Raw genomic sequence first — 66,691 nt, forward strand, 5'->3', positions numbered from 1 at the left:
TGTGCTAACGTGTGATAGGAGACCTGACTGTACTACTGAAAGAAGACTATCAAACCAGCCCAAAAACTTAGAAAAGAAACTCTGATCATTTCTGTGATTCATTGTCCTTACTCGCGATATTGATATTTTGGTATTTGACAAAATTAAACATCCACTGTCAGTGTATAAATCAGGGATGACAATCATTCTGGCTAGTGAGGTATTCAGTAAATAGCTTGTTTGGACTTGTTTGGACTGCACACAGTAAATACTATTGAATGAGGAAGGAAGAAAAACTTTCAGAGACAGCAAATTGCTGTACCTTCACCCACAGCAACCCTGGATTCCATTCCAGCCCCAGTGCCATAAGCAAAGCTTCAACATTCTAACAGTTGCTGGCTTCACTTGCAGCAGGCTTGAAGTCAGTTCAGAACTGCGGGGTAAATCTGATTGTTTTTCCCCTCAATAAATGAACTGTCCAATGGGTGAGTGTGTCACTTGGGATTGGAATGTTTGAATGAGCCTCTAGGCTTTATTTGACCAGGCGTCGCATCATAAATGTCTGCCCACTGGGAACTTTCAGCTTGCTGGTTGGCTATAAATAACCATCAGTTCTGTTGGATCTAGGAATACAACGAATGAGGCTGTTGTGGTTAATGTACCGTCATTAGAGCTTCCAGTGGAAATCGGGCTGTAGGAGTAGTTTGCAGGTAGAAGTGAAAACGACCATGCACACACGACACACACAATCCCTTCTGGATGGTTTGTTGGCATGAAAACGAAGTAGAAAACAGGATAAAACACAAAATAAATCCACCAAATAGAGGCATCCCTTGAAAGTCTTACCTCTGCTCTTTCTCCGTTTGCCAAATCTGTTCAAGTTTCTGGGTAGTCACTTGGAGCAAAGCTTTAGTGTCCACTTCCAGTCTTTTTCTCTTTGCACAAACAATCTTGCTAATATCAGCTACAGTGAAACAGTTATTAATACCTCACGTAGTGGAGGAATTTTGTTACATTCTATTACACGGAGGTTACAACAGACATTAAAAATGAATCATCAGTATTAGCATAGAGTAAAAAATGGGCAATGGCTCCACAAATTCTGTAAAGAATGAATTTGCCGTATGTGGCAGGTGTTTTCAAAAAAAGATTATTTTCAGATGAATTGGAAATTCTTTTAACTTCAAGTAAACCTTTTCTAAAACTGGGACCAATCTCTTATTTGTGATTTCCACTTCTCTTACCCTCTTTGACACTGCTCTTGCACTTGGATTTGCTCCCTTTAGACACCCCTCTCTCAGCCCCTCAGCACTCTGTGAATATATCAGGAATTCATTTATTGAATGACACTGATGTCTGACTCCCCCTTTAGACTGTGATCTCGTTATGGACAGAGAACATTTCTTACAACTCTATCATACTGTTATATTGAACTCTGCCAAGCACTTAGTTCAATGCTGTGCACACAGTAAGGCCTTGATTAGAATGATTGACTGATTGATTGAGTGATTGGTTGTCAGAAAAACAAGTTAAGTGTGGTGCCAGACCAATGTGGAATTCAAAATCTCACTTGGATCTAAATTAATGAGGTGTATTTGGGACAAGAATCACCTAATGAAATATCTGATCACAGCTCAAGGTAAAGAAGAAATAATCATTCACCAATCAATCAATCTCTCAGTGGTATTTATTGAGGGCTTACTCTGTGCAGAGCATTGTATTAAGTGTTTACAAGAGTATTTATTGATCCAAATTAGCAGGCAAGTTCACTACCTACAGTGAGCTTTCAGTCTAGAGAGGCAAGCAGATTTATTTATTCATATAAATCTATCATTTATTTTTATATATTTATCCATGTCAATTTATATTATATAGTCTCTAAAAGTATACATACAAATTAAATTTATTTATATAGTTCATTATTTATTCACTTATAGAATTAAATTAGTAATCTATAATATATCATTTAAAGATATTTACTTCAAGTGCTGTAGGGTTGACAGTGGGGTGAATATCAAATGCCCAAAGGTAAGAGGTTCATTCATTCATTTAATAGTATTTATTGAGCGATTACTATGTGCAGAGCACTGTACTAGGCGATTGGAATGTTCAAGTCGGCAACAGATAGAGACAGTCCCTGCCCTTTGACGGGCTTACAGTTTAATATGGGGAGACAGGCAGACAAGAACAATGGCAATAAATAGAGTCAAGGGGAAGAACGTCTCATAGAAACAATGACAAGTAAATAGAATCAGGGTAATGTACATCTCATTAAACAAAATAAACAAAATAAATAGGGTGATGAAGATATACACAGTGCTGAGGGGGTGGGACAGGAGAGGGGGAGGAGGAGAGGGAAAGGGGGGAGAAGAGGGTTTAGCTGTGGAAAGGTGAAGGGGGGTAGAGAGAGCAGAAGGAAAAAGGGGGGAGCTCAGTCTGGAAAGGCCTCTTGTAGGAGGTGAGCTTTAAGTAGGGATTTGAAGAGGGGAAGAGAATTTGATTGTCAGAAGTGAGGAGGGAGGGCATTCCAGGACCACGGGAGGACGTGGCCCAGGGGTCGACGGTGGGATAGGCGAGACCGAGGGATGGTCAGGAGGTGGGTGGCAGAGGAGCGGAGCGTGCGGGGTGGGCACTAGAAAGAGAGAAGGGAGGAAAAGTAGGAAGGGGCAAGGTGATGGAGAGCCTTGAGGCCTAGAGAGTTGGGTGAAAAGGAAGATGTAGAGAGAAGATTAGAAGTTCAGTTTGAGTTGCCTTTAGGGTATCTCAAGTGGAGATATCCTGAAGACAGGAGGAATATATGAGATTGGTGAGAGGGCAGGAGTGGAGAGTGAAAAATAGAGGGAGAGAGACTTGGGATTCCTCTGCCCAAATGTGATTGCTGAATGACTATGAGTGGATGAACTCTCCACAAGAGATTTGCGGTAAAGGGAAAAGCCTAGGGGATCAATCATCTAGTTAAAAATTTTATTTTGCATTCTCAAGTAAATGTCCCCTACACGACAGTCACCCAGTAATTACTGATGGTAATGAGTAATGATTTGGGAGAAGAGGGTTTAGCTGTGGAGAGGTGAAGGGAGGAGTAGAGGGAGCAGAGGGAAAAAGGGGGGAGCTAAGTCTGGGAAGCCCTCTTGGAGGAGGTGAGCTTTAAGTAGGGATTTGAAGAGGGGAAGAGAATTCGATTATCGGAGGTGAGGAGGGAGGGCATTCCAGGACCGCGGGAGGACGTGGCCCAGGGGTCGATGGCGGGATAGGTGAGACCGAGGGATGGTGAGGAGGTGGGCAGTTAATCATTAATCAGTAATTAATGATTACTGATGGTAATGATGTTAATGAGTATCTAATGCCATTGCCACCTGTATGGTAGATTGGCTACCGAGGTATAGATATTTGAGTAACTGTGGTAGTGGTAGTAGTACCAAGCTACTACAGTACAGTGTTCTGCATAGCGAATAGTCAGTAAATATCACTGGTGGATCCATTTGTCCGTGGGCTATCCCATCACCCGCACCCTGGGGCCTCCTGCTTTCCCTCCCAAGAACTTAATACTGCGCACTGTGAACAGTGAATGCTCAGCAACTGTCAATGATGAACTATCAAGTGTTACTAGCTCTTCCCCTGAGATCTATGGGTAATCTCTCTTGCTGGGCCCGGCACCTTACTCACTGTGCTTCTCTTTACTTATATCAGCTCATTCATACCTCGCCTACAAACTAATGCTAATTATTCAACCACAGTTAATAACCTGTAGAGTTGGACAGAACTGCTCATACAATCCATCAAATAGCATGAGGCAAATCTGTGGGAGAGGGTGCCCAGTGCTTTAAGCCACACTTTAGAAACTTGCTCTTCTGTGATTTTCCAAGTCCTTTGAACTACGGAGGAAAAGCTTCTGGAATTTTACTCCATGGTGAAGGAATCCATAGCAAGCTAATCCCCCTTTGTCCCATAATTCCCCTGGACAGTAGCTCCCTGTGTGCAGAGAACGAGTCTATTAGCGCTCCTGTATTATAATCTCCCAGGAGCTTGGTTCAGTGCTCTGCACCCAGAAAGCACAGTAAGCATAAATACCACTGATTGACTGACTGATTGATTGATCCATAGTGTTCAGTTTTACTGATTGTATTTTGGCTAAATGTCGGTACCTGGGGAGGCTGGTGGCAAGGGACTAACTTTCAAAATTGGGAAGAGTAAATCAATCAACCAGTCAAACAATCAATATCAATCAGTCAATCAACAGCACGGTACGAAGTGCTTGGGAGAGTGCAATATGAGGGAGTTGGTAGGCACATTCCCTGCCCACATGGAGCTTACTAGTTAGCCGGGGAGACGGCATTAAGATGAATAAATTACAGATACAGATATGAATACTATGAAGTTGAGGGTGCAAATCCAAGTGCAAGAGCAACCCAGAAGGGAGTGGGAGCCTAATTAGGGAAGGCCTCTTGGAGGAGATGTGCCTGTAATATGCTTCTCAAGGTGGGGAGAGGCATCATTTGTCAGATATGAAGAGAGAGGGCGTTCCAGACCAGAGACAGAAAGTGAACAAGACGTCGGTGGGGAGAGAGATAAGATCAAGGTACACGGAGTAGGTTGGCAGTAAAGGAGCAAAGTGTGCAGACTAGGTCCTCATAGGAAAGCAAGGAGGTAAGGTAGGAGGGGACAAGATTGAGTGCTTTAAAGCTAATGATGGTAAGAAGGTTCTGTTCAGGGCGGAGATGGGCGGGACATGCCTGGAACGTTTTGAGGAGTAGAGATACGTGGACTGATCATTCCTGAGGAAGAATGATCTGGCCAACAGAGGCAAGTAACGACTGAAGGGGGGAGAGGCAGGAGGTAGGGAGGTCAACAATTACTGACTGCTGCAGTGATCAAGGCAGGAGAGAGTAAATACTTTGATGAACATTATATCATTGTGGATGGAGAGGAAAGGGAAGAGTTTAGTGATGCTGTAAAAGGCATTTGGCCACAGAATTGCCTCATCCCGATACTTAGGAGGAAATTAAAGATTAAATGAGGCACCAAATAATATGCTCGAGAAGGAGAAGGAAGGGTGAAAATGGGTTTCAAAGCAGGCGGAGAAGTTAGCCATTAAGACTGAGAACTGAGAACAGGACAGTGCAGTGAGGAATGGAAGGGATATTAAGGCATTGTGTGCATATTGAAGGCAATCCTTGAGAGAGTTCAGTAGAGGAGAAGTCTGTCTTAATTAAGCCGCTAATTTTCTCTTCCTTCTCTCCTCCTCTTCTTTCTTTTGTTCTATTGTTCCCTTTATTGGGAAACTTGATTCTCACCTACCATAATCCCTCCCTACTTTTTGGGTCACACAATCTATTCAAAAGAACGAGGCAGTTATGCAAGGAGGTAAGTAATAGTGGGTAAGGAGTAAACAGAGAAGGAGTGAGTTGTGGATTAGGTTGGCAGACTGAAATGTGTGTAAGGTTAATTAGAGGAAGTTTTCTGGCTAAATACATAGAAAACTACTCGATGGGGAAGCCAGCAATATTGGTACCCAGAGTTAAATTCTCAGATTTATTCTTCTCTCCCAAGGTGAACTGGGCTCCCCACCATCTCAAGGTCAAAAGCTATCCCGTCACTGCCCGAGCCAGCGAAGCGGGACTCGGAAGCGAGGGTGGCGCACTGCCCCCGCAACCGTAATGGCTAGTTTAACAGGCCAGGCTAGGACTACCGAAGGTGTCCCTCACCCCCGTGTCAATCAAATAAGTTACAGAGGAATGTGGAGGGCAGAGATTGGACAGGCCGAGGCCGGAAGCTGGGAAAGCCTGGAAGCCCAGGCAATAAATGCCTGGCTCAGTGGAAAGAGCACGAGCTTTGGACTCAGAGATCATGGGTTCGAACCCCGGCTCTGCCACTTGTCAGCTGTGTGACTGTGAGCAAGTCACTTAACTTCTCTGTGCCTCAGTTATCTCATCTGTAAAATGGGGATTAAGACTGTGAGCCCCACGTGGGACAACCTGATTCCCCTGTGTCTACCCCAGCGCTTAGAATAGTGCTCTGCACATAGTAAGCACTTAACAAATACCAACATTATTTTAAATAGTTACGTGTTCTGACCATCAAGGGTAGCAGGTCGAGAACTTGGCAAACGGCTGCACATCATCACTGTGAGGATCTGGGGATCCCCGCCCTGCCCACACCAAGTGAGGAGCCGTGGGGTGGCTAACTGCCTGGTGAACGCTCATGTATTCCTCACGAGTGGGAAGAGTTCGTGGATGGAAGCTAGGTGTTTTGCCACATGCAAGTAGCGCATAAGCATAATCCTCCGATCAGGGAATCTCCAATATAACTAAATAATTGCATTTCTTTTGAAATAAAAGTTCAATTCTTCACCTCTAAATAATTAAATAATATCCTTCTCGAAAGAGAAGTTCTATGTGCGGAATAAATTTTGTATAAATTCAGCTTTTGATTCTGGCTTCTTTCTCTTGCCACGCCAATTAGCAAAAACATTGCCAGGTGACAGGTGACATCAACCTAGGTCTCGGGTGATAACCGAAGAGATTCTAATTAGGGCTGAAAGGAAGCCCAGTGGGTGTTTCTCTGCCTATTAGATCTCTCAAACTGGTGTTTTTCTTATCTTCCTGCTCCCTAACATTCCTGCCCCTTTTCACCATCTGTGCTAAGAAATAAAGGTTAATGCCAATCGAGTGACAGGCATCTTCTCGAGGAATAAAAAAGTACCACTTCAAGGTGTCCTTCTAGTGCCATTTAGCCACCTGTCTGATGGAATATAACTTCCCTGCCTGCTTGCCACTGCTGAGGAAGGATGAGAGATGAGTATTGTTGGGAGGAAAGTGACAACGCTTTTGTTGCTGTCTTTTCGGTTTTTTATGCTATTTGTTAAGGGCTTATTGAATGCGAGGCCCTATGCTCAGCCTTGGGATGGATACAAGCAAGTGTGGTTGGACAGTTTCTGCCTCTCAAGTGGCTCACAGTCGTAGTCTTCACAGTTACAGTTGAGGTAACTGAGACACAGCGAAGTTAGACAACTTGACCAAGGACACACAGCAGACAAGTCGAAGAGCTGAGATGGGAAAACCCAGATCCTTCTGACTCCCATGCCAGGATCCTATCCACTAAAACACTAGGTTGTATCTCTTCTCAGCTCTTGCCAGAAACACTTAGGTTGTGGGCATGTTCCTGAAGTTTTAAGTGGGCATTTGAGTCACATCTCTCGGAGGCACCAACTTCCCATCTTGAGTACCGGGGAATAGCTTTGAATGAGTCTTAGGAATGGGCCGACCAAACAGCTCACAATCAAGGACTAGATTGAGCCCTGATTGGAAATTCTCAGTTCTTTTCAGCCTGTTTCAAAGTTCTCAGGGCTTATCAGACTCCTGGCTCTTGCTGGTGAGAAGACCCACCGACAACTGACATCAACAGAAGGTGATGCTAAATCTCTCTACAGTGAGAATATTGGGAAAGTTGGGCTCTGCCTGGAGGGCTGAGAAGTCTGAGGATCTATCACTTCCAGAAATAATAACCTGCTACTTTTATGCTCTTGCTGAGTAGGTCACGTAGGATTATCATCATCATTAACATCATCATCATCATTATTACTATATCACATATTTCATCTTTTAGCCCCTGGACTGTGAGTAAGGGACTCTAAGGGAGATGGCACAGTGCCTGAACCAATAGCTTCTTACTTTTCCCACTTCCCCTCTAAGTACCCTTATTACTCCTAACTCTATTTACTGGGGAAAGTGAAGCTTAGAGTCCAGACCCAAATGTGTGGAAGAAAACAACAAAGTCCTCATTGCCACAGCTGGAAATTCATGGATGCAAGTGCCCCCATTTGGCCCCAAGGTATTGACACCTATGGCCTCTGTAACACGTTGCTCTACATAGTCAAAGTAGTGCTTCTGTCAGTAATCATCTACTGGGGACTTTGCTGCCATGACAATTATTAAGCTGTTTGGACCACTCTTTAACCTATAACCGGTCCTTATAACTCAGCCATTGTGGTTGTAAGAATGATAGCCTTTCTCCTCTTTGGTATATCCCCAGATTCAGGATGACTGGCACTGCAAACAGCTCAGCATCAGTTAAAAAGCTCTATAAATTTATATTCCTAATTTATAAATTACCTAATTTATAAATTAGGTAACTGAAGCCCAGAGAAGTAAAGTGGCCTACCCAAGGCCACCCAGCAGAGAAATGGCGGATCCAGGAATAGAACCCCTAACCATCTGACTCCCAGGCCTGCACTCTAGGATTTGTGTGTTGAGAGGTTAGCTTGGGTAGGGAGTTCAAATAGGGCACGATTATTTGGGATCACTGGGAGGGGTCAGGGAAGGGAAGGGCGTGTCAAGAGGTTAAGGGGTCACTGTTGTGGGGACAAGACAATTACTGGAAATTTGTTTTGGGGTGTTTTTTCCAAAGGTATTTGTTAAGATCTTACCACGTGCCAGGCACATTGTTGATCAGGTTGGACACCGTCTGTGTATCACATGGGGTTTGCAGTCTTAATTCCCATTTTACAGATGAAGGAACTGAGGCCCAGAGAAGGGATTTGCCCAAGGTCACGGAGGAGACAGATGGCAGATCCGGGATTAGTACCTAGTTCCTTTGTATTTCCAGGCCCAAACTCTAGCCACTTGATCACGTTGCTTCTCTTGCAGGGAGTGGGTGTAGGAGAGAAAGCAGAGGAGGTTCAGATTGGTGTATCGGATTTCAGACTTGCTAAGGTTACAGTACAGTTACTAGAGATGATGAGATCAAGCGTTTGTCCAAGTTCGTGATTTACTGTGCCTTGGTCTTGCTTTTTCTTGGCCTTTGCCTCCCACCTATACCTCCCTCTTCCTTCCCAGGTGATGGGACACACTCGCCCCATTTTCCAAAAAAAACTAAAATCTATATCTCCTAGGAAGCCCTGTCTGACTAACGTTTCACCCCTCCCACTTCATTTTCCTCCCCTCAGTTTCAACATATCCAAGGCAAAGCTCCTTTAATTCCCTCCCAAACCCAATTCTCTCCCTGACTTTCCCGTCACTGTGCTCAGCACTACCAACGGTCTCACATTCACAAGGATGCCAACATCCGCCCTTTCCATCTTAACTGCTACTACACTTACATTATTTTGGTACAGTCACTCATCATATTCCTAACGGATTACTGCATCAGCATCCTTTCTGATCTCCCAACCTCCTGTCTCTCCCCACTTAAGTCTCTACTTCACTCTGCTGCCCGGAATATCTTTCTACAGAAACGCTCTGGACATTTCTCCACCTCCTCAAAAATCTCCAGTGGTTACCTATCAACCTTCTTATGAAGCTGAAACTCCTCACTATTGGCTTCAGAGCTCTCCAACCACTTCCCCACTCCTCAACTCCCCTCCCTTCTCTCCTCTACAGCCCACCTCGCACACTCTTTTCCTCTGCAGATAACCTCCTCACTTTGTCTCCTTCTTGCCTTTCCCACCGTCGACCCCTGGCTCAGGTCCTACGTCTGGCCTGGAATGCTCCCTCTTCTCAAATCCTCCAAAGAATCACACTTCCCCCTTCAAAGTTCTCCAGAAGGTTAACCTCTTCCAGGAGGCCATCCCAGATTAAGGTCCCCTTTTCCTCAGCTCTTTCCACTCCCCTCCCCCCAACATCACCCGGAAGGAGAAGCAGCATGGCTCAGTGGAAAGAGCCCGGGTTTGGGAGTCAGAGGTCATGAGTTCGAATCCCAGCTCTACCACTTGTCATCTGTGTGACTGTGGGACTCTGGACCTCAGTTTCCTCATCTGTAAAATGGGGATTGACTGTGAGCCTCATGTGGGACAACTTGATTAAGCTGTATCTACCCCAGCGCTTAGAACAGTGCTCTGCACATAGTAAGCGCTTAACAAATATCAACATTATTATTATTATTACCCTTTGCTCTGTCCCCCCTCCCTGCCCTAAAGGACTTGAGTATATATAAATGTACATATCTATAATTCTATTTATTTACATTAATACCTGTTCACTTGTTTCGATGCATATATGGTTTTAATTCTATTTCTTTATATTGTTATTATTGATACAACAATAAAGGTTAAGGGATTATGGGTATGTTGACTTGTTTTGATATGTGCCTCCCTCCTCCTCCTCCATCCCCTCTTCCCCTGTCCCCTTAAAGACTGCAAGCCCGTTTTGGGCAGGGATTGTCTCTCTTTGTGGCTGAATTGTACTTTCCAAGAACTTGGTACAGTGCTCTGCACACAGTAAGTGGTCAATAAATAAGATTGAATGAATGAATGAACGAATGAATGATTCTATCCCCCTAAGCTCTCTGTTACTCACTTTGCCTTTCTGCTCTGTGTCTTCCTCATCTGTATTTTATTTTAATGTCTACTTCCCCCGCCGAGCTGTAAGCTCCCCGAGGACAAGGATCCTGCTTGCTAGCTATATTGTGGTTTCCTGAATACACCGTACTTACTGTGTGCTGCCTACAGCAAGTGCTCAGTCAACACCCAACTGATGGGTTGATTGTTGCATCAGTGTTTGGATGAAGTGAAGCAGGTCAGCATAGTTGAGGAGATATGTAGTACTAAACAGTGCGACCTACTGTATGAATAATGCTGCACTTATCACACAATTTAGAGTACTCTACCTTCCCCGACATCGTCCTCAGAGCCACTGGGATCATTGTTTTCCTCTTCCTGAAAGGCACGTTCATCTTGCTCTTCCTTTGCTATTTCAAAAGATGTCACTAAAGCTGTTTTCTGGGAGTCCATCGTTACTGACTGATTCCTCACTGCAATGAATAGCAATATTAAGTCTATTGAATTATGTTTATCCCTTTTTCAGGGTGGCGTGGTTTTGATTTGGCGAAAAAAAAAAGATCTAAAACACATCCAAAACCACGATCTTTAAAGGGCTTCTCTTGTACGTTTAAAATTTCAAATGGAGATCGTGGCATCTTTTGGGTCAATGTAAAAAACAGTTCTAAAGGCTCAAAAGAAGGGCAGTTGCTCTGCTATTGGGTCAAAAACTAAAGCTATAGAGGGCACACTGTCGTCTGCCCTCATTACATTTGTAGTGCTTTCGGAGGATTCCCTAAGACCCATGAAATCCTATGATTTGGCAGACAAGATGCACTTCATCCATGTGCACTCCTGGGAAAATCCGCCATAAAACCATTCAAATCGGATCATTTTTGAGTGGACCAAGTAAAACTACATCCATCAAATCGGAGATCTGCCTGTAAAGCATTCAGGGCTTGTGCGCCCCCATACCCGGCGGGCCGGGGCCAGTAAGGGTTGGTTGGGGAGTTTCGCGTTCTCTTTGGAAAATAAAACTGAACATAACAGATGAAGGCTCTGAAGACTGTAGAAGGGAGTCTAGAGGAAACAGGGATGTCACCTCTTAAGAGGAAAATCGATGAACGCGACACTTCACACTCTCCCGTTCTCCTTTTTGAGAGGAGCTGCCCTCACCACTCCTTCGGCCGTTAGCCAGTTAGACGGGAAGAGGCCCAGGAAGGGCGCGCGCGGGGGAACGAGGCCAGGCCAGGCCGGCCAGGCGGCGCATGCGTGCCGGAGGCGGGGAGGCCAGGTAGCCCTCTCCACGAGCCCCCGAGACTCAAGTCTTCAGCGATCTCGGCGGCCTGGGGATCCTGATCTGATGGCCGAGACATCCGGAACCCGAGGGGCCAATGGGAGAAAGGGAACGGATTCCTCACAGCCTAAACCTGGGCTTAGGGTGTTTTTGGTTTAAGATTTTGGGTTTGGGTTGGGTTTGGGTTATGGTTACTCTCTAATTTCTGTTGATGTCTGCCTCCCTCAGACACTGTGGGCAGGGAACGTGTCTGCTACTTCTGTTACAGTGTACTCTCCCAAGCGCTTAGTTCAGTGCTCTGAACATGGCAAACGCTCAGTTATCACCACTGATTCATTGATCGATTGATTACAGTCACCATAAACGCTGACTTTACCTGTTGCATTCCTGAGAACTACTCCTAAGTTGCCAAAACCCAAACCATCACTTGGGATTCATGTGTAAAGGGATCCAAATATGCGAGGAAATTTTCTGGATAGAAACCACATTGAGGCCTAATAAATGAAGTCCATAAAGCTAAAATTATTCAGCGAAAATGCCATGCACCCTAATATTCTGGTCATGTTAGTTCCCAAGCTAAAATCGCTTACTATGACACTTCTCAACTATCATCTCGAAGCTCAAGATGATAGTTTACAAGGCACATATGTTTACTTTATGCACATTTTGTGCATATATTTATAATTACATTACTCTAATAGCAAGTTATGTAATAATCGAGGAAACCTGTTAAGCGCTTAGTACGTATTATTCATTCACTCCTTCAATCGTATTTATGGAGCGCTTACTGTGTCCAGAACACCGCACTAAGTGCGATAAAATAATAGACACATTCACTTCACTTCAGTTCAGTTCATTTCAATTCAATTCAATTCAATTCAATCGTATTTATTCAGTGCTTACTATGTGCAGAGCACTGTAATAGTAATAATTATGGTATTTGTTAAGTACTTAGTATGTGCCAAACACTGTTCTGTACTAAGCGCTTAGGAAAGTACAATACAACAATCGACAGTGACAATCCCTGTCCACAAGGAGCTCACTGTCTGGGGGGCGCGGGATGGGGGCGACGGGGGGGCGACTGCAATGCAGATAGACAGCAATAGACTTAAATGAAATTAGAAATATAGAGAGAAGTGCTGTTGGACTGGGTGTGGTCAGGGCGGGGGGGCGGGGGAGGAAGTACAAACAAAGGGAGCAAGCTAGAGCAAAACAGAAGAGAGTGGGAGATGAGGAGAATTGGGACTTAGTCTGGAAAGGACTCTTGGAGGAGTTGTGAGCACATCGAATGAACAAATTAGTGCACAATATTGAACATGCTATCCTGACCAAATAAATAGTGATAAAACAGTGCGAAAGACACTGAAAGAATAAGGGGTGTATCTCTTCTTCTTTCTCTCTTCCCCTCCCTCCCACCCCCTCCTTCTCTCCGGAAGGAGCACCATCACTCAATTCTCAGCAGTCTTAGCTACCAGGCTTATACTAGGCTAAAACCACTTAACCAATAAACTGAAGTCTCAAACTGTACTTATTCCCGTAGCCCAGCTAGCACTAGGATTATTCTCATTAAGGAATAATGATAGCTTAGCATTACTGGATTCGATAGCCCCACTTTCTGAAAATGGGCCAGCCTAAACATGTAATTTTCTTAGTCACTGGCAAGAGGTGTGAAGATTTTCTGAAGAAGTCCAATACTCTAAATTCTAGAACAAAACTTAATATCATTATTGTACTTATGAAAAGTTAGACAAGTTTCTCTCCCGGAAAATGGATGGCAGTCTTCTGTTGGTGGGATGATAGAGATTTGTAGTTATAAAGGAATGTCTATCTTCTTTGAAAGCATCCTATGTACTTCAGTTGGCCACAGAAGCACATCTTCGGGACAACATCTACAAAAATTCTTCTGACTGTGAGCAATTTAATCCCTAACTTGGCATTTTAACAAAAGTAAATTTGTACATTAATTTTGATATAGATTAAATTAAAAATTTTCATAATTGCACAGCTGTCTGATTACAAATCATTTCTTAGAAAGATGTTAGCTTCTTGAGGAAGCTTGTACTTTGAAAGGAGGTGACATCGAAGTTTTCTCAGTTAGCAAGGACTTGTCTATTGCCTTCTTTAAAAAAAAAGTTGAGAACCAGGATGGCCTGCTGGAAAGAGCATGGGCTTGGAAATAAGAGGACCTGGGTTATATTTCCAATCTACCCCTTGCCCGAAGCGAGACCCTGGGCAAGTCTCACAAATGATCTGTGCCTCAGTTTCTTTGCCTGTACAAAGGGTCTCCAGTATAAGACTTGGTTAAAATTCAGATAAAGCCGACCCCAACTGAGGTCTATCTAATTTTTCCCCGCGTTGGTCCTTCAGGATAGGAATTGGCCTGTTCCCCTCCACAGTCAGCCACGAACAGGTGGGAAACCTGCAGTCGCTCCTTGAACACTTATACTAAAGAGAATTGATGTGATCTCAATCACTACAAGTGAACCAATTGCGAACAGCCATCCAGTACGAAGGAGGATGTTGCAGCAGTGTAGGTTAAAAGTGATTTAGATGGGGGTTGTTCATCATGGGGTGTGGGAACTGTGTGTGTGGCGAGGTGGATTTGGGGGTGGGGAGAGAGGAACCGGGAGAGAAAAATTAGAGGGAATACGGGGAGAAGGCTTGAGAGATAGCGGCTACTCTGCTAATGGCTTCCTGACTCTTCCCTGCAAGGTTATGGAGTTTATCGTCTCAGCGATGCAGCAGGGAGGGGTAAGGGACAACTACAAAAGAAACAAAGCAGAGAGCAGGACTGGAGGTTTCTATGGACTGTGGAGGTTGGGATGAATGCAGCAGAGCTCTGGGAGACAGATAGCTCACATACTGAAGTCAATAAGTCAGTCCGAGGTATATCCTGGCCACTTGCTGTGTTCTATGTCCTTGGGAGGTCGCAAGACTCAAGAAGATCCTAATATGTTACCGTGCATCCAAGCATGCGATATGTTATAAAGGTTTTTCCCTATTGATGCTTGTTCGTGAAGATTTTAAAATGGTACAGAAATCACTGGAAGAAGCCTAACAAGTGGGATACCCCAAAGGTTTCAGCGTGTTGCTTTGAATAAGAAGCAGTGCAGTTCCACGGAGAGAGTGTAGCTTTCTGGGGAGTGTGTGGGACTGGAAGCCAGGAGACTTAGATTTCGGTCCCAGGCCAGCTACTGGCCTATGAAGTGATCCTGAACAAATCGTTTTGTTTTGTTGTCTGTCTCCCCGTTTTAGACCTTGAGCTAATTGTAGGGCAGGGATTATCTTTATCTATTGTTGAATTCTACCTTCCAAGGGCTTAGTACGGTGCTCTGCGCACAGGAAGTGCTCAATAAACACGATTGAATGAATCAATCAATGTAGTTTAAAATATAAGGGCTTCGGTTTTCTCCATGCTAATATGGGTAAAAGATACCTGTTTTCCCTACCTCTTAGATGGTGTATGCTGCGTGATAAAGGGACTGTGCCTACCTAATCAGAACATTCTGAAGGCTGCCCTTAAAGTTCCACATTGCAAGAAAAGGGGAAGCATGTTGAATGCATCCTAAAGGTGTGCCTAGTCTTGGGTGCTGTTGTAACCTTCATAAATGGATCACACTTTCAAGGACAAGTATAAAGTCCCACCCATCCAATAGGGCCACACTCCAGAACCTGTCCCCACTAGCCTCAGATTTAAAAACAAAACAAAGCAAAACAAAAATTTATCCCAGCCAACTCTAATCCAGCCCTGTGTCTACCGCTGCTGCTACATGAAACTCCCTTCCAGCCCAAGTGTTTGGGCCTGGGGGAGGGTGGGGCATGGGGAGGTAGGGTAATTTGGGGGTTCTAAGGACATGAGGTGGGAGCTATTGTGGGCAGGCAGGAGTCTGTTTAAGTTTAATGTTTGGGGAAATCATTGCTGAAACGAAGGAAGAAAGACTTGTGGACACAGTGAGGCCACGATGTGAGGGACTATGACACTGAAGAAGGGAGGGGCTTGCCTGGGTGATTGCTATTATTCACCGGGAGTTTTCCAGTGTGCTGGCAAGGGGGAGCTAGGCAAAAGCCCTCTCTGGCACCTGTGAGCCTGGCGGGGGTAATTAAGAAATTTATTGCCTTACATGAGTTTCTGAGTCTCTAGACTTGAGCAACAATTTGCAGCCATGAACCGTAGAGATGTGCACCACTAAGAATCAGGCTTGGTGAGCCAGGGATTGAAGCCACGAACCCAAAGAATTTAGCAACCGGGGAAATAATGCTTGGAAAGGCAGGAACCTCAGGCGCCCAGACAATGAGCAGTTTACTGCAATAGGTTTATGCTGTTGCATTACTGAATGCCTGGAGAAGAGATAATGTCATGTTTCAGGAATCTGGGATTATTGAAAACTAAGGTCAGGGAGGATTACCAAAATTCACCATTAGTACAGAACCTGTCAAGCAGTCTTTTTTTTCCTCTTTCCTTCCACCCACTGCAAAATTGGTAGTATTTATCAAAGACCTACTGGCTGAAGAGAAATACATTAAACATTCTGTAGAGTACAATAGTTAGCAGACCAATACTAGAAGTATTGTGTGTGTGTGTGTGTGTGTGTGTACGTGTTGTGTGCTTAGGGTGGGTTATGTTTAAGTGAACTGGTCAGTGTTGTGAAAGTGTGTAACGCGTTTTGTGGAGAGAAATTCGCAACAGAATTTGGGTAGCTTCACAGGCCATTTCACTGATTAGGTTTTTGTAATCTGCTTCCTTTCTCTCAACAATTCTTGAAATCATTCGGTGGGTTGCAGCTGAGGCATCGAGTAGGAAACCTATCCAATCTTTTTCTAGGTTTTATTAGGAATAGAAAAAGCCCTCTGGGACCTGCAGCTGTCAGGTTAAACGTCAAAATAACTGTGTTTGAAGGAAGAATACTTCCCTCAATCAAATGGTCATGTTTCTTGTTTTGTGAAAGGTGGATATCATTGTTGGGAAAGTTAGTTCAGAACTGGTTTTTGTTTCATTTTTCAGGGTTTTTCTAAGTGTTTGTTAAGCGGTTACTATGTGTCAAACAACCTTCTAACCACTGGGGTAGATACAAGCTAATTAGGTAAGGGCACAGTTCCTGTCCCACGAGGGTTTTACAGCTTAGGTAGGAAGGAGAACAGGTATCCCCATTTTATGGAGGAGGAATCTGATGTCCAGAGAAGTGAAGGTGACCTGCCCCAGGCCCTCCAGCAAGTAATTGGAGGATGTGGGATTAGAATCCAGGTCCTGCTGACTCCCAAGCCCGAGCTCTCTTCACGGGGCCACGCAGGTTCTCTAGGTAACTGTGACACTGTAACAGAGGGAACCAGCAGAGGATAAATGGCTGAGGTTAACTCCTCATTATTGACTACAAATCTCTCAATCACCTTGCCCCCGCCTAACTCACCTCCCTTCTCGCCTTCTACAGCCCAGCCCACACACTCCATTCCTATGGTATTACCCTTCTACCTGTGCCTCATTCTCGCCTGTCCCTCCGGCGACCCCTGGCCCATGTCCTACTTCTGGCCAGGAATGCCTTCCCTCCCTAAATCTGCCAAGTTGTCACATTTCCCCCTTCGAAGCTTTACCTTAAGCTAACCTCCTCCAGGAGGCCTTCCCAGACTAAGCCCCCCTTTTCCCTCCCTTCACCATTGTGCCCACTTGTTTCTTCCACTTTAAACCGCTTCCCCCCACCCCCGCTTCCCCCGATGCATTTTCCAAGTAGACCAAGGCATGCCCATGGGTAAAGATTGATGCTAGATCTGTACCTCAACACCTTTCAAAGGGTTTCTTTCCTCTGGATTTGAGATTCCAGTAGAATTCAATGGAAATGGTGGAATGCACTGAATGGGACAATTTATAAAAAAAGTGTGTCAGGCCCCAGAAATGCAAAGGAACCTCCACTGCCCTCATGACCCACCATCAGCTGAAACAGTGGAAAGACCAAATAGAATACTGAAAAACACATTGGCTAAAAACTGGGCTGAAAGAAATCTCAAAAGGCCAGACACATTTCCTCTAGCTCATGAGCGCAGGAAAGCCAGGGTCAAAGAAAAACTGCATGAACTACCCACAGGATGCCCTAGGAGGACTTTTGCCTCCCCCCTCCACCACCGCCAATTTTGCAAAACACTCATTTGATATATAATTTGATTTGATTAGATTTTTATAGATCATCATTTAAACGCATTCAGAGTAATCACACCCTGGTCTAGGAGGCCAGCCCAGAAGAATCTGACTCACTCTTGCCATTCTCTACAAATGAGGGGTTGGGTACCTGTCAAAGTCTGCAGGGGAAAGGATGCCTTGGCACCTCAGTGGAAAAGAGCATTCTTGATCCACCTGACCACTACCACCATCATGTGCCAGAACTTGGATTCCTGAATCTACGCCTCTCTCTGCAAGAATACTGCCATTCCTCCTGAGGCCACGATGGCATATGGTTAACAGCAGCAGCTCAAGCAGCAGCAACAGTCTGAGGCAAACTCAAATGCCTACCAGCCCTGGAAAAGAGCTCTGGAATCCTTTGTTGTACTTTTGGAGACGTCTCGTTTCTTAGCATTCTAATGGTGGAAAACTCCTGAAATAATTCATTAGTTTGGCTAATCTAGTCTTTCTATTTCTTGGTAATTTATTTAGAAAATGGAATGGGTAACCTTTGGTTTTATTTGATTTTGCAGTGTAGGATATCTCAGCCCCTGTCACGCCAATCTGCTTCACTACACCTTGATCCGATATTCTGTTGACCTCAGTATTACTGGGCATAGACTGGGGTGCCCCATTTGTAGCCTAGAGGGAATGTACATACTTCCAGTCGCCCAGAACCTGACTGATTACATTACTGACAAAGTCATCAGCGGCACCAAGGCTGCATTCAGACCTATTCCATTTATGAAGATCGGAACCGTATCAGGAAATTGCCAGGAAATTGGTCGAGAAGTTGTAATTTAGGATATGTCGCCCCTGCCAGCCATTCTCACTTGTACATACTCCCCTCGGAAGAATAAGAAATCACCGGGAACTATTGGAAACCAATTGAATCTTTCCAATCCTGACTTCCTCCAACGGGGTGGCTCACATGGGTAAAGGAGTCAGGTTCTTAGCAAGTAGTTCTGGTTAGTTGGCAAATTCCATGACCAATGCCATTCGAGGCCTGCATGAGGAAACAAATAGCTCCCCAAGCCATGGCCCTACAAAACAGTTCAGCCTAGAATCTACTCTGGCTGGTCAAGGGAGTGTGTGTTCACTCATAGGAAAACTGTGCTGTGCTCTCATCCCAGATCATGGAGGTGACATCAGTAAGACTCTAGATCAATTCATATGGCTGGACAGAATCTCCAAGAAACCACTGATGACTACCTCGAAGACTGACTGGTTCACTGGCTTGTGTGGAAATCTTGGAAGCTCACATGTCATGGCTTACCGATGGAAGTAATATTTGCTGTTGTGCTTTACCTAGACAAACTTTTTCTCCAGTGTTGTTATAATTACAGAGCCAGTGAATTGAACCATCAGATAACTCTGAGGATGCTCAAGATTGGCCTACAGCAAGGAGGGCGAGGAGGAAGAGAGGTTGGACAAGGAAGTTCGGGGTATGATGGGGATCAGACCATAAAAGACTTCTAACCCCCAACATCAAAACGCCCTTCTGCTGCCAGTCCCCCAGACCTCAAAGTCTGACCAAATACAGCTGCCCGTGGTGCAGAGCAGCCAAAGGAGTGTAGGGTCCTTTGAAGAGCATGAACCCTGGCCACAGGGCTCCTTGCCTGTGCCTTGTTTGTTGGGCTAAAATCAGTCAGTCAGTCACTTACTAAATGCAGTGCATTCACTCGTTTGATCTTATATATCGAGGCTCTTGGGAGAGTACAGTTCAACAGAATGAGTAGGCACGTTCCCTGCTTACAGCTTACGAGCTCACAGTCTCATAAGTGGGGAGAAGGGGGGAGTAAGAGGGAGTGAAACCCCAAAGGGGGGATTGTGAAGGCACAGTGGTCAGAACCTTGCATTGGCCGCCTGCGCTCTCTGACCTTTCTCTCTGAGCTTCAGAGCCCCTAGACCTGCTTGGCCGCCTCTAGGCCTGCTTGACTGTCTCATATCATAGAAAATCAAGTACTGCTGAGTTTGCTACCTGTCTCAAGTGCAGCACATTCTCCACCCCTCCGCCCCCCATCTCCCACACTTTAGTCTCTGCTGCCTGTCTTGTCAGAGAGATGGCCAGGTTACAGATCTCAACGAAGAATGGAGCTATTCCTCCTTGGTTAGAGCAGGAGCCCCCTAGCTCGTCAGTCAGACCAGAGGCAGGGCGTGATGTTAGCCTACTTGGCCTCTATTATAGAAGAACAGAGTAGGGACGGGAGATTGCCCCAGAGGAGAATGTACTGCTGCTTTTCTTAAAATTTGAATCTTCTATCCTGTGCTCACCTCGGGTGCTGTACCAATGGTGTGCAAGGAAACTGTTTTGCTTTCAGCTAAACCGGCCTTTGCTACTAAAGGCAACTCTGCCTGTCCAGCACTGCTCCCTCCTAATATCAGTAGAACGGGTAGTGGAAATACGCTTGCCCCCTAACATACCCTTTTGAACCCAAATCAGAGAGTGTGAAGTTTTCTCCAACATCATCTAGAAGGATTTCTCCTCAGTGATGCACCATAGAAAAAAATGTGCAACCACCTCATGGAAACCTTCAGGGCCCTGGTGAGGTTCCCCTTTCCCTTTACGTAAGTCTGGATAACTACACCCAACTGTCCAACTCCTTCAAATGCAGGTACCAGCACCTCCATTCTCAGTCGTTCAGGTCAAACCGAAGGACTCTGTTCACTGTTTCCACCTTGTTAAAACCCCTTTCTTGGTTAACAAGTGCCACCAGGCACTATCCCAAGAGACAACATCACATGAATGAACTCTCACTAGAGATCGGCGTCATCCGTTAACTGAAGCATAGGACTGGGGCCCGAACGTCTAGGGCTTCCCATTCATGTAGCCCACGAGTCGTGCGTTGGGCTGCTTTGTTGCACTGCCACCAATTAGAGTTGAAGCGTGGAGAGACAGGAGCTATGGGAGCATTGGCAGTCGATGCCTCTCCCTCGCCACGTGTCATTCACCCTTGCACTTCCCGAAAGCAAAGGTGGATGTGGGGTGGGAGGATGGGGGAAAGAAGAAAGGCACTAATGGAGCCAATGCATTTCCCCCAGCCATAATGGTACTGGCTCGAAGAGTTGAGGCAGCAACTGCTTGAGTTCTCATGTAACGTAACTCTCTCTCTCTCCATGTCTCTCTTTCTCCATGTCTCTCTCTTTCTCTCTCTCATATCACTCTCATCCTAGAGATTTGTTCCTTGAATTTTGAATCAAGGCAGTTATGCTCAGGTCAAGAACTGGGTGGGAGTAACTAACCAAATATAAACGTCCCCATCAAGAACAGCCAGGGCCAGAGTGCTTTTTGTAATAGTGCTTGGCACATAGTAAGCACTTAACAAATACCATTTCTGTTGTTGTTTTGTCTGGAGGAGAACGGAAGTCAGAAAGATTCCCTCAGATCTGAATTGTGTTTTCTGACATACCCTTTACCCTGTCTTCTCCTCCTCCTTTTCTTCCTCCTCCCTTTCCTCCTTTTCTTCCTCCTCCCTTTCCTCCTTTTCTTCCTCCTCCCCTTCCCTCTCCTCTTTTTCTCCTCCCCCTCTTCCTTTGATTCCTCTGCCTGCCTCCTCTTTTTCCTCCTCCTCCTCTTCCTCCTTCTTTCATTCATTCATTAAATTTAATTGAAAGCTAACTTACTGAGAAACTTACTGTGTGCAGAGCACTGTACCAAGCGCATGGAAAGTACAATTCGGCAACAAATGGAGACAATGTCTACCCAACAACGGTTCACAGTCCAGAAGGCGGGAGACAAACAACAAAACAAAACGAGTAGACAGGAATCAGTAGCACCAATGTAAACATACAAATAGAGTTAGAGATATATACACAAGATTAACACAATAAATAGAAGTATGAATGCTGTGAGGCGGGGAGAGGGGATAGAACTGAGGGAGGGAGTAGAGGTGATGAGGAGGAGGAGCAGAGAAAAAGGAGTGCTTTGTTTGGGAAGGCCTTCTGGATATGGTGAGCTTGCAGTGGGGCTTTGAATTTGGGAAGTGTGCTATTTTGGAGAACGTGAAGAGGAAGGCCATTCCAGGCCGGAGTTAGGACTTGGGCCAGAGGTCGAAGTTGGGACAGGGGAGGACGAGTCACAGTGAGGAGGTTCACAGCAGAGGATCGGAGTGTTTGGGCTGGGCTGTGGAAGGAGAGAAGGGAGGTGAGGTAGGAGGAGACAAGTTGATAGCCTTTGAAGCCAATAGGGAGGAGTTTTTATTTGATACAAGGTTGATAGGCAACCACTGGAGATTTTGGGCGACCGGGGCGACATGCCCAGAGTGTTTGTGTAGAAAAATAATCAGGGCATCAGAATGAAATATAGATTGAAGTGGGGAGAGACAGGAGTTTGGGAGTTCAGAAAGGAGGTTGATGTAGTAATCCAGTCGGGGGAGGGTGAGTGATTGAACTAACAACGTAGCGGTTAGGATGGAGAAGAAATGGCTGATCTTGGCAATGCTGTGAAGGTGAGACCGGCAGGTTTTGGTGACAGATTGGATAAGTGGGGGAAATGAGACAGTGGAGTCAAGGATGGCAACAAAGTGGTGGGCTTGTGAGACGGGAAGGATGAAAAAGCTCCCACAGTGACAGGAAAGTCAGGGAGAGGACCGGGGTTGGGAAGGGAGATAAGGTGCTCAGTCTTGGACATGTTGAGTTTAGGGTTGTGGAAGGACATCCAGGTGGAAATGTCCTGAAGGCAGGAGAAGGTGCAAGCCTGGAGGGAGGGAGAGAGAAGAGGGGAGGTGATATAGATATGCGTATCATCGGGTAGAGATGGTAGTTGAAAACGAAGGAGCGAAGCTAACCACGGGAGTGATTATAGATGGAGAACAGAAGGGGACCGAGAACTGACCCTTGAGGAAACCCTAAAGTTACGAGATGAGAGGATGTAGAGGGGCCCGTGAAGGAGACTGAGAATGAATGGCCAAAGAGATGAGGAGAACTAGGAGAGGGCAGAGTTCTTGAAGACAAGGTTGAATAACTTGTTGAGGAAAAGAGGATGGTCGAGAGTATCAAAGGCAGCTGAGAGGTCGAGAAGGATTAGGATAGAGTCTAATCCACTAGATTTGGCAAGAAGGAGGTCATTGGTGTTCTTTGAGAGAGCAGTTTGGTTGGAGTCGAGGGGACAGAAACCAGATTGGATGGAATCCAGAAGAGAATTATAGTTGAGAAATTCGAGGCAGCGAGTATTGACCACTCGCCCTGGAGTTTGGAAAGGAAGGGTAGGAGCGAGATGGAGCAATAACTGGAGGGGCAGTGAGGTTCAAGAGAGGGGCATTTTTAGGATGGGAGAGTCGTAGTCATGCTTGAAGGCAGAGTGGAAGAAACCGTTGGAGAGCGAGCAGTTGAAGATCGAAGTTAAGGAGGGGAGGAGGGAAAGGGTGAGGTTTTTTTAAGGTGAGAGGGAAAGCGGCCCGAAACACGGGTCGAGGGCGTAGCCCTTGATCGGAGGGAGGAGAAATGTGAATATCAGGCTGACACTGTCCACTTCTGGTTCATCCTCTCCTGCTTTAACTCTGATCTCTCCTCTGCTCCCAAAAATTATTTCTCCATTCTTATTGACACCCATGACCATCACCCTTGACAGTTGTTCCAGACCACTGACTCCCTCCTCAGTCCTCCTGCCAGCCCCCGCAAACACATACATACATTCATTCAATAGTATTTATTGAGCGCTTACTATGTGCAGAGCACTGTACTAAGCGCTTGGAATGTACAAATCGTCAACAGATACAGTTCCTGTCCACTGACGGGCTTACAGTCTATTCGGGGGAGACAGACAGACAAAAACAATAGCAGTGATTAGAATCAAGGAGATGAACATCTCATTAAAACAATAGCAATAAATAGAATCAAGGTGATGTACATCTCATTAACAAAATAAATAGGGTAATGAACATATATACAGTTGAGTGGTCGAGCACAGTGCTGAGGGCAGGAGAAGGGAGATGGGGAGGAGCAGAGGGAAAGCGGGGAAAAGAGGGCTTAGCTGCGGGGAGGTGAAGCCAGGGAGTAGAGGGGGAGCAGAGGGAGCAGAGGGAAAAGGGGAAGCTCAGTCTGGGAAGGCCTCTTGGAGGAGGTGACCTCTAAGTAGTGTTTTAAAGAGGGGAAGAGAATTAGTTTGGCGGAGGTGAGGAGGGAGGACATTCCAGGACAGCGGGAGGACGTGGCCCAGGGGTCGATGGTGGGATAGGCGAGAACGGAGGACGGTGAGGAGGTGGACGCCAGAGGAGCGGAGCTTGCGGGGTGTGGAGTAGAAAGAGAGAAGGGAGGAGAGTTAGGAGGGGGCAAGGGGATGGAGAGCCTTGAAGTCTAGAATGAGAAGTTTCTGTTTCATGCGGAGGTTGACAGGAGGTTTTTAAGAAGGGGAGTGAGGTTTTTAAGAAGGGGAGTGACATGCCCAGACCGTTTCTACAGGAAGATGAGCCGGGCAGCGGAATGAAGAATAGACTGGAGCGGGGAGAGACGGCAGGAAGGGAGATCAGAGAGAAGGCTGACACAATAATTCAGCCGGGATATTGTGAGAGGTTGTAACAGTACGATAGCTGTTTGGGTGGAGAGGAAAGGGCGGATCTTGGCGATATTATAAAGGTGAGACCGGCAGGTTCTGGTGACGGATTGGATGTGTGAGGTGAATGAAAGAGCCGAGTCAAAGCTGACACCGAGGTTGCGGGCTTGAGAGACGGGAAGGATGGTCGTACCATCCACAGTGATAGGGAAGTCAGGCAGAGGACAGGGCTTGGGAATTAAGATGAGGAGCTCAGTTTTGGACACACACACACACACACACACACACATACACAAACGACCTCCCCTTCCATTACCCGCAGTGACATGGCCACCTACTTTATTAAGAAAATTTGACATGGTCAGATGTGATTTCCCGAAAATCTCTGCCACTTCTCAATCCCTACTCCTTCCCGCCCCCTCTTCAACTCTCCCTTCTTTCCCAGCAGTGACTTTAGAGGGGACCTCCTGATTTCTCTCAAAACCTATCCCCTCCACTAGCGCTTCCGACCCCTTTCCTTCACACTATATCAAGACACTTGCCCTGCAGCCTTCTTCCCTCCCTAAGTACCACCTTCAAATGCTCGCTCTTCAGTGACCTTTTCTCCACGGCTTGCAACATACCCATGCCTCCGCTCCTTGAAATAAACCCTACCTTTACCCCTTTGGTCCCATTTCCCTCTAACCCATTTCCCTCCTACCATTCCTCTCCAAACTCTTTAAAGCGATTTGCCTAAACCCGCTGTCTCAAATTCCTCTCTACCAATTCTCTCCTTCACCCATCTCCAGTCTGGCTTTCACTCCACAGTCAACGCCTTCTCAAAATTCACCAATGATCTCCTCCTTGCCAAACACATCGGCCTCTATTGCTCCACACCCTCCTCTTCCGCTCAGCTGCCTGTGTCTCTGGCAACCACGGACTTCTGTCAAACGACCGCGGTCGCTGAGTCCCTCCGCCACCCCAACTCTGACCCCGCACTGGCCAAAAGTCGCTGAGATTTCCCCTCCCTTAGGGCCCACGTCCCAGTCTCATGGACGACTACCTCCCAGACGGACCCTCTGCCCAAGGCCACCGGGTTCACCCTCCAGAGGCCACCGAGGTCCCCCCTTGCGCATTACCTGGAGTTGGGCCAGATGGGTCTTCTACCTCCCGACAGACCCTCTGCCCTTTGAAAGCGGAATCTCTGCTACCGAAGGCTAAGGCCTTTGCTGAATATGCAGCACCCTCGGGCTGGGGACCCCACCCGTGATCACTAGAATCTCCCCTCGAAGCGACTTCAGCTTGATCGGATCGCCAATCAGAACTGTGGTCCCTAGCTGCCCCCGAGGGGGAACGAAGTCAGGCCAGGCCAGGTGATGCGTGCATGCCAGAGGAAGGGAGGCCAGGTAGCCCACTCCACGAGCCCCCGAGACGTAAGTCTTCCATGATCTCAGCACTCTGGGGATCCTGATCCCATGGTCGAGACAGAATAGAATACACCCGAGGGGCCAATAGGAGAAAGGGAACGGATTCCCTACACCCTAAACCTGGGCATAGGTTTTGGGTTGAGTTTGGGTTTTGGTTACTCTCTAATTTCTGTTAATGTCTGCCTTCCGCAGACATTGTGGGCAGGGAACTTGTCTGCTACTTCTGTTACAGTGTACTCTCCCTAGCCCTTAGTTCAGTGCTCTGAACATGGCAAATGCTCAATTATCACCATTGATTCATTGATCGACTGATTAAAGTCACCATAAACGCTGACTTTAGCCGTTACACTCCTGAGGACTACTCTCAACTTGCCAAAACCCAAACCATCACTTGGGATTCCTGTGTGAAGGGATCCAAATATGTGAGGAAATTTCCTGGACAGAAAGCACACTGAGGCCTAATAAATGAAGTCCATAAAGCTAAAAATATTCAGCAAAAACGCCATGTACCATAATATTCTGGTCATGGTAGTCCCCAAGCTTAAATCGCTTATTATTCTTTTCAACTATCATCTCGAAGCTCAATATGATAGTTTACAAGGTACATGTGCTTAATTTATACACATTTTGTGCATATATTTATAATACAGAACTCTAATAGCATGTTATGTAATAATCGTGGAAACTTGTTAAGCGCCAAGTATGTGCTTTAACTCATTCAATCATATTTATGGAACACTTACTGTGTCCACAGCACCACACTAAGTGCTTTGAAGAGTGTGATACAATAATAAACAGACACATTCAATTCAATTCAATTCAATCGAATTTATTCAGTGCTACTTGTGTGCAGAGCACCGTAATAATAATAATTATGGTATTTGTCAGCGTTTAGTATTTGCCAAGCACTGTTCTGTACTAAGCGCTTGGGAAAGTATAATACAATAATATTGTATTGGGAAGTACAGTGCAACACAATAAAGAGTGACAATCCCTGTCCACAACGAGCTTGCAGCCTGGGGGAGGCAGATATCAATAGAAATAAAAAGATAGTATAAATGCATAGAATTAAAGATAGATACCTAAGTGCTTTGGGTTAAGGGGAGTGGGGAAAAGTAAAGGGAGCAAGTCAGGCGATGCAGAATAATAATAATGATGTTGGTATTTGTTAAGTGTTTACTATGTGCAAAGCACTGTTCTAAGCACTGGGGGATACAAGGTGATCAGGTTGTCCCACGTGGGGCTCTCAGTTTTAATCCCCATTTTACAGATGAGATAACTGAGCCACAGGAAAGTTAAGTGACTTGCCCAAAGTCACAGAGCTGACAAGCGGAGAAGCAGCGTGGCTCAGTGGAAAGAGCACGGGCTTTGGAGTCAGGGCTCATGAGTTTGAATCCCAGCTCTACCACTTGTCGGCTGTGTGACTGTGGGCAAGTCACTTAACTTCTCTGTGCCTCAGTTCCCTCATCTGTAAAATGGGGATTAAGACTGTGAGCCCCACGTGGGACAACCTGATTCCCCTATGTCTACCCCAGCGCTTAGAACAGTGCTCGGCACATAGTAAGTGCTTAACAAATACCAACATTATTATTATTATTATTACAAGTGGCGGAGTTGGGATTTGAACCTATGACCTCTGACTCCCAAGCCCACGCTCTTTCCACTGAGCCAAGCTGCTTCCCTCATGTTGCATGTCTGTAATGCTGTTGCATTACTGCATGCCTGGAGAGGAGACGCTGTCGTGTTTCAGGAATCTGGGATAATTGAAGAGTACGGTCAGGGAGGATTACCCAAATTCACCGTTAGTACAGAACCTGTCAGCCAGTCTTTTTTCTCTCTCCTCTTCCCCTCCGCTGCAGTCAATTGGCGATATTGACCAAGGCCTACTGAGTGCAGAGAACTACATTAAGCATACAGGAGAGTACAAGAGTTAGCAGATCTGGTCCCTTAACTCAGGGGATTGCAGTCAAGCTGGGGAAACTGATTCCAGAATAATTTACAGCTAGGAAGACGAAGAGAAAGTGGACACGTAAATGCTAATCAAGCACCGGTATTTACTGAGCTCTTACCACGTGCATTTCACTGTGCTAAACGTTTGAAAGAGTACAATACACAGAACCAGCGAACACGTTACCTGTCCTTGACGAGCTTACAGTCTAGAGGAACTAAGGTAGGAGTTAAGACTTATGTAATAGGGTATTTAAGGTATGTACTGAAGTGCAACAGGTGGCTGTAAGCACATGAGGGTCTAGTTGGTGCAGGATGCTCAGGCGATAGCTGGGGAGAGTTAGTTTGGAGAGAACCACAAGTGATCAGAGATGCCTTCCTATAGGAGCACTGAGTTCACATGGGCTTTGAAGGTTGAGGGCTCCTGATGTGAGAGTCCCAGACAGGTGAAAGGGTATGAGAAAGGCCTCAGAGGACATAAAGGTCAGAACGAAGTACAGTGAATCAACTTCTATTCCTTCCTTCTCTGGCCGTCCTCTCTGCACTACAGAATGCCTATTTCTGCTTGGCCTCCTCTAGGCCCTCATCAACGCCTTGTAAGGAAGAAAACCAAATACGATTGGGTATGCTACTCAAGGCAAGTATACGAAAGTGTGTTCCCTTCCTTTTAAGTCTGCATGGCCTTGGCTTGCTTGAGAGGTTGGCATGGTAAGGGTCGCAAGGGAGGATGGAACCATTCCTCCATGGTCAAAGCCAGAATGTCCTGGCCCTTCAATCATACCAGAGGTAGGGACTGGTGTCAACCTACTTGACCTCTATTTTAGGAAAACAAAGCGGGGCCCAGGGGAGAATTTACAGCTGTCTTACTTAAAATTTGAACTTTGTAGTGTGCGCTCAGCACAGATGATGTACCAACTGTGTATAAAGCAACTTTGTATTGCATGGAGCTGAGCTGGCCTTGGCCAATAGAGGATATTCTGCCCATCAACCATTGCTCCCTATTAGCTCCAGTAGAAGTGTTAGCAGAAATACTGCTGGCCCGGACACAGCCTTTTGAACAGAACACAGAGCCCGTGACAGTTTCTTCAAGAATAATTTGGTGCCGTGACTCAGATGACAATGCTGGACAGTGGTCCAGAGCAGTCCTTCTCTCAGTGACCCTCAGGCACCAACCAAAACCATGAGAGACCTTTGGAAACCTCACTCGGGTTTTCAGACAGAGAAGGGACTGCGGCCATTAGACCAAATGCGGTCTAATGTCAGTCGACCGTTTAGTGGTAAGTATGTGAGACACAAGTGAGTAATTTGGTCCTTGGATTCGAACTTGCCTTTATGAACAACAGGCTGCTTTAAGAGCACAGGACATGGACTAGTGCGAAGCCCAGGGCGCTGGACCAATGAAAAATTCTGTGAGAGGGTGACTGTGGCCCCTATTGAATGTTTATGCACTGCTGCACCAGTTCTGGGACTTAAGCCATGCCGGGACCCTCCACCATCATCCTAAGTGAGGCACTGACATGGCCAGTAGGTTTGGTGGAACCCCAAGAACCCCAAGTATGAATGCTTTCCTTGGGGACAAATGTAAGGTATATAAGCCTTCACTTTGAGTGGATGCCAGGGGTCGTATTCATTCATTAAATAGTATTTTTTGAGCGCTTACTATGTGCAGAGCACTGTACTAAGCACTTGGAATGAACAAGTTGGCAATATATAGAGACAGTCCCTGCCGTTTGACGGACTTACAGTCTAATCGGGGGAGACAGACAGACAAGAACAATGGCAATAAATAGAGTCAAGGAGAAGAATATCTCATAAAAACAATGGCAACTAAATGGAATCAAGGCGATGTACATTTCATTAACAAAATTAACAAAATAAATAGGGTAATGAAGATATATACAGTTGAGCAGACAAGTACAGTGCTGAGGGGATGGCAAGGGAGAGGGGGAGGAGCAGAGGGAAATGAGGGGAAAAGAGGAAGCTGCGGAGAGGTGAAGGGGGGGTGGTAGAGGGAGAAGGGGAGCTCAGTCTGGGAAGGCCTCTTGGAGGAGGTGAGTTTTAACTAGGGTTTTGAAGAGGGGAAGAGAATTAGTTTGGCGGAGGTAAGGAGGGAGGGCGTTCCAGGACCGCGGGAGGACGAGGGCCAGGGGTCGACGGCGGGAAAGGCGAGACCGAGGAATGGTGAGGAGGTGGGCGGCAGAGGAGCGGAGCGTGAGGGGTGGGCAGTAGAAAGAGAGAAGGGAGGAGAGGTAAGAAGGGGCAAGGTGATGTAGAGCCTTGAAGCCTAGAGTGAGGAGTTTTTGTTTGGAGCGGAGGTTGATAGGCAACCACTGGAGGTGTTTAAGAAGGGGAATGACATGCCCAGATCGTTTCTGCAGGAAGATGAGCCAGGCAGCGGAGTGAAGAATAGACTGGAGCGGGGCGAGAGAGGAGGAAGGGAGGTCAGAGAGAAGGCTGACACAGTAGTCTAGCCGGGATATAACGAGAGCCTGTAACAGTGAGGTAGCCGTTTGGGTGGAGAGGAAAGGGCGGATCTTGGCGATATTGTAAAGGTGAAACCGGCAGGTCTTGGTAACGGATAGGATGTGTGGGGTGAACGAGAGAGACGAGTCAAGGATGACACTGAGATTGTGGGCCTGAGAGACGGGAAGGATGGCCATGCCAACCACGGTGATAGGGAAGTCTGGGAGAGGACCAGGTTTGGGAGGGAAGATGAGGAGCTCAGTCTTGCTCATGTTGAGTTTTAGGTGGCGGGCCAACATCCAGGTGGAGACATCCTGGAGGCAGGAGGAGATGCGAGCCTGAAGGGAGGGGGAGAGGACAGGGCGGAGATGTAGATCTGTGTGTCATCTGCGTAGAGATGGTAGTCAAAGCCGTGAGAGCGAATGAGTTCACCGAGGGAGTGAGTGTAAATGGAGAACAGAAGAGGGCCAAGAACTGACCCTTGAGGAGCTCCAACAGTTAAAGGATGGGAGGGGGAGGAGGCGCCAGCGAAGGAGACCGAGAATGACCGGCCAGAGAGATAAGAGGAGAACCAGGAGAGGACAGAGTCCGTGAAGCCAAGGGGTGAAGGCGCCAAACTGCATTAGGCCTCAGAAAAATCCATGTATACTTATTTTGGACTTCACCTTGCAAGGTCTTACATAAATGAAATTTTATGTCCGGAACAGTCCTACTGGGCAGACCTCCGCGGAAGGAATCTTCAACCTGGAAAAATTAGTTCCAGAACCTTAGGTTCTGAAGGAAATAAGATCGTCCAGGGTCAGTGGGATTCATATTTGGACTAGTATGATGAAGACTCCAAAAGTCCCCAAAAATATCAAGTGAAAAGTCTTAATAACTCACAGAAGAAACTGAAAGCCCAAATTCAAACCCGGCATTGGAAGGCCAAAAGGTTAGGTGCGCTGAACTTCCTACAACCCCTCTTTACCTCTAGTATCCGAACGTGGAGATGGAAGGGAGAATTAGAAAGAATAGAAGACATTCTGAATTCAGTGTGATGGCCTTTAGTTAACTCCTCTCTCCCTCCCCACCTCTTCCACTATTAGGGAATTAAGGACCATTCTTCCAACAATGTGTGCATAACCCGCCACTCACACACACCTTATTTCCATCCTACCATAAACACAAAGAAAATTCCAAGGCAATTTCACCAATATCCAGTCATACTAGAAATCACAGATAATTTATAGTTCAAACCTCTCTCAGGCAATACCTTGGTTACCATCCATGTTCCCTGGATCTCTGGTGATCTTTCTAATCTTGTTAAGGAATTCCCCAACTAAAGAGAAGAACCATAAAATCGTAACCCCACCTGGGTTGACATTAATCAAGAATTCAGGCCATTTTGCCTTCTGGAGTACGGGGATGCAGGTAGTACGAAGTGCAGGGAAGCTGAATGTCCGGAAGGGGACCCAGGACTTCGTGGACGTGGGCTAGCTCTAATCAGGCAATTATTAGTAGAGAAGATTCAACTGACATAGTACACTCCAGGAAGACTGAGTGGGGAAGGATCAATAACTTCAAGCCAGACAAAGGATGGTCCCTTGGAGAATATCTAGATCGACTCAAGGAAACACTTCAAAGACATTCAGACACTGGACACTCAGCAGAGCAAGCACAAGAAGGGGCAGCCGCCGCCTTTGTGCAAGGGCTCCTCCCCAAGCAGCAAGAGCACTTAAGCATAAACTCTGTTGACTGGCAAATGAATCTGCCCCACAGAGGTACTATTTGGCCTTTCAAGAATAAAGAAAGATGTGCTCGAGGCTAGACTAGAGGCTCTCGAGATATAAAAATACAACAGCCTCAAGGGCTGGGAAAGAGTAGAAAATCTAACCAAGATAGAGGAAAGAACAGGGACTGGAACAAAGGCAGAAGGACAGGCCCCACTTTCTGCTCCTGCAGAAGTGAAGGACATTAGTAAAAATGAAGCTCTCTTCTGCCCTCCACGAAGGCAGACCTTTGGGTGGCACTATTTATTACGGCACCATTGACAGCATGAACTGGAATCGACGCATAGAAGGAATCAGCATGGCATAATGGATAAAGCATGGGCCTGGGATAAGGCCATAGCTTCCAATCCCGGCTCTGACGCTTGTCTGCTATGTGGCCTTAGGCAAGTCACTTTACTTCCCTGTGCCTCAGTTACCTCACGTGCAAAATGACAATCAAGACTGTATACACCTCGCGGGCCAGGGACTGTCCAAACCACTCAGCGGGAATCTACCCCAGGGCTTAGTACAGTGCCTGGAACCTAGTAAGCCCTTAATAAACACCATAATTATTACATGAACGTGAACGGAGTTCAAGTTGCAGCTACCAAACCAGCCTCGTGTGGGAGATAAGTGCTTGTCTGAAACAAATAATTCGTGTTGCAACCTGACACTTAATGTGCTCAGAAGAGGAGCCACCTATAGTCTCTGCTAAATGAAGAAGATTTCCTGATGATAATGAGGACAACTGGGTTTTGTTCTAAGGTGCCAAAAGAAATGTATGAGTCTGTTAGTATTAGTGCGCCTCCAAGTCTGTGTAAGAGGCACGGAGGTGGGGATAGAGAGAGAGGCAGAGGGGCCGAGGGAGGGGGAGAGAGAGTTTGTGTGTGTGTGTGTGTGTGTGTGTGTGTGCGCACACACATGATTCTGTGCTTAGAGTGGGTTATGCTTAAGAGAACTGGTCAGTGTTGTGAAACTGTGTAAAGTGTTTTGAGGAGAGAAATTCTCAACAGAATTTGGACAGCTTCACGGGCCATTTTAGTGATGAGGTGTTTCTAATCTGCTTCCCTTCTCTCAACAATTCTTGAAATCATTTGGTGGATTGCAGCTGAGCTATCGGTTAGAAAGCCTAACCAACCTTTTTTAGGATTTTATTAAGAATAGGAAAAACCCTCTGGGTCCTGGAGCTATCAGGTTAAAGGTCAAAAGAAATGTGTTTGAAGAAAGAATACTCTCAATCAGATGGTTAAGTTTCTTGTTTTATGGAAGGTAGATAACATTTTTGGAAAGGTTATTTCACAACTGCTCTCTGTTTTGTTTTTCAGTTTTGTTTTTCAGTATTTGTTAAGTGATTACTACGTGACAAACAACTTTCTAAACACTGGAGTAGATAAAAGCGAATTAATTCGGGCACAATTCCTGTTCTGCTTGGGGTTCACTTTATGGATGAGGAAACAAGCCCAGAGAAGTTAAAGGGAACTGTCCCAAGTCCCCAGGCAAGCACCTGGGGCAGCTGGGATTAGAATCCAGGTCAGAGGCCATGGGTTCTAATCCCGGCTCCACTACTTGTCAGCTGTGTGACTTTGGGGAAGTCACTTAACTCCTCTGAGCCTCAGTTACCTCATCTGTAAAATGGGGATGAAGACCGTGAGCCCCATGTGGGACACTCCCCTCCACTCCGCAGAGTCGGCTCTCTCAAAGGTCACCCATGACCTCCTTCTTGCCAAGTACAATGGCTCCTACTCTCTTCATCCTCCTCGACCTCTCAGCTGCCTTTGACACTGTCGACCATGCCCTTCTTCTCCACACCTTATCTCACCTTTGCTTCACGGACCTCATCCTCTCCTGGTTCGCCTCGTATCTTTCTGGCCGTTCATTCTCGGTCTCCTTCGCGGGCTTCTCTACCCCGCCCATCCTCCCCGCCCCCCCACCCCCCATCCACTAACTGTAGGGTTTCCTCAAGGGTCAGTTCTTGGCCCTCTTCTGTTCTCCATCTATACTCACTCCCTTGAGGAACTCAGTCGCTCCCACGGCTTCAGCTCTCATCTCTAAGGAGGCGACACTCAAATCTACATCTTCTCCCTGGTCTCTCCTCCTCTCACCTGGCTCGTATCACCTCCTGCCTCCAGGAGGTCTCCACATGGATATCCGCCCGCCACCTAAAACTCAACATGTCTGAAACCGAGCTCCTTGTCTTCCCTCACAAACCCTGTCCACTCCCTGACTTCCCTGTCACTCTGGACGGTACGACCATCCTTCCCATTTCATAGACCCGCAACATTGGTGTCATCCTTGACTCAGCTCTCTCATTCACTCCACACGTCCAATGTCACCATCACCCGTCAGTCCACCTTTACAATATCGCCAAGATCCACCCTTTCCTCTCCATCCAAATGACTATCGTGCCGGTACAAGCTCTCGTAATAGCCCAGCTGGATGATTGTGTCAGCCTTCTCTCCGGTCTCCCTTCCTCCTGTCTCTCCCCACTCCAGTGAGAGACGGGAGAGAGAGAGGAGAGAGAGGGCAACCCCTCCAATGGGAAGGCGAGCTCGCGGGGCGGAGGTGCAGCCCCCTTTGCGGGCGCCAAACGGCCCCTCAGAAGCGCGAGTTGGGCCATGGGGACGGGGCTGGAACCGGGAGCAGAAGGGAAAGGCGGCAACCTCCATGTGGAGCCGAAGGGCTGTGTGGTCCGGAGGGAAAGGGAGAATCGTCTCCGTGCCCATTTCCGGCTGCGAACCCCGACTCTGAGGAGAGGGTTGCTCCGGGCGCCCATTTCCTCCCAGATTTTTCAAGCCTCAGGCACGGCTTTGAATTGGCTTCTCAGAAGCCCCTTCCACTGTCAGAGTTGGCGCTCCGCGAGGTCAGGGAAGCCAAGCCGTGTTTCTTAAGTATTTTTCCAGGTGCTTGGCACTCAGTGGGTGCTCGCCCGCTCAGCCGAGAGGGAGCGGGCCGCTCTCAGCCTCCCGCTGTGAGGACGGTCTGAGGGAAAGGTGGCGGCCGTTTGCTCCAGCTGCCCTGTCCTTCCCCAGGAAAAGACAGAGGAAAGATCCAGAACTTCGAGACTGCCTCCTTGGGACCCGTTTGACCGGCTTCTCGGAGCTCTTGCCCATGGCTCCCCCGAGAGCCGACCGAGGGCCGCAGCCGATCGTCTCATCGCTAGCCCTGCTGTTAGTCCGGCGGCGGGGAAGAGATCTGGGTTCTAATCCCATTTCGACCTGCTGGGTCTAAGCCATCGGTGGGGAAGGTTTCTGACAGAAGAACCACCTTGGGCCTTGTGCGGGGTGGACAGGCCCGGCAGGAATCGTGATGAAGAGCTGGCTAACGTGGGCGGTGCAGATTGCAGTGGCCACCGAGGCTTGGTGGTCATGACTACCCCGGGGTCATTGTGGCCGAGGATGGGTCCCACCTGAGCAGAATCACGCCACGCAACTGGCAGAGGGCTGCCTCCTGTCAGCCCGTGGCACTCTTTGCCCCGGCAAGGGCAAGAACTCTCAGGGCATGGCTCATGTGGACGTGGCACCTTCCAGAAGGCACGTCCAGAAGGAGACTGCGCTTGGGGTCGGGGGTTGGGGGAGGGGGGAGAAGGAAGGTAAGGGAGGGGACGAGGCGGTCTCTCGGCTTTCTGTGGATCCAGGCCCCCTTTCCTTCCTCCACCTAGGAGGCGGCAACTAAGAGCCGGCTTAGGACCTTCTGTTCTCCATTTACACTCACTCCCTCGGTGAACTCATTCGCTCTCACGGCTTTGACTACCATCTCTATGCAGATGACACGCAGATCTACATCTCCTCCCCTGTCCTCTCCCCCTCCCTTCAGGCTCGCATCTCCTCCTGCCTCCAGGACGTCTCCACCTGGATGTCGGCCCGCCACCTAAAACTCAACATGAGCAAGACTGAGCTCCTCATCTTCCCTCCCAAACCCGGTCCTCTCCCAGACTTCTCTATCACCGTCGATGGCACGAACATCCTTCCCGTTTCTCAGGCCCGCAATCTCGGTGTCATCCTTAACTCGTCTCTCTCGTTCACCCCACACATCCTATCCGTTACCAAGACCTGCCGGTTTCACCTCTACAATATCGCCAAGATCCGCCCTTTCCTCTCCACCCAAACGGCTACCTCACTGTTACAGGCTCTCGTTATATCCCGGCTAGACTACTGTGTCAGCCTTCTCTCTGACCTCCCTTCCTCCTCTCTCACCCCGCTCCAGTCTATTTTTCACTCCGCTGCCCGGCTCATCTCCCTGCAGAAACGATCTGGGCATGTCACTCCCCTTCTTAAACAACTCCAGTGGTTGCCTATCAACCTCCGCTCCAAACAAAAACTCCTCACTCTAGGCTTCAAGGCTCTCCATCACCTTGCCCCTTCCTACCTCTCCTCCCTTCTCTCTTTCTACCACCCACCCCGCACGCTCCGCTCCTCTGCCGCTCACCTCCTCACCGTCCCTCGGTCTCGCCTATCCCGCCGTCGACCCCCGGGTCACGTCCTCCCGCGGTCCTGGAACGCCCTCCCTCTTCACCTCCGCCAAACTGATTCTCTTTCCCTCTTCAAAACCCTACTTAAAACTCACCTCCTCCAAGAGGCCTTCCCAGACTGAGCTCCTCTTCTCCCTCTACTCCCTCTGCCACCCCCCCTTTACCTCTCCACAGCTAAACCCTTTTTTTCCCCTTTTCCCTCTGCTCCTCCACCTCTCCCTTCCCATCCCCACAGCACTGTACTCGTCCGCTCAACTGTATATATTTTCATTACCCTATTTATTTTGTTAATGAATTGTACATCGCCTTGATTCTATTTAGTTGCCATTGTTTTTACGAAATGTTCTTCCCCTTGACTCTATTTATTGCCATTGTTCTTGTCTGTCCACCTCCCCCGATTAGACTGTAAGCCCGTCAAATGGCAGGGACTGTCTCTATCTGTTGCCGACTTGTTCATCCCAAGCGCTTAGTACAGTGCTCTGCACATAGTAAGCGCTCAATAAATACTATTGAATGAATGACCTGGAAATCGTGGTGATGGGGAAAGAGATTGGAAGGAAGGTGTGGGCTGCCGTCCCAGTGATGCCCCAGGGAGCTCAGTCGGGGCTCCCGTATCGGCAGTGGCCACAGTGGAGAGATTCCGGGAATTTTCCAGCATCCCGTCCTGGCAGAAGCTGGGCCCAGGAGGGTCCACATTTGCACTTCTTCCCATGAGCCTCGGTTTTCTGAAGCAAGTCATGGCGGCTGATCTGAACGGGGTCCATATGCCCCCTCTTTGTAACTGAAGGGTTTGGCCTTGACCTCGAACGGCAGCCATCCCATCCCAAGGGTTTCTGAAGCATTTTACCAAGTGCTTGGCTAGGCTTGGCTTCCCGAAGCAAAAATGTCATCGCTTGGCAATCGAGATTCACCGCCCCCAGGGAAAATGGAGGGGCCGTTCCCAGCTGGCATGAGATGGGGAAAGAGCATACGAAAGTTGGCCGCAGGACCCTGTGTCTTGGGGTTTCTCGATTTCACATTTTCAATAGTGGGGAGGGGTGCGACCATTCCTCGGAGGAATCGGTTGGCCCTTCCTTAAAAAAAAAAAGTTAATTTTTTTCAAGCCCTTACTATGTTCCAGGCACCATAGTGAATGCTGGGCCAGACACGAGGCAATCAGGGTGGACCCAGCCCCTGTCACAGGAAGCGGGGCTTCCCACCTCACTCCCCATTTTGAAGATGAGATAACAGAGGCACAGAAAAAGAAAGAGTGATTGTGGGATTTATTAAGGTCTTACCTTGGTCCGGGTGCTGTTCTAAGCGCTGTAGTGGATACAGGCAAATCAGGTTGGACCCAGTCGTTGTTCCCCTGGAAGGCTGACAGGCTCGATCCCCATTTGACAGGTGAGGAAACAAACGTGAAGAAGCGACGTGGCTTGCCCAAGGTGACGAAACCGAAGGTGGTGGGTTCGGGATGAGAAAGCAGATCCTTAACGCTTCCTAACCTGTGTCTCCCACCACAGTTAAGGGTCTGGACCCTAGGATGGCCCACCCGTTCAAGACCAGTGGCGATCCTATTTCCACAACCATGGGTTACCTCGTTACGGCCCCTTCCGAGGCGTGGATCGGGGTTCGTGGCGTGGTCACATGGGTATTTCGTTCAGAGTCACGGAGGTAGTTTGGGTTGACTGTTGGATTCCCCTGGCTTTGTGGTCGACTTGGTGGGGGTCCTCAACGTGCGAGTATCCTAGAGACTCCCTTCTCTGCGTGGCCTGGGTTTCTTTTTTCGGGATCTGCTTTGGATTCAGGTCCTCCTTGAACACTGCCTTCTGGGAGCCGTCCACACTGCCTTTTGGGAGCCGTTCTTACTATGGGTCTCCAAGCAGCCTGTGGTTCCCCTTGCCCAGCACGACCATCCTGTTCCAAAATTTGCCAGTTGGGACTTGGTAGGAACTGGTGTGTAGAGGTCTTGGGCCAGGGATCGTGGATCTCTTTGCCCTTAATGTGGGAGGCTGCTTACCCCCTTAGGTTGAGAATTTGAAGAGTTGAATCGCCTGGGCTGCCGGGCATTTCAGTATGTGGGGCCGAAGGTGATGGCAGCCTCTGCTGTGTCTGATGAAGGACAGTGTTGCCCGTGGGTGGGCAGACTCAGTTCAGAGCTCCAGGAGCTCTGGGGATTGAGGCCCTCTGGGGTCAAAGTCCCCAGATGCCTGGCCTCTCCGGAAACACGTGGTCCTCCGGCCTGAGACGAATGAATCCTTCGAGTCCCTTTGTGTGTGCCTGAGATTCCGCATCCCTGATGGGCTTGCAGAATCCTGTGGGCAGTGTCCCCCAGGAGCCCCACCATTTCTCTCGATGGACTTCAGTATGGGCTGTACTGTAGGCAGTTTAGCCTTCTGGGTGTGAGGACTATCTGGAAATTAAAATAGAAGCTGCAGTTGATGGGCCTTTAGCTGCCACCGTGACAGAGTTCTAGGTGGGGTTGGCTTCTGTCTTTCCTTAGTTTAAGGTAGATTCTGGTGGGGTCAACTTGGTGGTGTCTCAACCCACAGAGATCCAAGAGAATTTTTTCTACACTCGCCCCTGGTTTTTCTTATTTTGTCTGCTTCGGATTTGGGTCCCCCCAGGACCTCTGCTTCCTGGAGCTGGTCATACTGCTATACTCCGTGCAGCCTAGGGTTCAGTTCACCCAACACGGTCTAATCCATTTTCCAATTTTGCCAGGGATCGCAGGGTGGGAAGTGTGGTTTGGAATCAACAGACCTGGGTTCACGGGCCTCTTTGCCCTGAGCCTGGTTGGTTGGGTCCCCCACCCCTTCAAATTCAGAATTTTAGGGGTGGAATCTCCGGGGCCGTCAGGCTTGTCTGTGGGTGGCATACGGTGATGGCTTGCCATGCCCGATAAAGGACAGTGTTGTCCTTGGGTGGGCAGACTCGGTTCAGAACTCCAGGAGCTCTGGGGATAGAGGCCCTCTGGGGTCAAGGTCCACAGCTGCCAAGCGTTTCTGGGAAGACGGGGTCTTCTGGCCTTGGTAAAATGACTCCTTTGAGTCCCTTTTTGTGTGCCTGGGATTCCATGTCCCTGTTGGGCTTGCAGAATGCTATGGGCTCTGTCTCCCAGGAGCACATCCATTTTTCTCGATGCACTTCAATTCCCTAACCTGTACTGTAGGCAGTTCAGCTTTCTGATTTTGAGGGCTATCTGGAAGTCAAAATAGAAGCTGCGGTTAAGGGGTCTCTCAGAGTCCCTCTGTGTTTAGCTGCCTTAGTAGCAGAGTTATAGGTGGAGTTGGCTTCTGTCTTCCCTTAGTTTAGGGTAGCTTCTGATGGGGTCACCTTTGTGGGATGTGTCAACCCACAGAGATCCAAGACAATACTTTCTGCACATGACTCTGGTTTTTATCATCTTGTCTGCTTGGGATTCGGATCCCCTCAGAACCCCTGCTTCCAGGAGCTGGTCATACTGCTAGACTCCGTGCAGCCTATGGATCAGTTCACCCAACGTGATCTAATCCAGTTGCCAATTCTGCCCGATGGCCCATGGTGGGAAGTGTTGTTGGGAATCAATATGCCTGGCTTCACCAGTCTCTTTGCCCTGAGCATGGGTGGGTCGGCCACCCTCTCAAGTTCAGAATTTTAGGGGTGGAATTTCCTGGGCAGTCAGGTGTTTCTGTAGATGGCATATGGTGATGGCTTACTGTGCCCGATGAAGGACAGTATTGCCCTTAGGTGGGGAAATTCGGTTCAGAACTCCAGGAGCTCTGGAGATTGAGGCCCACTGGAGTCAGTGCCCCCAGTGGCCAGGCCTTTCCGAGAACACACGTTCCCCTAGTCTTTGTATAACGACTCCTTCGAGTCCCTTTGTGTGTGCCTGGGATTCCCTGTCCCTTTTGAGCTTGCAGAATGCTGTGGGCTCTGACCCCAGGAGCACATCCATTTCTCTCGGTGGACTCTAATCCCTTAACCTGTACTGTAGGCAGTTCAGCCTTCTGGATTTGAGGGCTATCTGAAAGTCAAAATAGAAGCTGCAGTGAAGGGGTCTCTCAGTGTCCCTCTGTCTTTAGCTGCCTTAGTGCCCAGTTATAGGTGGAGTTGGCTTTTGTGTTCCCTTAGTTTAGGGTAGATTCTGGCGGGGTCAACTTCGTGGTGTGTCTCAACCCACAGAGATCCAAGAGAAATTTTTTCTGCACCTGGCCCTGGTTTTTATCATCTTGTCTGCTTTGGATTCGGATCCCCTCAGAGCCCCTACTTCCAGGAGCTGGTCATACTGCTAGACTCCGTGCAGCCTATGGATCAGTTCACCCAACGTGTTCTAATCCAGTTCCCAATTCTGCCAGGTGGCCCATGGTGGGAAGTGTTGTTTGGAATCAACAGACCTGTGTTCATGGGTCTCTTTGCCCTGAGCATTCAAGTTCAGAATTTTAGAAGTGGAATCTCCTGGGCCGTTAGGCTTGTCTGTGGGTGGCAGAGGGTGATAGCTTACTGTGTCCTATGAAGGACAGTGCTGCCCGCGGAGGGCCGTGCAGAGTCCGTTCAGAACTTCAGAAGCTCTGGGGATTGAGGCCCACTGGGGTGAAAACCCTCAGGTGCCAGGACTTTCTGGGAATACGTTGTCCCCTGACCTTGATAAAATGAATCCTTCGAGTCCCTTTGTGTGTGCCTGCGAATCTGTGTCCCTGTTGGGCTTGCACTATGCTGTGGGCTCATCTATTTCTCGGTGGGCTTCAGTCCTGTAACCTGTACTGTAGGCAGTTCAGCCTTCTGGCTTTGAGGGCTATCTGAAAGTCAAAATAGAAGTTACGGTTAAGGGATCTCTCAGGTTTCCTCTGTCTTTAGCTGCCTCAGTGGTTGAGTTATAGGTAGGGTTGTCTCTGTCTTCCCTTAGTTTAAGAGAGCTTCTGGTGGGGTCAACTTTGTGGGGTGTCTCAACCCACAGAGATCCAACAGATTTTTTTCCGCACCTGCCCCTGGTTTTTATCATCTGGTCTGCTTTGGATTCGGGTCCCCCCCAGGACCCCTGCTTCCAGGAGCTGCTCTATTCCATGCAGCCTATGGTACAGTTCACCCAACACGGTCTAATCCATTTCCCCATTCGGCCAGGTGGGCCATGGTGGGAAGTGTTGTTTCGAATCAACAGACCTGGGTTCACGGATCTCTGCCCTGAGCATGGTTGGGTCCCCCACCCTTCAAGTTCAGAATTTTTGGAGTAGAATCTCCTGGGCCGTTATGCTTGTCTGTGGGTGGCATACTCTGATGGCTTACTGTGTCCAATGAAGAAGAGTGTTGTCCTTGGGTGCGGGGGGGTAGACTCGGTTCAGAACTCCAGAAGCTCTGGCGACTGAGGCCCATTGGGTTCAAAGCTCCCAGGTTACAGGCCTTTTTGGGGAAACGTTGTGTTGTGACTTTGGTAAAATGAATCTTTTGGGACTCTGTGTGTGGCTGGAATTCATTTTCCCTGCTGGGCTTGCGAGGCAATGTGGGCCTGTTTTCCATGAGCACATCCCTTTCTCTCTGTGGAATTTGATCATTGAGACTGTGGTTTTGGCAGTTCAGTCTTCTGGATTTGAGGGCTATCTGGAAGTCATTGTAGAGGTTACTGTGGATGTGGTTTTCAGGGTCTCTAGACCCTCTATACCTTGAACTGGTTATGGACAGGAATGTGTTAGTTTGTTAATATAGTGTACTCTCTGAAGGGTTTAAGGCAGTGATTCCTGCACAGTAAGCACTTAGTAAATGTGGGTGAATAAATGAATGAGTGAATTGTTTTCTGACCTCTGAAGTTGGGAATTTTAGGAGTTGAATCTCCTGGGCCACCTAGCATGTCAGTATCGGTGGCAGAAGGGCGAGGGTGGCAGAAGGTGATGGCAACACCGACAGCGTCCAGTGAAAGATAGCTAGAGCCCTCGGTTCAGAACCCCAGAAGCTCTGGGGATCGAGGTCCCCTGGGCCAAGGCCCTCAGCTGATAGGGCTTTCTGGAAAAATGTTGTGCTGTGTCCTTAGGAGAGTGAATCTTTTGGGACTCTCTGTGTGTGTGCTGGCCTTTCTTGTCCCCCCGGGCATGCGGGCTGATGTGGGCAGTTCAGCCTTCTGGGTTTGAGGGCTGTCTGGCAGCCAAATTGAGAAGCAGCATGGCCTAGTGGAAAGAGCACAGGCTTGAGAATCACAGGCTTTGGGATCTAATTCCGACTCCATCACTTTTCAGCTGTGTGACTTTGGGCAAGCCACTTAATTTCTCTATGCCACAGTTGCCTCATCTGTAAAATGGGGATTAAGAATGTGATCCCAGTGTGAGCTAACCTGATTACCTTGTTTTTACCCCAGCGCTTAGAACAATGTTTGGCATATAGTCAGGGCTTAACAAATACCATTATTATTCTTATAATTATTACTGAGATGCAGACAAGGGTCCCTCAACGTCTCTCTATCTCCAGCTGAGTTGTTGGCATCTAGATGGGCCTTTGGGTTTGGGTAGATTCTGGTGGGGTCAGCTGGGTTGTGGGTTTCAATCCACAGAGATCCTAGAGTCTTCCTTCTGCACCTGCCCCTGGTTTTTATCATCTTATCTGCTTTGGATTCCGGTCAGGCCAGAGCACCTGCTTCCAGAAGCTGGTCGTATTGCGGGACTCCGGGCAGGCTCAGGTTTCATTCGCAAAACAATTTCTCTTCCAATTCCAAATCCTGCCAGGTAGTCCATAGTGGGAAGTGATGTGTGGAACGATTAGGCCCGAAATCTTGGGTCTCTTTGCCCTGAGCATGGGAGGTCACCCATACCCATGAGTTCAGGATTTTAGAAGCTGAATCTCCTGGACCATTTAGCGTGTCAGTGTGGGTGGCAGAAGGTGATGGCAAAGCCTACTGTGCCAGTGAAGACAGTTGTTGCCCTCGGGTGAGCAGACTCGGTTCAGAGCCCCAGAGGCTCTAGGGATTGAGGCCCTCTGGGACCAAAGCCCTAATTGGACAGGCCTTCCTGGGAAAGGGCTGTGTCTGTGTCCTTGGTAAAATGAATCTTGCCAGACCCTATGTGTGGGTCTAGCATTCCTTTTTCTGCTGGACTTGGTGGGGTGATGTGCACACCTATGTCTCTCTCTGGCCTTTGATCCTGCAGCTTGTGGTATGGGCGGTTCAGCCTTCTGGGTTTGAGGGCTATCTGGAAGCCAAAATTGAGATGCAGAAGGGGGTTTCTCAAGGTCTCTCCATCTCCAGCTGACTCGGTGGCAGAGTTAAATGGGATTGGCTGCTGCCTGCCCTTGGTTTTGGGTAGATTCTGGCGGGGTCAACTTCGTGGGGGTTTTCAACGCACAAACATGCAAGTTACTTCCTTCTGCACCTGCCCCTGGTTTTTCTTTTCTTTTCTGCTGTGGATTCAGGTCCCCCTAGGACACCTTCTTCCAAGAGCTGGTCCTATCCTGGACTTGAGGCAGCCTGTTCCGCTGTTCACCCAACACTGTCGCATCCAATTCCAAATTCTGTCAGGTGGTCCATGGCGGGAAGTGGTGTGTGGAACAATAAGGCCCAGGATCAATTGTCATTTTGCCCTGAGTTTGGGTAGTTGCCTGGCCACTTAGATTCAGAATTTTAGGAGTTCAGTCTCCCAGAATGCTTAGCACGTTGGTGTATGTGAAGGGCAGAAGGAGATGAAGGAGATGGTAACAACTACTGTGTTTGATGAAGGACAGTTGTAGCCCTTAGATGGGCAGACTCGGTTCAGAACCCCAGAACCTCTGGGGATTGAGCCCATTGAGTTCAAAGCCCTCATCTGAAAGGGCTTTTAGGGGAAAAGGTTGTGCTTTGGCCTTGGTAAAATGAATCTTTCAGGACCCTGTGTGTGTATCTGGCATTCCCTTTCCCTCCTGTGTTTGCTGTGTGATGTGGGCCTTTTCTTTTGGTGGGCTTTGATCCTGCAGCCTGTGGTGTGAGCAGGTAAGCCTTTTGGGTGCGAAGGCTCTCTGGAAGCCAAAATGGAGGCTGTGGTTAAAGGTTCTCTTAGGGTTCTCTGTCTTTAGCTGCCTCAGTGGGGTAGGCTGCTGTTGTTCCTTGGTTTTCAGTAGGTTCTCCTGGGGTCATCTACGTGAGAGGGGTCTCAACCCACGAGATCCAATGGGGTCTAATCCAGTTCCCAGTTCTGCCAGATGGTCTATGGTCAGAAGGGGTCCTCTCCCGTCAGCACTGTACTTGTCCGCTCAACTGTATATATTTTCACTACCCTATTTATTTTGTTAATGATATGTACATCACCTTGATTCTTTTATTTTCTTATTGAGATATACATCACGTTGATTCTATTTATTTGCTACTGTTTTAATGAGATGTTCATCCCCTTGATTCTATTTATTGCTATAGTTTTTGTCTGTCTGTGTCCACCGATTAGACTGTAAGCCCATCAGAGACCAAGGACTGTCTGTATCTGTTACCAATTTGTACACTCCATGCACTTAGTAGAGTGCTCTGCACATAGTAAGCGCTCAATAAATACGAATGGATGAATGAATGAGTGAATGAATGAATGAAGGGTTGTGTGGAACCAATAGGCCCGAAATCCTGGGTCTCCTTTGCCTAAGCATGGGTGGTTGCCGGCCCTCTTCAGTTCAGAATTTTAGGAGTTGAATCTCCTGGGCCGCTAGGCTCGTCTGTAGGTGGCAGAAAGTGATGGCTTGCTGTGTCCGATGTTGCCTCTGTTTGGGCTGACATGGTTCAAAACCCCAGAAGCCCAATGGACTCAAAGCCCCAGCTGCCAGGTCTTTCCGGGGAAAGGGTGTGTTGTGACCTAGGTAAAATGAATCTCTTGGGATTCTGTGTGTACCTGGCATTCATTTGCCCTGCTGTGCTTGTGGGGTGATGTGAGCCTTGTTTCGAATGCGTTCACCCATTTCTCTCTGTGGAGTTTTACCATTTAGACTGTGGTTTGGGCTGTTCAGCCTTCTGGGTTTGAGGCCTATCTGGAAATCAGAATAGGGGTTAAGACGTTTCTCAGGGTCTCTAGACCCTCTATCCTGTGAGCTCGTTGTGGGCAGGAGTGTATCTATCTGTTGATATATTGTACTCTCCCAAGGGCTTAATACAGTGCTTTGCACACAGTAAGTGCTTTAGAAATGTGATTGAATGAATGAATGAATGAATGGTTTTCTGACCCCTTAGGTTCAGAATTTTAGGAGTTATATTTCCTGGGTTGCTTAGCATGTGAGTGTGAGTGGCAGAAGGTTATTGGCCACACCTCCAGGTTTCTGATGAAGGGCTGCTGTGGCCCTCGGTTCAGAGCCCCAGAACCTCTAGGGATTGAGGTCCAAAGCCCTCAGCTGACAGGGCTTTCTGGCAAAAGATTGTGTGGTGGCCTTGGTAAAAAGAATCTTTCGGGATTCTCCGTGTGTGCCTGGCATTCCTTGTCACTCCTGGGCTTGCAGGCTGATGTGGGCCCTGTCTCTAATGCTCACACTGATTTTTGTATGTGGGCCTTGCTCCTGCAGCCTCTGGTGTGGGCAGTTCAGCCTTCCTGGTTTGAGGTCTGTCTAGCTGCCAGAGTTGGCTGCCAGATCGAGAAGTAGTGTGGCTTAGTGGAAGGAGCACGGGCTGGGGAGCTGCGGGTTCTAATCCCGACTCTGCCACCTATCAGCTGTGTAACTTTGGGAAGTCACCACTTAACTTCTCTGTGCCTCAGTTACATCATCTGTAAAATGGGGATTAAGACTGTGATCCCAGTGTGGGCTAACCTGATTACCTTGTATCTACCCCAGCTCTTAGAACAGTGTTTGGCAGGTAGTAATGGCTTAACAAATGCCATTCTTTTACTTCTTCTTATGATTATTGAGATGCGGATAAGGAGTCTCTCCACGTCTCAAAGTCATCTGTAAAATGGGGGTTAAGAGTGTGAGCCCCAGGTGGGACACCATATTTACCTTGTGCCTACCCCAGTGCTTAGAAGATTGTTTGACACATAATGAGCACTTAGCAAATACTATAATTATTTTTATAATTGTTATTGAGATACAGATAACGGGCCTCTCAAAGTCTCTCTGTCTCCAGCTGACTTGGTGGCATTTAGATGGGGCTTCCTGCTGCTTTCTCTTGGTTTGGGTTAGATTCTGCTTGGATCAGCTGTGACGGGGGTGTCAACCCATCGTGACCCAAGAAACTTCCTATTGCACCAGTCCCTGGTTTTTAACATTTGGAACTATTAGGCCCAGGATCATGGGTCTCTTTGCCCTGAGTGTGGGTAGTTGCTTCTTCAATTAAATTCAGAATTTTAGGAGTTGAATCTCCTGGACCGCTTAACATGTCAGTGTGAGTGGCAGAAGTAAATGGCAACACCTACTGTGTCCAGCGAAGGAGAGCTGTAGCCCTTGTGGGGGAAGATTTGGTTCAGAACCCCAGAAGCTCTGGGGATTAAGAACCACTGGAGTCAAAGCCTCCAGATGACAGATCTTTCTGGGAACATGTGGTCCCCAATCTTACTAAAAGAATTCTTTGGTGACACAGAGAGAGAGAGAGAGAGAGAGAGAGAGAGAGTGTCTGGCTTCCTTTCTCCCTGCCAGACTAGCAAGGTGATGTGGGCCCTATCTCCCAGGTGCAAAGCCACCTCTCTCAATAGATTTCGATCCTACAGTCTGTCGTGTGGGCAGGCCAGCCTTCTGGGTTTGAGGGTTATTTGGAAACTATAATAGAGGCTGTGGTAAAGCAGTCTCTCTGGGTCTCTCTGTCCTTAGCTGCTTGAGTGGCAAAGTTGGATGGGGTTGGCCACTGGCATCCAGTGGTTTGGGGTAGATTCTCATGTGGTCAATTTCATGAGGTGCTCACCTGGCAGAGATTCAGGGGACTTCTTCCTCTGCTTTCCTCTGGTTTTTTACCTTCAGATCTGCTTCGTATTTTGATGGCCCTAGAACACCCGTTTCCAGGAGCTGGTCTCCAGGCAGCCTTTGGTTTCATTGACCCAACACTGGGTCATCCTGTTCCACATTCTCCTAGGTGGTACATGGTGGTAGTTGGTGTGTGGAACCAGTAGGCCTAGGATCATGAGTCTCCTTGCCCTCAGCACGGGTGCTTGTTTTCCTGGCTCCTTAAATTCAGAAATTGAGGAGTTGAAGCTCCTGCGGTGGTAGGCATTTCAATGTGGGTGTCCAAAGGTGATGACAAAAGCTAATCTGTCCCAAGACAGACTGCTGTGGGCCTCAGTTCAGAACCCTAGAAACCTTGGGGATTTAGAACCCCTGGGGTCAAAGGCCCTAGCTGCCAGGCCTTTCTGGGAACATTTTAGGATCTGTCCCTGGTTAAATGAATCTTTCTGGACCCTCTGTGTGTATCTGGCGTTCCTTGTTTCTGCTGGGCTTGCGGGGTGATGTGGGCCCAGTCTTAAATGCGCACATCCATTTCTCTTAGTGGACTTTAATTCTGCAGCTTATGATGTTTGCAGTTCAGCCTTCTGGGTTTGAGGGCTATCTGGAAGCCAAAATTGAGATGCAGAATAGGGATCTCTCAAAGTCTCTCTGACTCCAGCTGAATCAGTGGCAAAATTAGATGGGATTAGCTTCTGCCTTTCCTTGGTTTGGGTTAGATTCTGGTGGGGTCAACCTCTTGGGAAATTTCAGCCCACACATATCCAATTTACTACCTTCTGTGCCTGCCCCTGGTTTTCTGCTCTGGATTTAGGTCCCCCAGTGCAGCATCTTCGTAGAGCTGGTCATACTGCACTGCTGGACCTGGGGCAGCCTATGGTTCTGTTCATCCAACACTGTCTCATCCAATTCCAAATTCTGGTAGGTGTGCCATGCAGTGAGTGTTGTGTAGAACTATTAGGCCCAGGATCACGGGTCTCTTTGCCCTGATTGTGGATACTTGCCTGCCCCTTTCAGTTCAGGATTTTCAGAATTCAGTCTCCCAGGCCGCATAGCATGTCACTGTGAGTGGCAGAAGGTGATGGCAAAACCAATTCTGTCTGATGAAGGACAGTTGCAGCCCTTGGGTGGGCAGACTCGGTTCAGAACCCCAGAATCTCTGGAGATTGAGACCCACTGAGTTGAAAGCCCTCAGCTGAGAGGCCTTTGTGGTAAAAGGTTGTGCTGTGGCCTTGGTAAAGTGACCCTGTGTGTTTATCTGGCATTCCTTGTTCCCTCCTGGGATTCCCACCCTGGGATTCCCTCCTGGGTGATGTGGGCCCTGTCTCCTACACACACCCCCTTTCCTCTTGGTGAGCTCTGATCCCTCAGCCTGTGATGTGGGCAGGTCAGCCTTCTGCTTTTGAAGGCTCTCGAGAAGCCAAAATAGAGGCCGTGATTAAGAGGCCTCTCAGTGTCCCTCTGTTGTTAACTGCCTCGCTGGCGTTGGTTCCTGCCTTTCCTTGGTTTTGGGTAGATTCTCTTGAGTTCGGTTTCCTAGGAGAGGTTCTCTACCCATGGAGACCAAGAGACTTTCTTCTGCACTTACCGCTGGTTTTTTTATCATCTTATGTAGTTTGGATGAAGGTCTCCCCAGAACACCTGTTTCCCAGAGGTGGTCGTACTACTGGACTCCAGGCAGCCTATGGTTCGTTCACCCAACACTGCCTCATCCAATTGCAAATTCTGCCAAGAGGTCGATCCATGGTGGGAAGTGCTGTGGGGAACCAGTAGGCCCAGGATCACTAGTCTCTCTGCCCTGAGCACGGGTATTCACCTACCCTCTTAAGTTCCGAATTTTACGAGTTGAATCTACTGGGCCACGAGGCTTATCTGTGGGGGGTAGGAGGTGATGGCAATATTTAGTGTGTCCAGTGAAGGACAGTTGTTGCCCTTGGGTGGGCAGACCCAGTTCAGAATTGCAGAAGTTCTGGGCATGAGGCCCACTGGCATCAAAACCCTCAGCTGGTAGGCCTTTTCTGGGAAAGGTTGTGCTTTGCCCTTGGTAAAATACATTTTTCTGGTCACTCATAGTCCCTGCTAAGCTTGGCGAATAACATATGCCTTGTCTCCCTCGGGCACACTCATTTCTCTCCGACAGTATCTTGTGGTGTGGGCAGGTCAGCCTTCTGGGTTTGAAGGCTATCTGGAAGCCAGTAGAAGATGGGGTTTAGGGTTTTCTCAGGGTTTCTCTGTCTCGAGCTGAGTCGGTGACAGAGTTAGATGGGGTTGGCTTCTGCCTTCTCTTGGTTTTGATTAGATTCTTGTAGGATCAACGTCATGGGGGCCTCAACCTTCAGAGATTGAAGATACTTCTTTCTGCATCTGCTTCCGATTTTTGTCTTCGTATTTGCTTTGGGTTAGGTCCTCCCAGAACACCGGCGTCCAAGAGCTGGTCATACTGCTTGTTTCCAGGCAGCCTGTGGTCACTCACCTGCTTAAGTGCAAAATTTTAGGAGTTGGATCTCCTAGGCCACTAGACCTGTCTGTGAGTGGCGGGAGTTTATGGGTACAGTTACTGTGCCTGAAAGATAGTTGTTGCCCTTGGTTGGCAGATGTGGCTCAAAGCCCCAGAGGCTCTGGGGATTAAGGCCCACTGGAGTCAAAATCCCCAGCTGACAAGGCTTTCTGGCAACACGTTGTGTTGTGACCTTGGTAAAAATGAATCTTTCAGGACCCTCTGTGTGTATCTGGCATTCCTTTATCCTGCTGGCCTTGCGGGGTGATGTGGGCCCTTTTTCCCCTGTGCACACCCTTTTCACTCAGTAGGCTTTGATCCTGACTCCTGTGGTGTGGGCAGTCCGACCGTCTGGGTTTGAGAGCTGTCTGAAAGTCAATAGAGGTCCCAAATAATAGGTCTCTCAGGATCTCTCTGTCTCCAGTCTACTCGGGGGCAGAGATAGATGGGGTTGGTTTCTGTCTTTTCTTGGTTTGGGATATATTCTTGTGGGATTAACTTTGTGGGGGATCTCAACCCACAGAGATCCAAGATACTTGTATTTGCACCTGCCCCTGACTTTTATTACTTGTCTTGTTTGAATTCAGGATCCCCCATAAACCCGCTTCCAGGAACCGGTCTTATTGTTGGACTCCAGGCAGCTTATGGTTCCATTGGCCCAACGTTTGCTCTGCCAATTGCAAATTTTTCCAGGTGGTTCATGGTGGGAAGTGTTGTGTGGAACCAGTCAGGCCGGGTGCACGGGTCACTTTGCCCAGAGCGCGTGTGTTTGCCTGACCCCTGAACTTCAGGATTTTAGGAGTTGAATTGCATGGGGTGCTTGGCATTTTAGCTGTAGTAGAAGGTGGTGGTAACACCTATTTTGTCGGATAATGGACGGCTGTGGCCCTTGGGTGGGGAGACTCGGTTCCGATCTCCAGGTCCTCTGGGGATGGAGGCTCACTGGGGTCAAAGTCCTCAGCTGCCAGGTCATTCTGGGAACACTTTGTGCTGTGGCCTTCTTTGTGTATGTAGCATTCCTTGTCCCTGCTGGGCTTGCGGGGTGATGTGCACCTGTCCCCCATGCGCACACCCATTTCTCTCAGTAGGCTTTGGTCCTGCAGACTGGGGTCTGGGTAAGTGAGTCTTCTACGTTTGAGGGCTATCAGGAAGCCAAAATAAAGGCTGTGGTTACAGGGTCTCTCACAGTCTCCCTTTCCTTAGCTGTCTCAGTTGGATTGGCTCTGTCTTCCAATGGTTTTGTGTGGATTCTCAAGTGGTAAGCGTTGTCTGCGGGTGAGGGGTGGTTGCAATCCACAGAGTTCCAAAAGACTTCCTTTTGCACCTGCCCTGGTTTTTTATCATCCTATCTGCTTTGGATTCAGGTGTCCCACCTGAACACCTGCTCCCAGGAAGTGGTTGTACTGCAGGACTCTGGCCAGCCTATGTTTCCATTCACCCAACAATGTCTCATTCGATTCCAAATTCTGCCAGGTTGTCCATGGTGGAAAGTGTTTTGTGGAAGGAGTAGACCCGGGATCGTGAGTCTCTTTGCCCTGAGCATGGCAAAGTAGTCTTTGTATTACCCTGCTCGGGTCCGCGGACTTTGTGCTCCCCTGCTCGGGCCCGGGGACATGGTGCTCCCCAACCGTCCTTACCCCACTCCGCCCAAAGCGTCCATTTTGGGAAGCCCTCACACCCTCTTCCCCTGTGAGGTAATTCTTCTCCCCCGCCCCGGGCGACGATGTCCTTGTTCTTACTGTGTTACCTTAACCTAGCCGCCGCTTACGCCCACAACACACCCCGGACAACCTCAGGGCTCCCGGAGGCACCTCAGAGACATTTGGACATGAACCCCGGGACTCTCCTTGCCGCTGGCCTTTTGACTTTGATTTTGATCAGTTCGACCCTTAGTCAAGTTGACCCCCGACCATGGTCATCACCCGCTTATTAATACTATTTTATTGTATCATATTGTATCATGTTACTGTATTACCGATTTCACGTGTTATCGTTGTTGTCAGTGCTCGCACCTATCTCTCAGGCCTCACCATGTCCTTCCACCCCCCCTCTTCCCACCTGCCCCTCCCAATCCTTTCTTTCCCCTTCCCCTCTCTCGCCCAGTTATTTCCCACTCTCTCTTCTGCCTCCTCCCCCCTCCTCTCCCCGGCCCTAGAACCCCACTTTACCAGCGCCACCCCTCCTCCTCCTCCCCCTCCCCTTCCCCCCACTAATCCCCCTCCTCCCACCCTCCCCCTTTCCTCTTCCCCACCCACGCCTCATCCCAGTCCTCCTGTCCCACCGCCACCCCTTCTCCCCCTCTCCCCGTCCAGAGCCCTGCTACCTCGTGACCGAGTCGGTGAGTGGGCGCGGTATGGTGGAGGAGGAGGTCGGCAGAGTCGAGGAGGGATAGCAGGCGGGCGGCAGAGGAGTCGTCGGGTACATCCGTATGGATGTTGAAGTTTCTGAGGATCAGAGTGGGCAGAGAGAAGGAGAGAAGGAAGGTGAGAAAGGGGTCAAGGTGGTTAAGAAGTCGGAGGTGGAACCGGGAGGGCGGTAGATGACAGCGACAAGTATCTGGAGGGGGTGGTAGAGGCGAATGATATGGGCTTCGAAGGAGGGGAAGGAGAGGGAGGGGTGAGGAGGGATAGTGCAGAAGCGGCAACGGGGCGAGAGGAGGAAGCCGACGCCTCCTCCCTTACCGGTGAGTCTGGGGGAGTGGGAGAAGGAGAGGCCTCCGCTGGAAAGAGCGGCGGCGGAGACCGTGTCTTCGGGAGAGAGCCACGTTTCCGAAAGGGCGAGGAGGAGGAGAGAGCGGGAGAGGAAAAGGTCATGGATGAAAGGTAGCTTGCCTGTAATAGAGCGGGGGTTCCAGAGGCCACACTTGAAAGTAGCTGTGGGTGCAAGGGGGGGAGGAGGGAAAGGGCGGGAGGAGGGGAGGGTTTGGATGGGAAGGAGGTGGTGGGGCCCTGGACGTGGAGAGGGGGATGAGGGGTGGCGGTGGGACAAGAGGACTGGGATGGGGCATGGGTGGGGAAGAGAGAAGGGGGAGGGGGTGAAGAGGGGGTTTGGTGGGGGGAAGAGTGGGGGGGGGAAGAGGGGTAGCGCTGGTAAAGTGGGGTTGTAGGGCGGGAGAGGGGAGGGGGGGAGGAGACAGAGGAGAGAGCGGGAAAGAGCTGAGGGAGAGAGGGGAAGGGGAAGGGGAGGATATGAAGGGGCGGGAGGAGGGACATGGCGAGGCCAGAGAGGTGGATGGCGGCACTGACAACCATAAACAGTAATAAACGAAATCGGTAATATAGCAACATGATACAGTATGATACAATACAGTAGTGCTAATATAGCAACATGATACAGTATGATACAATATAGTCGTGTTAATAAAAGGGGTGATGATCAGGGTCGGGGGTAGACTCGATTAAGGGGCGACCTGATCAAATTCAAAGTCTGACGACAATAAACAATGACAAGCGAGATCGCTAATATAGCAACATGCTACAGTAAGGCACACTACAATAGTGTTAATAAGCAGGCGATGACCAGGATCGGGGGACGAGCCGACCCTACCCGATCAGACTCAAAGTCAAGCGGCCAGCGGCCGAGAGAGTCCCAGAGCTCATGACCAAATAACCCTGTGGCGGCGGGGGGGCCCTGAGGTTGTCCGGGGTGGGTGGCGGCCGTGGGCGGCAGCTAAGGTAAGGTAACATGGTGAGAACAAGGACGTCGTCGCCCGGGGCGGGGGCGGGAAAGATGAATTACCTCAAGAGGGAAGAGGGAGTGAGGCCTTCCCAAAATGGCCGCCTCAGGCAGAGTGGGGGCTTCCCAAAATGGCCACCTCGTGCGGAGTGGGGGAGCGGTTGGGGAGCACAATGTCCCCTGAGGACACAATGTCCTTGGGGCCGAGAAGGGGAGCACAATGTCCGCAGGATCGAGAAGGGGAGCGCAATGTCCCCGGGCCCGAGCGGGGGGGGGGGGGTTGGACTGGAAGCTGGTGGCTGGGGGTCTGTGGGGGCGAAGATCCGTAGTGTCGGAGTTCCCAAGCGGGGGTGCGGAGGTCCAGGTTGCGAAAGGCAACTTCCCCTTCCAGTTATCACCCTATCTCCCTACGACCCTTTCTTTCCAAGATCCTAGAACGAGTAATCTACACTCGCTGCTTAGAATTCCTTAATTCCCATTCCCTCCTGGACCCCCTCCACTCTGGCTTTCATCCCATCCACTCTACCGAGACTGCTCTCTCTAAGGTTACCCATGACCTCCTTCTTGCCAAATCCAATGGCTTCTACTCTATTCTAATCCTCCTGACCTCTCAGCTGCCTTTGACACTGTCAACCGTCCCCTTCTCCTCCACACCTTATCTCACCTTGGCTTCACGGACTCCGTCGTCTCCTGGGTCTCCTCTTATCTCTCTGGCCGGTCATACTCGGTCTCCTTCGCAGGCTCCTCCTCCCCCTCCCATCCTCTAACTGTTGGGGTTCCTCAAGGGTCAGTTTTTGGCCCTCTTCTGTTCTCCATCTACACTCACTCCCTCGGTGAACCCATTTGCTCTCACGGCTTCAATTAGCATCTCTATGCAGATGACACACAAATCTACATCTCTGCCCCGTCCTCTCCCCCTCCCTTCAGGCTCGGAGCTCCTCCTGCCTCCAGGACGTCTCTACCTGGATAGCTGCCCGCCACCTAAAACTCAACATGACGAAAACTGAGCTCCTCATCTTCCCTCCCAAGTCCTGTCCTCTCCCTGACTTCCCTATCACTGTGGATGGTACGACCATCCTTCCCATCTCTCAGGCCCGCAACCTCGGTGTCATCTTTGACTCGTCTCTCTCGTTCACCCCACACATCCGATCCGACACCAAAACCTGCCGGTCTCACCTTTATAATATCGCCAAGATCCGCCCTTTCCTCTCCACCCAAACGGCTATCTTACTGTTACAGACTCTCGTAATATCCCGTGTAGATTACTGTGTCAGACTGCTCTCTGATCTCCCTTCCTCCCCTCTCTCCTCACTCCAGTCTATTCTGCACTCTGCTGCCCGGCTCATCTTCCTGCAGAAACGGTCTGGGCATGTGACTCCCCTTCTTTACAACCTCCAGTGGTTGCTGATCAACCTCCGCACAAAACAAAAACTTCGCACTCTAGGCTTCAAGGCTCTCCATCACCTTGCCCCATCTTACCTCTCCTCCCTTGTCTCTTTCCACTGCCCACCCCGCATGCTTTGCTCCTCTGCCTCCCAACTCCTCACAGTCCCTCGTTCTCGCCTATCTCGCCATCGACCCAATGGGCCACGTCCTCTGCGGTCTTGGAATGCCCTCCCTCCTCACCTCTGCCAAACTACTTCTCTTCCCCTCTTCAAAACCCTACTTGAAGCTCACCTCCTCCAAGAGGCCTTCCCAGACTGAGCTCCCCTTTTCCCTCTGCGCCCTCTACCCCCCCTTCACCTCTCCACAGCTAAACCCTCTTTTCGCCCCTTTCCCTCTGCTCCTCCCCTTCTCCCTTCCCATCCCCTCAACACTATGCTTATCCACTCAACTGTATATATTTTCATTACCCTATTTATTTCGTTACTGAGATGTACATCACCTTGATTTTATTTATTTGCCATTGTCTTAATGAGATGTTCATCCCCTTGAGTTTATTCATTGCTATTACTCTTGTCTGTCTGTCTCCCCCGATTAGACTGTAAACCCTTCATAGGGCAGACACTGTCTCTATTACCGATTTGTGCATTCTAAGCACTTAATACAGTACTCTGCACATAGTAAGCGCTCAATAAATACTATTGAATGAATGAATGGACCCCTAGGCTTGTCTGTGGGTGGCAGAAGGTGATAAATTAGCAATACGTACTGTATCCAGTGAAGGACAGTTGTTACCCTTGGTTAGACAGACTCAGTTCAGAATCCCGGAAACTTTGGGGATTGAGACCCAGTGGGGCCCGAGCTCTCAGCTGATGGAGCCTTCTGGGAACACAATGTGCAGTGGCCCTGGTGAAATGAATCATTCGGGACCCTCTGTGGATATCTGACGGTCCTTGTCCCTCCTGGGCCTGGAGGGTGATGTGGGTCCTGTCCCCCATGTGCACACCCATTTCTCTCTATAGGCTTCAATCCTGCAGCCTTCAGCCTTCTGTGTTTAAGGCCTATCTGGAAGCCATAAGAGAGACTGCCATAAAGATGTGTCTCTGGCCTCTCTGTCCTTAGCTCCCTGGGTGGCAGAGATGGTTGGTGTTGGCTCCTGGGGTCCAGTAGTTTGGGGTATATTCTCATGGGGTCTATTTTATGAAGTTCTCAAGTGGCAGAGATTCAGGGAACTACTTCCTTTGCTTTCCTCTGGTTTTTATCTTCAAATCTGTTTTGTATTTGCATGCCCCTGCAATATCTCTTCCAGTAACTTGTATGCTCCATTCACCCCACACTGTGTCATCCAGTTCCAGATCCTGCCTGGTGGTACATGGTGGAAAGTAATGTGTGAACCATTCAACCCCTCATGATGCCTTGAGTGTGCAGGGTTGCCTGCCCCCTCAAATTCAGAGGCAAAGATTTGTATTACCTGGGCATCCAGGCCTTTTGGCACGGGTGGCAGATGCCAAGGGTGACAGCACTGGGAGTGTCACAGCACTCCCAACCAGTCTTCCTGGGTTTCGCATCATTACTGATGGGCCTTGGATACCTTTCATATCCTGCCCCTTGTACCTGCTTCCTCTTCTCTTCATGTGCTCCTTTGCCCTTGGGGAGATCACTTCAGCTTTGTACGTTCGATGGGTGTGGCCACAGGAACATTACAGGCTGTGATGATGGAGTTGGAGGTGGCCAGCCAGCAGAATGCTTGGTTTAGGATAGCCTTTCTTTGGGGAAATGGGCTGGCCATCTGAGTTCCCCAGAGATGCAGGAGATGGTCTTTCATCTCCACCCCTAATCTTCCTGTTTAGGTCATGTCAGGGGTTATGAAGCTTCTCAGGACTTAGTTCTTCCCAGCGAGAAACGAGCTGGAGGCAATTATCTTTGCTGCAAAATGATGAGCAGGTTCCCCAGATCATTGTTAGGATTCTTCTAGGTGGAAAGCCATGAATGGAACTATTAGGCTAAGGATCATGGGGTGGTGAGAACAGCAATCCCGCCGAAGCTGAAGGATGAAGAATCCTTTTCCTTTCCTGGGTGGTCCACTGAGAAGATTCTCCAAGCACGGGGGCGATTTCAGTTGAAATCATGACAACCTTTTGATGGAACTGTCCAAAATCCTTCCAGAAGACGATGAGGAAAAATGACCTCTTCCCCACCCCTTCAAAACAGGATTGATGGGGAGAGCCACAGAACCGTGGAGGACGTTGGGATGTACAATGAGGGAAAAGGGAAGTTTGGGGACTTGGTTGAGCAACTAACTGCCTCCCACCCCTTCTGTGGGTCGAGAGACTGGTGGTCATTGTCACTGTGAGGTAACTATGATGTAAACTGTGTCCAATAAAGGGTGTTGTTTTGGACTTCATTGTATGTGGACTCAATCTTTGGGTAACTATGTTGGGGTGCTGGGGTTGGGGACCGTGATTTTCTGGGGGTTACCTTACAGCAACCGAGGAACTACCCCAGGGGTGCAAATGACTGGATAAATAGCGAGTTTCCAGTCCAATTGGTCAACCAATGGTATCTTCTGAGTGTTTACCGTATGCAGAGCACTATACTAAACCCTGGGGAGAGTACAATAAAACAGAAGTAGCAGACACATTCCTTGCCCATAACAAGCTTAGTCCGTTTATCAGTCAATGGTTTTTTCGACCACTTGGCTCACCAAGAATTGTATTTAGCACTTCAGCGAATAGAGTTAGTAGACACATTCCTTGCCCACAGTGAGTTTACCATCTAGAGCACTGTACCAAGCCCTTTGGAGAGTTGATATCCACGGTAACTTCCCATAACGATTTTACAGTCTAGCGGGAGAGACAGACATTGATGGAACAAATAAATTACGTGCAGAAGTGCCCAAGACTTGAGGGGCGAGTGAATGAAAGTGAATAAAAATGATAATGGCATTTGTTAAGCGCTTAGTATGTGCCAGGCATTGTACTACGGTAGATACAAGATGATCAGGTTGAACACAGTCTATTTCCCAAATGAGACTCACAGTATTACTCCTCATTTGACAGATAGGGAACTGAGATACAGAGAAGTGAAGTGACTTGTTTAAGATCTTGCAGCAGACAAAGGTGGAACGAAAATAGGAACCCCAATCCTTCTGACTTTCAGGCCCACATTCTATCTAATAAACCATGCTGCTTCTCTGTGCAAATCCATATGCAAGGGCGATCCTTATACTGAAGCACTGGTGAGAGAAGCATCAGAGTTACTAAACCTGTTCCCTGCCCACAGTGAGCTGAACCCACCCAGCTTCCTCTCTCCTTCTTTCTCTGCTTCCCTTCCTTCTTCCTTTCCCGCCCACACCTCACTCTCTGCATCCCCTCCATCAATTAATAATATTTACTGAGTACTTACTATGTCCATGGTCCTGTACAAAGCTCTTGAGAGAGTACCAGAATAAGTAGGCACAATCCCTGCCTTCAAAGCACTTCCACTTGAGAGGATAAGAAAGACATTAAATTACCGGAAGGGGAAGCAGCCTAGTATAAGGATATGCACACAATCAATCAACAAATGGTATTTATTGAATGTTCACTGCGTGCAGACCACTGTATCAAGCATTTGAGAGAATGCAATATTACAGAATTGGTAGACATATTCCCTGCCCCCAATCAATTAATGGTCTTTGCACACACTGTGTGCTGACCGCTGTACTAAGTGCTTGGGAGAGTCCAAGAAAACAATATAAAAGATCCAATTCCCACACACATTGAGTTTACAGACTAGAAGGAGGACCCTCAGATTCACAGGCCCTGGGATCCTGTCCTATTTTTGTGCTGGGAAGATGGGGAAGCCTCCTTTGAGGGCTAATTTAAGGGTAGCAGGAACCCTAAGCACAAGGCATCCTCAAAATCTAAGGGATGACTTCCTGGAAGAGCTGGATGCTAGGAGGAGGGACACTTATCATTGAGACCCAGCTAGGGGCAGTAGTGAACCTAGAGTGCTCTACTGGGTGCCTCCCTTGTACAGAGCACCACCCTAGGCACTTAAGGTGTGTGGAGTGCATCCAACACCTTTCATGCCCGACACCTGTAATCTCCCTCTCTGGCCCCAGCCAGTGAGTTCCTTTCTTCCCCAGGTGCTCCAAATGAAAAAAAGGATCACTGCCTCTTTAAGGCCCCAAAAGCTTCTGGAAGCTCCCTTGCCCTATATAATACACCAGGAGAGGGGCTGCTCTGATTCGATCTGCCGAGGGAAGAAGACAGAATGTCATCCTCTGGGGTTTGGTGAGTCTGCGTTGTTGCTGCTCATGTTGACCCTCCGCTTTCTTGTAACTTTTCTGTGATTGGTATGATTCCTGCCTATTGAATTGATGATGAAATGTTAATAATTGTGGAAGTGTGGCTGGTGACAATTCAGAAATGACTTGTGTAGGATTAATGTCGTGAGCATCACTTGAGCGGGATGGGAGAGACCTGATTCTATGTCTCTGCTTTTTGATTAGATTCTCTTGTGGGTAGGTGGGGGGCTGAGGAAGCATCGTAGGTGGGGAAGACAAGAAGCATTGTAATCAAGAGCACATGAGGGTAAGGGGTATGTGATCTTTTAGGTGCTGTGCGTAAGGGGCGTGGAATCCATGTGCCTGCATGCGCGCATGCATGTGTGTGTGTGTGTGTGCGGGTTTAATATGTAAAGCTTCAGACCACTAGATCCTGGAAGAAAATGGAGCAGTGACTGCTAAAGAAAAGACACCCTACCACACTATGATCAGAAAGAGAAGATGTCTGAGAGCCTTGTTTTGTAAGAATGGAGAGGAAGGAAGAAAAAAAGAAACAAAAAACTATCCCCCGCAGCAGTAACCATAACCCCACATTGAGCAGTGGTTGCGTGGGCTTGGAGAGATCCTTTTGACTCTTTACTGTACTGTATTTTCCCAAGCGCCTAGTACATTGCATACAGGAAGCGCTTAATATATGTGATTAAATGAATGACTCTTTGTCAATTCCTCACCCATGTGTTGAATTCACCATGAACTGTGACCATCATGTGCGTGCTTAATTATCAGTCACTCTAAGCTTTTTATTGGGTTTGTTGCCTTTTCTCCCATTAGACTGTAAACCCTTTGAAGGCAGGTATTGTGTTCCTTAATATTGTTTACCCCATGATGATATGCAGCAATGGGTGAGGACACAAGCGACACAAAGATGGGTAGGGCCTGGGCCTTGAAGTCGGAAGAGCCCGGGTTCTAACCCAGCTCTGCCACTTGTAAGCTGGGTGACCTTGGGTAGGTCACTTCAATTTCCTATGCCTCAATTACTTTTTCTGTAAAATGCTCTCCCACCTACTTTGACTGTGAGCCTCGTGTGGGACATAATTATCTTGCATCTACCCTGATGCTTAGTATAGTGCTTGGCAAAACCAGACTCTCTCTCTCTCAAGCACTTAATACATCACTTCAGCAATCAGATACCACTGATTTATTGTCAGGTGCAGTAGTGGAACCTAATGCTCTTCTACTGCTCCAACTACAGTGTTGTAAAGTTGTAAGAACATTTTCTGATGTACTGGTAACCGGCAGAAGAAAAGGTCGGTGGTCCACAACTAGCGTACATCTCTGTTGTCCCTTTCTGCCCAGCTGAGCGGCTTGGCTACATGTTGGTCTTCGGTCATGCCAATAATGGACTCTCTTCTCAGTTCGGGTCCCTCATACCCATGGTTCCCAAGAAACATGGTTTGTTGGTTCCACTGTGGATGTTGGGGCAGACACCCCTTTCCCCATTTCGAGATTGTGAGCCCGTTGTGGGCAGGTATTGTCTCTCTTTTGCTGAATTTTTCTTTCCAAACGCTTAGTACACTGCTCTGCACACAGTAAGTACTCAGCAAATACGATTGAATGGATGAATGCTGCCACCTGGCATCAGGCTCTCCCAGCCAAGAAAGTGACGTGAAGTACTGCAAAGAGGCTGGACTGGGGTTCTAAACCTGATTCTGCCTCTTGTCTGCTTGGGCAAGTCGGTGAGCATTTGTGCCTCAGCTACTTCAACTGAGCAATGGGGAACCGGGGGCTTGTCTTCCTCCCCATTTAGATTGTGAGCCCCATGTGGGGCATGAACTGTTCAACTTGGTACCTACCCCAGTGTTCAGTAGAGTGTCTGGCACACAGTAAGTGCCTAACAAATATCATGGAAAAACTGTATCCCCTCCAATCCACCTGGCCCTTACATTACCTCTAATTTCCTTTGCCTTCTCTCTGCCACTCTGTGCCTATTACAATGCTCATTCCTCGCAGCAGTGAACTAGACATCTTCTGCCCCAAATTAGCCTAAACTGAGTCTTTGCTGGGGAAAAATAGGGGCATACAGTGGCTTCAGAGTCGGGGCGGGGAGGTATTTAGTACGTTGGTATGCCACGCCATTGTGGTTTCTATTAACTGGCTTGAGGCTGTGAGTCCCACAGGCCCTTCTGTGAGTGCAGAATCACGTCTTCCCTGTCTGTAGATGTCTGAGACTGTAAGCCCAACCGAGGGAAGGGTTCAGGGCATCGTGTCTAAGGCTGTGTGCCCAGTCGAGGGCAGGGAATCGCTGCCGAGTTTGGCTGTCTCTGATGCTGAGAGCCCACTTGAGAGGAGGGTCAAAACCTCTGTGTCCGGGCATCTATGTGAGGCTGTGAGCCCCATAAAAACAGGGACAAGGGGAGGGCTTCTGTGGGTATCTCTGAGGCTGGGAGTCCACTTGAGCGGCAAGGTCCTTGTGTCATAAGAGGGCTGGTATGTCTCTATCTGTGTGCACCCCTTGAGAGTTGACAGACTGAAAGCCCCTTTCAAGTGAGGGCAGGAACTGTTCATTTCTAAAATGAGTCCCCATTTTGCTCACCACTACACTGCTGGCCCGGGACTGCCAGTTGATAGCTTTGTCCACTTTTAGCGCCGAAGACTGCAGCGGTAGGAGGGAGATGAGAGGGAGGGGGAAGGGAAGTGGTATGTGTGTGTTTCCTTTAGAGATTGTGATTGGCAGCAGTGTTGCATCATGGTTGTGTGTTTGTGTGTGTGTTTGTGTGTTTCCTTTAGAGATTGTGATGGGCAGCAGTGTTGCCTCATGGTTAGACCATGGGCCTAGTTGTTGGACAGACCCAGGGTCTAATCCCATCTCTGCCAGGTATCTGCTGTGTGACCTTGGTCAAGTCACTTTTCTGTGCCTTGGTTAACTCATCTGTAAAAAATGGGGATTAAGGATGTGAGTCCATGTGTGCCAGGGACTGTGTCTAATCTTATTAATTGGTATCTATCCCATTGCTTAGTACAATGCTTGGCAGATAGTAAGCATTTAACAAATGTATCCTCCCCCGCCGCCACCCAAATCCAGTCTGTGTTGTCACCCAAAACTTGTCCTCCAGGTTGGGCCCTGGTTGTGGGCAAGGAAAGTTTCTACCAACTTTTACACTGTAGTTTTGCAAGTGCTTAGCTTTACTGTACTGCACTCATCAAGCAGTCAAATACTATTGATTGACTAACGTCTGTGCCCCTCTCTAGACTGAAAATTGATTGTGTGATCTTGGAAAATCCCCTTAACTTCTCTATGGCTCACTTAACTCATCTATGAAATGGAAATTATGACTGTGAGCCCCAGATGGGACAACTTGATTACTCTGCATTTACCGAAGTGCTCAGAACAGCGCTTGGTTCATAGTAAGCTTTTAACAAATACCATTATTATTTTTTGTGGGCAGGGAACATCTCCACCAACTCAGTTACACTGTTGTATTGTCCTCTCCCCAGGCGCTCAGTACACTGCTCTGCACATGGTAAGTGCAGAGTAAGTAAGATTGATTGAACTTGAGTCAGCAAGCACCACTGCCCGCCTGTATTCTGTCTTTCTCTCAGGAGCTAAACCGGCTGATGGGTGGTCACTGCCCTGGCCCAGCTCTTGCTGGCTCACACTGGCCTCAGGGCCAGCCAGGCTGGTTGACCTATGATGTCCAAGGGCCAGGCCAGCAGCTGGGAGCTAGTCTGGGAGGAGCATGAACCCACACAGCTCCCTGACCACCCCCAGCCTGAGCATTCTGGAGACATGATAGCTGCACTACCTTCCAGGTGAAACTCTTGGTGATGGGAACAAGGACATGGCTTTTAAGGAAGTCAAACCTATTCAATTTCTCTCTATTCTTTTTTCCTCTCATTTTCTCTGTCTTTTTTGCCTTTGTCTTTTTTTCTCCTTTAGCTTTTCTGACTGTTCTCTCTGCTTTTTTTTTCCTCTTTCACCTCCCCGTCTGCCTCCTCCTCTGTCCCCCTTCCCCCAACATTTCTCTTCCCTACAAGTAGTGTATCTACCTTCGCCTGCACTCCCCCCGCCCCCGGCACCCCCGGCCATCCTCTCAGGTGTGAGATATCCTTCTGAGGCTTTGGTCAGAGGCAAAAGAAAGGCACTCTCCAGGGATCATAGGATCAGCAAACTGGACTCAACTTGTCTTGTCACTTCTCCTAAACTCTAGTCATCCAACCAGAGTGAGCTGTCTGTTCACAGGTCCACAGTTACTGGAGTTGGGAAGAGTGATGGAGCCACTCACTGCAGACGTCTCTCCCATACCCAAATGTTTTCTCAGTTGTCAGGCTAGTGGACCCCGACCCCTCCTCTCGCAAGATGGATGATGGGGTAACTTCCACCTCCCCCAGAGATGTGGACTACAACAGTGAAGAATAATAATAATAATAATTATGGTACTCGTTAAGTGATTATGTACCGAGTACTGTTCTAAGCGCTGAGGTAGCTACACGTTAATCAGGTTGGACACAGTCCCTCTCTCACATTTGATACACTCTCTTAATCCCCATTTTACAGATCAAGTAATTGAGGTCCAGTGAAGTATTTCACCCAAGTTTACAGAGCAGAAAAGTGGCAGAGCCGGTTCCTTCTGACTCCCAGGCCCATGCTCTAACTGCTAGATCATTGTGCTTCTCCAAATCGCTGTCAGCCTCTCTGGAATCTCTACCTAAGGCGAACCCTGCAGCCCCCCTGCACTTGCTAATAATACTGGCTGGGACTTTCCTGCTCAGTCCCTGGTTACTTTTGTTCCTAGGTAAACTGAAGGAGACTGCAGAACCAAACAGTGATGGTCAGACAGGACGAGAGGCAGAGAGCTCATCACCCATCATGTTAAACAGAAATACTTGCACTATGCCAATCAGACTATCTGGACAGGATAGCACCCCACAGTCGCCCTGTCCGATGCCTCATGTTAAAGCTGCTTGTGTTCCTCTTTCTGTCAGTACCCCCCTCCTCTTCCAGACAATGCTGTTTGCTTTGGGGCCAAATCTCCTCCAACCAGGGGACTTGATCCACTAGCATTCAGCCGCTCCTCTGGAAGAGGATAACTGGGGAGATGGGTTATGTGCATGCCACACTTGGTGTCTGTGTTAGGATAGGGAAGTGGAGGCTGCCCTACTCTCAGCAGGGAGGCTTGTTCAGTATTGGGGACAGGTTGCTGGGTGGGGGTCTCTGCCTCTTTCTGACACTAATATGGGCCTGAGTAGAGCCCGGGCCCTCCGTTCTATAGACAGGCTGAACCCTGTCTATGACCCGATCTGCAGTAACCCTAGCCCACCACTCCCCTCTGCCTTATCAGCCTCTCCCTCCTGTACAGAGTGGTGGCCTTGACAGAGGGAGAGCACAGACCTGGTTGTAGGTGACTGGTCACACGTGTATGTGTGTTTGCATGAGTCTGGTGTCTCCAATGTGATTATCTTATATGGACTCAAGCCCTTCATTGATGTCCTTCATGCTCCTATAACCCCGAGATATGGGTCCTCTTTGAGGCCTAAGGATTTTGGTCTAAAGAGAAAGAATATCTCACAGAGACTGAATCCATGTGGGTTTTAATCCCGGCTCTGCGACCCGTTTGCTGTGTGACCTTAGGCAAGCCACTTTACTTCTCTATGCTTCAGTTACTTCATCTGTAAAATGGATATTAAGACTGTGAGCCCTACCTGGGACAACCTGACTATCTTGTATCTACCCAGGGCTTAGAGCAGTTCTTGGTACATAGTAAGTGTCGAACAAATACTATCAATTATTATTATTATAATTATGTGTATCTTGGCATCATCTATTTTGTACCGACTCCCAGGTATTCATTCCGCAGGAACAAAGGGGCCAGTGACACCCCCAAACTCACTGACCCAGCTTTTTTATGGTATTTGTTAAGAAATTGATATGCATGAAATGCTTCTCTAAGCTCTGAGATAGTACAAGTAAATTAGATTTGGGGCTAACATTCTAAATTCATTCATTCATTCAATAGTATTTATTGAGCGCTTACTATGTGCAGAGCACTGTACTAAGCGCTTGGGATGAACAAGTCGGCAACAGATAGAGACAGTCCCTGCCGTTTGACGGGCTTACAGTCTAATCGGGGGAGACGGACAGACAAGAACAATGGCACTAAACAGCGTCAATGGGAAGAACATCTCGTAAAAACAATGGCAGCTAAATAGAATCAAGGCGATGTACAATTCATTAACAAAATAAATAGGGTAACGAAAATATATACAGTTGAGCGGACGGGTACAGTGCTGTGGGGATGGGAAGGGAGAGGTGGAGGAGCAGAGGGAAAAGGGGAAAATGAGGCTATAGCTGCGGAGAGGTAAAGGGGGGATGGCAGAGGGAGTAGAGGGGGAAGAGGAGCTCAGTCTGGGAAGGCCTCTTGGAGGAGGTGATTTTTAAGTAAGGTTTTGAAGAGGGAAAGAGAATCAGTTTGGCGGAGGTGAGGAGGGAGGGCGTTCCAGGACCGCGGGAGGACGTGACCCAGGGGTCGACGGCGGGATAGGCGAGACCGAGGGACGGGCGAGGAGGTGGGCGGCAGAGGAGCGGAGCGTGCGGGGTGGGCGGTAGAAAGAGAGAAGGGAGGAGAGGTAGGAAGGGGCAAGGTGATGGAGAGCCTTGAAGCCTAGAGTGAGGAGTTTTTGTTTGCAGCGGAGGTCGATAGGCAACCACTGGAGTTGTTTAAGAAGGGGAGTGACATGCCCAGATCGTTTCTGCAGGAAGATGAGCCGGGCAGCGGAGTGAAGAATAGACCGGAGCGGAGCGAGAGAGGAGGAAGGGAGGTCAGAGAGAAGGCTGACACAGTAGTCTAGCCGGGATATAACGAGAGCCCGTAATAGTAAGGTAGCCGTTTGGGTGGAGAGGAAAGGGCGGATCTTGGCGATATTGTAGAGGTGAAACCGGCAGGTCTTGGTAACGGATAGGATGTGTGGGGTGAACGAGAGGGACGAGTCAAGGATGACACCGAGATTGCGGGCCTGCGGGACGGGAAGGATGGTCGTGCCATCCACGGTGATGGAGAAGTCTGGGAGCGGACCGGGCTTGGGAGGGAAGATGAGGAGCTCAGTCTTGCTCATGTTGAGTTTTAGGTGGCGGGCCGACATCCAGGTGGAGACGTCCTGGAGGCAGGAGGAGATGCGAGCCTGAAGGGAGGGGGAGAGGACAGGGGCGGAGATGTAGATCTGCGTGTCATCTGCGTAGAGATGGTAGTCAAAGCCGTGAGAGCGGATGAGTTCACCGAGGGAGTGAGTGTAAATGGAGAACAGAAGAGGGCCAAGAACTGACCCTTGAGGAACTCCAACAGTTAAAGGATGGGAGGGGGAGGAGGCTCCGGCGTAGGAGACCGAGAATGATCGGCCAGAGAGGTAAGAGGAGAACCAGGAGAGGACAGAGTCCGTGAAGCCAAGGTGAGATAAGGTATGGAGGAGGAGGGGATGGTCGACAGTGTCAAAGGCAGCAGAGAGGTCAAGGAGGATCAGAATGGAGTAGGAGCCATTGGATTTGGCAGGAAGGAGGTCATGGGTGACCTTAGAGAGAGCAGTCTCGGTAGAGTGGAGGGGACGGAAGCCAGATTGGAGGGGGTCTAGGAGAGAATGGGAGTTAAGGAATTCTAGGCATCGATTGTAGACGACTCGTTCTAAGATTTTGGAAAGGAAGGGTAGTAGGGAGATAGGACGATAACTGGAGGGGGAGGTGGGGTCAAGAGCGGGTTTTTTTAGGATGGGGGAGACGTGGGCGTGTTTGAAGGCAGAGGGGAAGGAGCCCTTGGAGATTGAGTGGTTAAAAATAGAAGTTAAGGAAGGGAGGAGGGCAGGGGCGATGGTTTTTTAAGAAGGTG

At 48.6% G+C, this 66,691-nt stretch overlaps 1 long non-coding RNA gene across 1 annotated transcript; it reads right to left on the bottom strand.

The window, feature by feature from the left end:
- Positions 1-915: 915 nt before the first annotated feature.
- On the bottom strand, positions 916-11,424 carry LOC114808803. The gene is made up of 3 exons (XR_003756572.2): positions 11,331-11,424; positions 10,579-10,722; positions 916-943 (listed from the first exon to the last, which is right to left on the bottom strand). It is a non-coding gene; the product is annotated as an uncharacterized LOC114808803 (long non-coding RNA).
- Positions 11,425-66,691: the final 55,267 nt, after the last annotated feature.

Source organism: Ornithorhynchus anatinus, unplaced genomic scaffold (assembly GCF_004115215.2).
Source record: "Ornithorhynchus anatinus isolate Pmale09 unplaced genomic scaffold, mOrnAna1.pri.v4 scaffold_22_arrow_ctg1, whole genome shotgun sequence".
Lineage (NCBI taxonomy): Eukaryota > Metazoa > Chordata > Mammalia > Monotremata > Ornithorhynchidae > Ornithorhynchus > Ornithorhynchus anatinus.